Here is a 72,089-nt window from a genome sequence, read left to right as displayed (position 1 = left end):
GTCAGTTGCAATCCCATTAGCTTTTATTATTCTTGCAAATCTTTGACCATGCACTGAAGTGTATAGGCAGAAGTGCACTCCTGCCTATACACCTGTAAGAACATAATGGTGACATGAACTGCCACTAGTCTGTTGAAACATAACGAAAATGCACTGAAGGTGGCTATTTATAGACGAAATTTCGATTTGCAAGAATAATAGATAACGGGATTGCGGCAGACTGCTGTGTGCAACTGTTCCTGATGGGATCGAAGTTGGATATTTTTTATTCATTTTCTGAATAGTATACGTATTCAGCAATCATATAATATGGATTTCTTACAAATTTATTTTTCAGTCCTCTGATCTTTAAATTTTTACATGTGTTCGTTTACGAACGACGTTCTTGGACGAACTATGTTTCCCTTTCTCTGCCTTTCATATTTTTAAATGTAATTTTCAGCTACCCAGGTAAGTTCGTGTTGCAGTGAAACTTAAAGGCACATGGTTGCAACAACGGAGACTTCGATGTTTTCGTTTCACGTTAGCTCAGATCTTTTCAGTTTATTGGGTATTGTACGATACAGAACTAAACACATTTGCACTGTACGAGCTGCACATGTAAGATATAATTCACAGGCACAGATAGCGAGTAGCTACATGAAATCTCCTGTAAGCATGGATATTAGTTTTCTCTTGCTTTAGCTCTTGTTAGACCCCCTTTAATAATCCCATTGCAAAAAATGGTTCAAATGGCTCTGAGCACTATGGGACTTAACATCTATGGTCATCAGTCCCCTAGAACTTAGAACTACTTAAACTTAACTAACCTAAGGACAGCACACAACACCCAGTCATCACGAGGCAGCGAAAATCCCTGACCCCGCCAGGAATCGAACCCGGAATCCCATTGCACCATGAGTAAGTTCCTTTATACTACAGGACCTAAAAAAATTCAAACGTCGTTTGTTCACTTATGGTTCAGATTTCACATGAAGGGAGTGTTTAAGGGCAATGAACAGTTGAACTGTTATTTCCAAATAATAACAACGAAAGGAAAATATGTTTGTTTACTTTCAAGAATAAAGTGGCGGCTAAGCTGTCATCAATTAAATGTTGGCTTGAACACCACAGTCCTGTACTAGAAATGCTCCACTTCCGACCTCTGAAATGAATCAACCAGCCAGTTATAGGCGGGCCTACTGTTTGACGTGGATTGCGAACGACGGTGCAACTCGGCATTCTTCACGTTAACAAAATTTAGTACCGACAGTCTCTCTTCCACTTACAATCGTCAATCGGTAAAGAAGAAAATAACACTTAACCAGAGTGAATTTGAAGCTTACGGCAGACAACGCCGAGGTTACCAGTGCCCTCACGCACATTAAAAGAAACAAAAGAGAATAAAATAGGGAAATTTTAACATAAGCGCTGTGACAACTAAGAAATACTACAATGTGCTATACATGAGATTAGAAAGCAAGTGAATCGACAGAGGAACTAAAATAAAGGCACAGGGACACGTGGCTGGCTGACCATTTACCAAAAAACGTGGGTGAGCCAGTCACTCTGAACACATTAGAACCATTCTCCTAAACTCTTGAGAAAAATATTGCATTAAAAACGGAAGGAGTGAAATCTCTTCTGTACTGTACTAAATCTAATATTACGCTGTAAGGTGTCAGGCAAATCCAACACCTTCCATGAAAACCCCGACATGATAGCAAATCCAGTAGTATGTCACATATCTCCGAATAAATCGTGACATTAAATTAACCAAAGTAATACGAGTAACGAGTGAGCAAATTGAATACCACAGATTAACACAAGAATGCCTAAATGCATGTCATACCTTCCCACCGTGAGACACACGCAGCTCCGAGGGGAGAAACGAGAACAGAAGCCGAGAGCAGAACCGTGTCAAGCTGGAAGGCCCTACGATAAGGGACGGACGGACACCCACGTCGCCAGCAAACCGCTACGACCACACCACCCGCAAGTTTTAGCGTGAGACTTTCTCGCGTCTCTGTTATGCTGCAAACTTTAAAAAACATTGCCCCACCACGAAAAGTATAACGTTTCTCATTGGATAGACAGAATTTTTGTAGGCGGAGCCTAAGGTTAACATTGAGACCCTGATTGGTCAGATGAAAACATAGGCAGATAGTTTTTTTTTTAAACCAACTTCGATAAATTGTAGTAAGGAGAAGTTAGAAAGGAGTTGCTTCCGAGAGGGCGAGCTGGACGGAGCTGCGCAGGCCGCCACCCCCTGACGAACACCGACAAGGTAATGAACACACGCGATGCCGCATTTTTGAGCGCATAAGGCTTCACTCAGAACTGCAGAAGTCTCATCTGTTACATCCCCTTTTTGCGTAATACTAGTGTCTTTCGTCAATTAAAGCTCATGGTATTCACATTTGCCACTTGAAGTAAAAATCTGAAACGCGATGATTTTTCTGTTATATAGTTATTGAGAAGCCACATCAGCCACTGTAATTTACGACAAGTTAGATAAGTAATTAAAGATAATTGAGGGTCACTGTAGACCATTTTGATAGTTTTCTCTTTTGTGAAACTTAATTTAAACCTAGATTATAGATGTGATATGGCATAGGTCATCCTTCGATCCATTGTAGAACTTTGAAACCCATTCAGGGAATATTCGTTCACATTTTTGTTGAACGCAGTTGGTTTTTATCATCCTGTATTAAAACATTTCCTTTTATCAATAGTGCAATTTATAAACAATGTTTTGTGAGTAGGATAAAATTTCCAATGGTAAACGTAACTGCTTTTTCGACGTTATTTTACCAGCTAACTAAAAATAGGAAAGCCTTGAACCCCTTCCACTAAATTTAGTTAGTATTAAGATTCTTTTACAGGGAGTGCAATGGAGCTGCCGCTGAAATCATTAAGTATTTGGTTATATCATCGCTAGTCTCACTGAACTCTTGTGAATTCTACATGTCATGTGTGGTCTGACGTCTCCTTACCAGCAACAGGTCCCAGGTTCAAACTAGTCAATTCCCTAAAAAACACGCTCAGAGCGTCGTTGCGCGAAAGTGGTAGGGAGACACGATATAGAACAAACAGATACCATGCAGAATGATTAGAACGCTGGGCCTCTGCAGTAAGCAGGGCAGCAGACGGTTAAACCGTTGGATTTGGGGCTGTACTTGCTCCACAAGGAAAGACTCCAGCACACGCTGCAAGTCGACCTCTAACGACTTTGTGGCTCCTGGACGATTGGAGACAAGGCGTTCCAGAGGCGGACGAGGAACAGTATGGTATGCGGGTGAAGTCGGAGATACGAGGAACTTACGTGCCTGACACTCCTTGAGGAGCTGAGGCCTGAATAGTGAGTGGTGGTTCCCCGGTTTCAGCACTGGATACAGGACTGGTCCTATAAGCACCCGTGGCCAACCGAATCCCCTCATGGTGGACGGCGTCAATCATCTTCCAATAAGAAGTCCACACCGATCCATGCACTGCGCACCCATAGTCCAGCCGCGGACGCACCAAAGCCCTACAAAACTGGAACAGACACGCCCTAAACGAGCCCCGAGACCTGTGGCTAAGACACTTTAAGATATTCAGCGCCTTCAGGGTTCTGGTTTTCAGGGTTGTCAAGTGTGGCAACCACTCCAATTTGGAGTGAAAAATGACGCCTAGAAACATCACTGAGTCTCTAAAATGTAGGATAGTGCCCCTCATAGACAAGGCACTCCTCTAACCTCCGCACTGTAAGTTGCAACTGATGGCTCGCTGTTGCAACACTGGAGCGGGAACAGAAAACAGCAAAATCGTCCACAAAAAAGGAGCACAGTACATGATTCCTTACCGTAGACCCGATATTGTTTACCGCTAGGGCAAAGAAGGTAACAAAACAGTGCCCTAAGGGACACCATTCTCCAGCCCAAAACGATCAGTCACCAACTCGGCTCCTAAAAAACCACTGAGACAGGAAAGACCGTGAGGAGACGAGGAGGTGGCCACCATAGCCCCACTGATGCAGCTATGCTACAATACAGTGTCTCCAAGCAGTATCGTACGCCTTACTGATACAGTGTTATTTAGGTAGAAAAGCCTGCTGAGTAGCGGCTTCTAGCAGTGTCATGTTGTCGACAGTGGACGGAAATCTCCAGAAACCACAGCGGCTAAGGAGTTACCCGATCTCTAACAACCACACCAGACGACGTTAACCATTTGCTGCGGGGTCCTTCCTACCTAGTTCGTTAAGGCGATACTCTGATAACTACTAAGCCATGTGCGGTCCCTTCCAGGTTTGCGGAGAAGTAGCAAAAATGCCTCTCTCCACGAGGCGGGGAAGTTACCCGAGTGCCATATAAGATTAAAACATTCTAGGACGACTTCCTTTGACGCTGCTGGCAAATGTCGAAGCATGCAGCGCCCGATTTGTTCGTGACCGTGTGCAGAGGTTAAGTCGCATAGTGCTCAGAGCCATTTGAACCATTTGAACACAAGGTTCATCTGAAAAGTTCACTGAATGGACTCAGAAAATAAAGAAAATAAGGGTAAGAAAGATATACATTTACTGGCCTTCAAAGTAATCACCATTATGCACAGCACGCTTCTGACATCGGTCAGCAAATATCTAAGCACCGAGGTCACGGGTTGTTGGGCGTCGGTATCATTACAGGGGACGAGAGTTGGTGCTACCAATACGATCCGCTGACCAAGCGACAATCAGTGGCGTGGTGTTTATCATCTTCCCCGCCTTCGAAAAAGTCAGCTAAAAAGATACAAGATACAATGTTGATCGCATTTTTCGACAGCGAGGGCTTAATCCATCCCGGATTTGTACCCGAAGGTGGCGGGTTGGTTGGTTGGTTGTGTTGGGGAAGGAGACCAGACAGCGAGGTCATCGGTCTCATCGGATTAGGGAAGGACAGGGAAGGAAGTCGGCCGTGCCCTTTGAAAGGAACCATCCCGGCATTTGCCTGGAGCGATTTAGGGAAATCACAGAAAACCTAAATCAGGATGGCCGGACACGGGATTGAACCGTCGTCCTCCCGAATGCGAGTCCAGTGTCTAACCACTGCGCCACCTCGCTCGGTGAAGGTGGCGGGGAAGACGACGAATACCATGCCACCGACTGGGTCTCCGCACCGAACTAGCAGCATCACCTCTCATCTTAAGCAATGATGCAGATGGCCAAGTCATGACCGCAGTGCTTCGAGCATTTCCAGAAGAAGCGTTTGCCGGCAGTTTCCAACAGCTTTACGGCCGATGTCAGAAGTGTGTTGTAGCTAACGGTGATTGCTCTGAATGCCAGTAAAGGTATCCTGGTTGTAACTCTTGTTTCCTTTATTTTCTGAGACCGTTCCCACCTTGTAGATAGGAGTCTCCAACAATGGAGGACTCGGCTCTAAATGAGAAGAATGCTGGAGAGCGCTTACTTAGTGAGTTCCTGGGATCGCTTACGAGCACCAAGAAAGGAGACAGAGTTGGCGCAGCGTCTAGACTGGTCGCCAGCGCTACGTTAATGGCCTCTCCTCTCCATTGTGGAGTGCTTGCTGGCTGGCCAGCCTTCCTGCCTGGTACATCGCAGAGGCAGCCGGCGAGTGGCTTGCTAGCCTCGCGCCGCCGCTTAAAAACCCCTCCCCGACAATAGCCGGCTCTGCAGAGGGGCTCATTCAGAGAGCCTTTGTGCCGAATCGGGCTATCGAAACGAATCTCGTTCTAAAGGGCCAAGTCGCAAATGATCGGCGAGTCAGTTCTAGCCCACGCTGTTGACCGAACGATCGGGTGCGATAAAATTTAACGGACAGAGTCAGTTATGGCACATCCGAGCTTAAATATATTGCTCGCGATGTGACAACAGCAGGATTTCCTGTAAATGCTCGAAGCCTGGCTGACAACGATATTACGGATTTATTGCTCTCATGTGAAGTTAACATGCATTATCACTGCGTGTTAGCGAACAAAAAAATGGTTCAAATGGCTCTGCGCACTATGGGACTTAACATCTGTGGTCATCAGTCCCCTAGAACTTAGAACTACTTGAACCTAGCTAACCTAAGGACATCACACACATCCATGCCCGAGGCAGGATTCGAACCTGCGACCGTAGCAGTCGCGCGGTTCCGGACTGAGCGCCTAGAACCGCTAGACCACCGCGGCCGGCTGTTAGCGTACAGTTAAACGCATTTACAAGAAGTTGTCGTATTACATGTGAAAATGGATGTCACGTTAATAGTCTCATATAGCCGAGTTACAAACAAGTATGTTTCACGTTGCCTCAGCATTTCTCCTAGTTTTGATAAACTTCCGGAAAACCTGCATATATTTTTTTTTAATATGCGGCAGTTCTCTAACGGTAGGGGATACGAAAAATCTTAAAATTCTTGTAGACATGGCAGCTGGTTTTAGGTCCGAAATGTGTTCTCATATTTTTTTAAAAATGCATTATTTTATTCTGTTCTAGCTGACCCGATATCCGTTGTTCTGTTCAAATTTCAATAAATTTTTTTGTGATAGTTTTGTAAACACTTGCTGACAACGCAGGCCATGTTCAAAACTTTATTCGACGCAACATTTGTTTGTATTCTTGCACGATTATTCACATTCATTGTCATGATTGGTTTCTACTAAACGATGACTTTTCATTCGATTCACCACTTTCCTTTACATTGTGTCTTTCTTCTTGTGTACGTGCTGAACATGTTTGTGATAATCGATTGTATTCACTTTCAAATCTTCGTGTTGCTCTGCTGTTCGATCTGACTGAAATTTCGTTTCATTTGTAGCACTGTGAGTTCTGCGATCTAAATTGCTCCGTATTATTGGCAGCATTGCAGTGCGATTAAACTGTGTAGTTTCAGTTCAGTTGTGTCAATGGCGACACAATGTGCGAAGCGGATAATCACAATTCGACAATCAGTAAATATGTTTGAAAAAACGACTAAACCTAATTGTCATGGATCGATTGCTACGAACTTACAACACAACCTCAATTACACTCAAACTAAACTGAATCAATGAGTTATGTCCATTCAGGGAGCATAAAGAAAAAAACAAAAAAAGAAATAAATAAATTTGTCGTTCTTATCAGTTATGATCGATAGTGCATACGGAAATTATGACTTTTACGGTTTCAATTTTCCGTATTTCCTTTGTAATCGTTCCGAAGATTTTTACTGAAATTTTTTGCAGGGCCTTAACGAATCGAATAGAAAAATAATAACGAATTTGCAACGTTCAAATCGTGGTTCATGATGTTGAGTTTATACAAAAATCTCCTAGAAATCAGCGCTTTGAGGTTTTCCAGAATTTCTCAACTTTCCGGACAACTTTTCTAATTTTTCTTTCCCCAAAACCTTATGTACACTACTGCTAGCTTTGTTAAAGATATATATATATATATATATATATATATATATATATAGAGAGAGAGAGAGAGAGAGAGAGAGAGAGAGAGAAGGGAAAAAGCCAAATCGGTCCAACCGTTCTCATTTGATGCGCATAGCAACGACCAGCATTTAACTTTTATTTATGTAGATAATACTTACAGGTAACGCACAATAAAATTTCATTCAATAGTTTAAGCACTAACTGATCCTCTGCATCTTGATATTTGAAGCATTATGTGAGCAACATAATCAAGATTACTCAAGACAGTTAAATTACCTGTCACAGCCGCTCTGTTATCTCCGGTAACGCAGCAAAAAAAAGTAACTGTTTAAGAACAATAGGTTTCTCAGTCTTATTCTTATTTCAACAAGTGGGAGAAGTAAGACAACCACTGTTCCAGACTTTTACTATCGCTCGGATTACCAGCAAATAAAACTGACAGTTGCCTTGTGTTGACTGTCACGAAAAGTGAAATACATTGCCTGATACGTTTATAAATTTTATATTTCTGGCCAGAAAAAAATTTCGCGATACACTTCATAGTTCTGTGTTATACAGTAGATTTTTGTGACGTCTAGGATGGAAAAGGCCAGTCTATTAGTCGACCACAATATTATTGTACCTGTGAGCGAAGCCACTTAGTTGGGCTTATTGTGAGGTTTCATCGAGAGTTTGCATCACGAGGACACGCTGAAACACTTGATAGTCTGTACGCAACTGTCTTCGTATCATTCACAATGTGATGCAATTATCTTAGTCAGCACTGTGCTTGTGCACAGTGTCGCTGCGTGTTTCCTATAACGGCCCGGGAAGTAGCAATAACATCGTGGTCGGGTAATACTTTGGTGGTGGAAGCTGGGAAACTAACATTGCTACGTACGGCCGGAGATAACGATCACGCAGGGCTAACTGGACGGGCCAAATGAAGTATGCCTTGCGGATGTAAGGTTGTAAGTCTGCGATGTTTTGTAGATTAGGAAATAAGCCCATTTTAATTTAATTCATTTTAATTCCGAATAGCGCCTCAAGAATGTTCTCAATGTGTATGCAACTACCTAACAATATTGCACAGCACACGTATGGACTACTTTTCGCCTAACATAGAGACATATTAAATCATCGAGAGTCTTTGAAGATGCACTATGTGATCAAAAGTATCCGGACACCCCCAAAACATAAGTTTTTCATATTAGGTGCATTGTGCTACCACCTACTGCCAGGGCTCCATATCAGCGATCTCAGTAGCCATTAGACATTGTGAGATAGCAGAATGGGGCGCTCCGCCAAACTCACGCACTTCGAACGTAGTAAGGTTTCCACGCTCCTGAACATCCCTAGGTCCACTGTTTCCGATGTGATAGTGAAGTGGAAATGTGAAGGGACACGTATAGCACAAAAGCGTACAGGCCGACCTCGTCTGTTGAGTGACAGAGACCGCCGACAGTTGAAGGGTGTCGTAATGTGTAATAGGCAGACATCTATCCAGACCATCACACAGGAATTCCAGAGTGCATCAGGATCCACTGCAAGTACTATGACAGGCGGGAGGCGAGAAAACTTTGATTTCATGGTCGAGCGGCTGCTCATAAGCCACACATCACGCCGGTAAATGCCAAACGACGGCTCGGTTGGTGTAAGGAGCGTAAACAATCGACGATTGAACAGTGGAAAAACGTTGTGGGGTGTGACGAATCACGGTACACAATGTGGCGATTCAACAGCAAAGTGTGGGTATGGTCAATGCCTGGTGAATGTCATCTGCCAGAGTGGTGGTGAGATTATGATGTGGTCGTGTTTTTCATGGAGGGGGCTTGTACACCTTGTTTGGTTGGCACTATCACAGCACAGGCCTAACTGATGTTTTAAGCACCTTCTTGCTTCCCACTGTTGAAGAGCAATTCGGGGGATCGCGATGGCATTTTTCAACACGATCGAACACCTGTTCATAATGCACGGCCTGTGGCGGAGTGGTTACCCGACAATAACATCCCTGTAATGGTCTGGCCTGCACAGAGTCCTGACCTGAATCCTATAGAACACCTTTGGGATGTTCTGGAACGCCGACTTCGTGCCAGGCCTCACCGACCGATATCGATACCTCTCCTCAAAGCAGCACTCCGTGAAGAGTGGGCTGCCATTGCCCAAGAAACCTTCTAGCATCTGATTGAACGTATGCCTGCGAGAGTGGAATCTGCCATCAAGCCTAAGGGTGGGACAACACCATACTGAATTCCAGCATTACCGATGGAGGGCGCCACGAACTTTTAAGTCATTTTCAGCCAGGTGTCCGAATACATTTGATCACAAAGTGTAGACTTATTTCAAGTCAGGCTTTGGCAGTTCGGTTGCTGTTCAGCTTTCCGTCGATGATTAACAAGGAACCCCTTGCGTGTGAGGTCACAAGTTCAAACTTCAGCAAGGCTCATTTGAAAGTGTTATAAATTATGATAGGAAAATTATTAGCTGCTAATGAGTGATCGTGTGCATCGGGAGAGCGACGGAAATGATTTCCGGGAGGTGGAGAGATCAACCTTTGTGGGATGTGTGTATTACACTACACAAAATGGACATCGTCGACATTCGAGAAGCGTTCAAAGAAAGCCTTTAACTTGCAGCATGAACATCAAATGAAAAATATCGCGCCGCAGTGATCACAAAGGTTTGCACCATCAAGATTGAAGGCGAACTCCGTGGGAGTTATAAATCGTACAGGACGTTAAGCTAGGTGGCTACATCGTCGACATTCGAGAAGCGTTCAAAGAAAGCCTTTAACTTGCAGCATGAACATCAAATGAAAAATATCGCGCCGCAGTGATCACAAAGGTTTGCACCATCAAGACTGAAGGCGAACTCCGTGGGAGTTATAAATCGTACAGGACGTTAAGCTAGGTGGCTACTAGTAAAGAACGCATAAGGAGACATATTAGAGTAACGAGGTGATGAGAACTGATGGAATGTGATGGCATGCAACCGAATGCGGAGCAGTCTGTTGTGGAGCTTATCATGAAACTGGATATCCCTTAAAGAATAGCTGCAGATAGAGCGATAATATGTTTTATAGGCACGGAGGCTGAATTTGTCCAGGGGTTCCAGGCGGTATGAGTTGCAATGTTACACACTTTTCAGGAGAGACAGTTTGTTCTAAAGGAGTATGATTTTATACGCAGACCAGAAATAAAGCAAAAGCAAGTTATTGGTCAAAATCAGTGCTGATACCACAGTTGTAGTCCGCAGCTCGTGGTCGTGCGGTAGCGTTCTCGCTTCCCGCGCCCGGGTTGCCGGGTTCGATTCCCGGCGGGGTCAGGGATTTTCTCTGCCTCGTGATGACTGGGTGTTGTGTGATGTCCTTAGGTAGGTTAGGTTTAAGTAGTTCTAAGTTCTAGGGGACTGATGACCATAGACGTTAAGTCCCATAGTGCTCAGAGCCATTTGAACCACAGTTGTATTCTCTTACGCCCGTTCTTCCACTCTCGCTTGCCGAGACGTAAATATTCCCTACTGCCCTTGCAAGATCACACACACAAGAAAGAATCGTAGGGGGCAGAGCACTTCGAACTTCTCACAGCACAAGAAATAACTTTCCAGCCGATTTACCAGCCAGATTAACAGTCGTCATAATTGTATGCGAATGCCTTAAGAGATTGATGTTAATTTATTTTGATACAACTCTCTTGGTGTCTCTGATTTCCACGGTTCCTTTCATATGCATCTCCGCTTCAAATATCGACTGGTCGGAGTTGAAAATAAATTGCTTATTGAACAAATGGGATAAGTTTATCTCATCCACAAATTTTCGGACAGATTGTGCAGATTGCTGTGCATCGTAAAGTTGATGCTTTGTTTCAAATTTCGTTATCGTACGTTTTCCAATTCCGTAGCACCCTTTGAAGCTATGCAGCCATCCACTGCTTCCCTTGAAATCACTGTAATCTATGTCGCGCTCAATTTAATGTGCATGACGTTGTAGGTCGCTATCACGAACATTCTGTAAGTTGTATTAGGGATCCTTGAAACATGGAAACACTAGTTTTTGTAACAAGTACGCCTTGTCCTCCCTTGAATATCCGTACTTATTACTATGCACTACACGATCACATTGCTGCGGACTTGTTCGAAATCTGTTCGTAATTTTTTCTTTACTATGCTGTGGATGATCTTCCATGTACGTAATTATGGTTAGTACCTGCTCCTTGGACAGCTGTCGTCCTTTAATACGTTTCATTGAAGATGGGATTTGTGGCTCCTTGTCAGACAAGAGTCCTGAACTACATGGGTAGCAACTGCTTCAGTATCATTTTCACTTTTTAAGCACATAATTACATCACTGTAGTCTTCATGTGCATTGTCCGCACAGTCGAGCGTATACGACACCACACATTCCACTGACTCACCTCGCAGAAAAGTTAATATTTCGTTTGCCAGTTATTTCCCATTCCACGAAATTACTTGAGTTCCTTACTGAAGAAATGTCAACTTCGGCAACTTTTGTTGTAGATTCAACTCAAAGTTTGCTGTGTTTATCGTTCCCGTTGCTCTGAATTGTATAAACACGAGTAGCACTGTTCTGAGTTTCTCGTCGGCTAAACAGTTCAACTATGCTCCATAGCTTCATGTTGTTCTCACTATTGGATATCTCCAATCCCTCACTTCGTTGCCATTAGCACTCAATATTGTGGTTGCATGGTAGACAATATGTAGGGGGTCTTATGCCGTAAACATCGTTGGCCCTTTTGCGACCTCGCGCTCAATGGGTCAACAGGGGCGGACCGCATGCTTGGACTGGGAAAAATGAGGAAGGAAACCGGTATTTACCTACTTAAATAAACTATCCCAACATTTGTCTTCAGTGATTGAGGGAACACGGAACCTCTAGATGGGTGGTTGGTTGATTCAGAGGAGGGGACCATACAGCGATGTCATCGGCCCCGTCGGTTAGGGAAAAAAGGGGGAGGAAAGTGACCGTGCCCTTTCATAGGAACCATCCTGGAATTTTCCTGAACCGATTTAGGCAAATCACGGAAAACCTAAATCAGGATGGCCGGACGCGGGTTTGAACCGTCGTCCTTCAGAATGCGAATCCAGTGTGCTGACCACTGCGCCACCTCGCTCGGTTCTGGATGGTCGTTCGGGAATTTGAGCCACTTTCCTCCCGAATATACGAGTATAATTTGTGGAAATGTAGTCGAACTGTTGTAATGTGATACAGTATAGAAATAATTCAAATAAGTTAACATGACGGGGGCTTTCTAGTTACGTTTAGAAGCTCAACGCAAAAAGAACTTGTTTTTCTGGGCAAATAGAAACATTTCTGCATCATTTAACAGTAAGTTCACCCTATTCTTTATGTTACGTATCAATTTAGGTGAGTGGAACAGCACCGGTTGTAACAGTGTCAAATTATGGACAGTGTTAGAGTGATGCAGATGTGCTTGCACTATCAATTAACCTCATTTTCCATAAATAATATTTGACTTATCAATATCGACGAGGGAATCATTACAGACCAATTAACCAGATAGTGCCCTCATCACATCACCTAAATCTAGAGGCAGAAGCTGAAAGGAAAACGTGCCTCAGAGGGGCTTTTATTAAAATTCCGAGAGTAGGCGCTACAACAAGAATTATTACTTCGTCATATATACATCCCGCGAAGAGACTGATGGCATGAAAGTAAGGAACTTGGCGGCTTGCCAACAGTTATTCAACCAGCGCACCATTTGCGTCTGGAACAGGAAGTGGCGAGAAAAACGTTAGCACGCCATGTATCCTCCGTCACATACCAAAAGATGTCTTGCGGAATGTAGTAGGAAATATAAATAACATAGCTTCTCCTGCAACAAGCTACGTGTGTCACTGCAGTTTCAGACTTAGTCTAGCACTGTAGTGCCCAGAGGATTTCTGAGTTGATCTCCATTTTTTAAAAATAAGGATCTCTGCTTATAAATAAAAACATCAATCTGACTGCTCACTTCATATACATTCGCCATTCCTTGCAAATTATGATTGTTTTCATTTTACTCTTCTTGAATAACTTAATTATTATAAGATTTCGACGTACAGTGGTGGGCAAAACGTAAGGTCAAAAGTAACTTGCGCATGATATGTCGTCATTGCCAAGTAACATAGCTTTTATGAAACTTGGCCATACATACAAAGAACTGCTACAGTATAGTGCAGAAGACAGCTGAAAGGAATGCGCAAAGAGACTAACGAAAATTACACTTTTATTATAAGACAATAATTACACTGAAGCTGCCGCGATTTATGATGGTCCCCCTGGACATTACAAAAGGTGGGACATGGTCCATAGCAGCGTGGGTGAGCACGACGGTCGGCAATACATGCTCCGCAACGTGCTTCGGTGCTGGCCGCAAAACTGGCATATTGCCTTCAATACGTCTCTCCAACGCATCCCACACCTGCTCGATAGGATTTAATCCGAGAGAACTGTCAGGTCAGTCCACACTCCGACTCCCCTCTCATTGTAATAGCGTCTGCACCTAAGCTATTCAATACGGTCTCGCAGTGTCACCCATAAGACTGAAGTCAGGGCCGAATGCACCTTTCAAAACAAGCACATGGAGATGGAGAACAATGTCACAACAACTTTGACCAGTAAGTGTGTCGTGCTCAAAGATTTGGAAGCCAGTATGTCCATGCAACAATATATATCCCCCACACATCAACTCCTGGATCACCAAAATCATAATGTTCGACAATGCTGGGTATACTATCATATGACGAGAGGTGGAAACACGTAATGTATTCAGGAACATTGTGAAACAGGATCGTTTTGGAAGTCTAGGTGTCATGGTGCGAGGAAGCGTAATGTTGCATATCTTTCAAAATGGTTCAAATGGCTCTGAGCACTATGTGACTTAACATTTGAGGTCATCAGTCCCCTAGAACTTCAACTACTTAAACCTAAATAACCTAAGGACATCACACACATCCATGCCCGAGGCAGGATTCGAACCTGCGACCGTAGCGGTCGCGCGGTTCCAGACTGAAGCGAACCTGATCTGCATCCTCACAGTGTCACCACCAGTGCCACTCTTATGCAAGTGACATGAAATCTGAATAGGCGACATCTTTCAGATGTAGAAACAGGCCTACCAACTTCCGTTTATGTCACGAATCTCCTCCTTGGCGCTGCGATTTTTTTCCGTCTATATACATATACCACTCCAGAGGGGACGTCTCTCCCTGTGTTTTCTTACCGACGAATGATAATCACAGGTAAAAGCTATGAAGCAAGATGTCAAATGTAGAAGTACGGATATTTTTTGGATTTGATGTTTCCACAATGAATGGTTTTGATGTTTTTATTTACATGTATTGAGCATTAACGAGAAACGGGCACGTCGTCAGCACAGGACGGCGATCGCAGCGACTTCGAGACAGGAAATGATTATTATTATTATTATTATTATTATTATTTGATTTGTGGGGTGCTCAACTGCGCGGTCATCAGCGCCCGTGAAAATTTTCAATCTGTGCACAGTCCAGTCCATACACTTTAACGAATGATGATGGAATGAGGAGCACAACACAAACACCCAGTCCCAGGGGAGAGTGAGTTCCCAACCCTGGCGGGAATCGAATCCGGGACACCGCGACAGGAAATACCTGCTCGGACGCTGTGATTTATGTCCCATGGATCGCTGCCCTGATTTGTAGTTGGCCAAAATTCCACAGCATAGATATATAATCAACGGACGTTTGTTAACGAAAGAAGTTAAAATGATCTGTCGCATTCGTTCTAATTCGATATATTACACAAAGTAGTTCGAGGTTATGTGATTAATGTATGTTTTGTCAAAACTCCACACAAGCACAAGCAACTCTACTGCAATTTCACAACTTCTCTGGTAGAAGTTCAATATGTGGTATAACAGTTCTCAACTGCAATGCAAAAATAATAGTAGAAGTGCAACAAGCATAAAAAGGCGCAACAGTCAAGAATGCAGGCAAAGAAGCTATTAATTATATTGAAAGTTGCACATCACGTGCCGCCTGATTGCGTCTCTTTGGAATTTCGCCTTAACGTGCGAAAACAGATGACTGTCAACTACACATTGTTTCAGCACTCACGAATACTCTTGGCGGAATATTACAGCGCTTGCCATTCGTTACGCTGCGACGGTAGAAGCCTCGCAGGTCGATGCAAGTTTGCTCGCGTGCGGGCCAAGTTCGCAACTCGTGCGTGCGAGCTTATTCCAACACGAAACGGCTTTCGAGAATCTCTGCCACCTGGGACCGTGTCGCTGGCGTCAGCTACTAAAGTGCTGAGAGCTCTGTTTCAGTTAGGTGCTGCTCCATGAATTTATTACACGATCTAAACAGGAGGGGAGTGTTCAGGGGCGCTATCAACAGACGACTCATGACGCACTGTAGCTCCAGAAATCGAACAAATCCTTTGCGATTTTCTCAGTGTAAACTTTGTCTACGTCATCGCGTAATACTGAGGGAGGTCACGTTTGTTTCGCAGCCACGAAACAGCTTCATTTTTTATTTTGTTTCAAACGGCATCGAGCAACGACTCTTACAAACAGAAACAAAATTCACAAACAAAAGATTATTTATTTATTTGCTTATTTAGCCTGACCAGATTAGGGCCTTAAGGCCCTCTCTTACATCTGACCAGGAACAACACATACAGATATATTACCAAAACATTCATGAAAATGATAATCTTAGGGATGATAAAAAGCTAATAATAGTAATAATAATAATATTTCACAATCATTAAAGTAAGAATAAATGGCAATAATAACAGTAATAATAAAACGAAGTGCATTAAAAATAATATATAGTTTAGAACAACTTAAATCATGTTTAGTACTGTCAGAAAGAGAAAGGATGAAGAATAAGGAAATTGGAATGACAGTAATAGTGGCTGTTAGGAGAGGACTTGATTTAAGTAAATAACTCTGTAAGAGAGGAGAAGGGAAAAGTTGTAAGGGGAAGGGGGACTGCAGACCAGTATGTGGGAGAGATAACTATTGCGAGAGAAGGTGAGCCATTAGCTGATTTTTGGAGCATGAAGTGACTTAATTTCTCTGATATTTTGAGGAAGATTGTTACACAGTCGGGTTCGCGATACAGAAAATGATTTAGAAAACATGACGCTGTTGTGTGGTGGTACTGAGAGGATCTTACTTTGTTGAGATCGAGTATTTCTGCTGTGCTGTTCAGATAGTGATGTAATGGCTGAGGATAAGTAAGAGGGAGTCTGATGATTGAGAAGACGATGGACTAAACATAAAGTGTGGCAGTTCCTACGTTTACCGAGCGGGGTTGGCGCAGTGGTTAGCACACTGGACTCGCATTTGGGAGGACGACGGTTCAATCTCGTCTCCAGCCATCCTGATTTAGGTTTTCCGTGATTTCCCTACATCGTTTCAGGTAAATGCCGGAATGGTTCCTTTGAAAGGGCACGGCCGGTTTCCTTCCCCATCCTTCCCTAACCCGAGCTTGTGCCCCGTCTCTAATGACCTCGTTGTCGACGGGACGTTAAAAAAACACTAACCTAACCAGTTCCTACGTTTATCAGCACGTAGCCACAATAATTGTTCATAGGCTGGCGTGAAGTTACTTCACATATACGACATAAATACACTGATTTTTTTTAAAGTAATGCCTGTACACTTCATTATTATGAATATAAAGACATTGAGTATTCTATTATTCAGAATTAAACTTTTCCACGCAATTAATGAGCCAAGCATATAACAAGTACAAAATCAAATTGTCGTTAAAGATCAGTTTTAGAAAGTCTAATGAAATTTGGCAGTTTAAAGAACTTCAACTAAAGCAGCTAGAAGTAATCAAAAATTTAGAGTTTTTCGTATAGTGTCTGCCCTCTTACACATTCCATTAAAAAAAGTGCTGGACTTCATCTTCAACTGAATAATAATCGCAATTGGAGAGGATATTAACTTTCACACGTGTTTAATTTTGTTGGCAGAAATATTTTATTTGTGACGGTTTTCTTCCTTTTAACAACAGAATTAAGAAACCATAGGCTACTTGGATAGCACAGTACCAAGTTCCTTTGAGGTTAATGTTCTCGTTAGATAATGATGATGATGATGATTCTTACGTTACCTTAGCTGCAGCCCGTCAATGTAATCACATTTCGGACAGAATATTACACAGGGTGCAAGCTGTTGCACGTTTTTGAAAAACTGGTCACCTGGTTCGTTGCTCTTGCTCCGATGTAACCTGGTGTTGTTGTTGTGGTCTTCAGTCCTGAGACTGGTTTGATGCAGCTTTCCATGCTACTCTACCCTGTGCAAGCTTCTTCATCTCCCAGTACCTACTGCAACCTACATCCTTCTGAATCTGCTTTGTGTATTGATCTCTTGGTCTCCCTCTATGATTTTTACCCTCCACGCTGCCCTCCAATGCTAAATTTGTGATCCCTTGATGCCTCAAAACATGTCCTCCCAACCGATCTCTTCTTTTAGTCAAGTTGTGCCACAAACTTCTCTTCTCCCCAATCCTATTCAATACCTCCTCATTAGTTACGTGATCTACCCACCTTATCTTGAGCATTCTTCTGTAACACCACATTTCGAAAGCTTCTATTCTCTTCTTGTCCAAACTGGTTATTGTCCATGTTTCACTTCCATACATGGCTACACACCATACAAATACTTTCAGAAACGACTTCCTGACACTTAAATCTATACTCGATGTTAACAAATTTCTCTTCTTCAGAAACGATTTCCTTGCCATTGCCAGTCTACATTTTATATCCTCTCTACTTCGACCATCATCAGTTATTTTGCTCCCTAAATAGCAAAACTCCTTTACTACTTTAAGTGTCTCATTTCCTAATCTAATCCCCTCAGCATCAACCGATTTAATTTGACTACATTCCATTATCCTCGTTTTGCTTTTGTTGATGTTCATCTTATATCCTCATTTCAAGACACTGTCCATTCGGTTCAACTGCTCTTCCAAGTCCTTTGCTGTCTCTGAAATAATTACAATGTCATCGGCGAACCTCAAAGGTTTTACTTCTTCTCCATGAATTTTAATACCTACTCCGAATTTTTCTTTTGTTTCCTTTACTGCTTGCTCAATATACAGATTGAATAACATCGGGGAGAGGCTACAACCCTGTCTCACTCCTTTCCCAACCACTGCTTCCCTTTCATGTCCCTCGACTCTTATAACTGCCATCTGGTTTCTGTACAAATTGTAAATAGCCTTTCGCTCCCTGTATTTTACCCCTGCCACCTTCAGAACTTGAAAGAGAGTATTCCAGTTAACGTTGTCAAAAGCTTTCTCTAAGTCTACAAATGCTAGAAACGTATGTTTGTCTTTTCTTAATCTTTTTTCTAAGATAAGTCGTAAGGTTAGTATTGCCTCACGTGTTCCAACATTTCTACCGAATCCAAACTGATCTTCCCCGAGGTCCGCTTCTACCAGTTTTTCCATTCGTCTGTAAAGAATTCGCGTTAGTATTTTGCAGCTGTGCCTTATTAAACTGATAGTTCGGTAATTTTCACATCTGTCAACACCTGCTTTCTTTGGGATTGGAATTATTATATTCTTCTTGATGTCTGTGGGAATTTCGCCTGTCTCATACATCTTGCTCACCAGATGGTAGAGTTTTGTCATGACTGGCTCTCCCAAGGCCATCAGTAGTTCTAATGGAATGTTGCCTACTCCCGGGGCCTTGTTTCGACTCAGGTCTTTCAGTGCTCTGTCAAACTCTTCACGCACTATCGCATCTCCCATTTCGTCTTCATCTACATCCTCTTCCATTTCCATAATATTGTCCTCACGTACATCGCCCTTGTATAAACCCTCTATACACTCCTTCCACCTTTCTGCCTTCCCTTCTTTGCTTAGAACTGGGTTGCCATCTGAGCTCTTGGTATTCATACAAGTGGTTCTCTTCTCTCCAAAGTTCTTTTTAATTTTCCTGTAGGCAGTATCTATCTTACCCCTAGTGAGACAAGCCTCTACATCCTTACATTTGTCCTCTAGCCATCCCTGCTTAGCCATTTTGCACTTCCTGTCGATCTCATTTTTGAGGCGTTTGTATTCCTTTTTGCCTGCTTCATTTACTTCATTTTTATATTTTCTCCTTTCATCAACTAAATTCAATATTTATTCTGTTACCCAAGGATTTCTATTAGCCCTCGTCTTTTTACCTACTTGATCCTCAGCTGCCTTCACTACTTCATCCCTCAGAGCTACCCATTCTTCTTCTACTGTATTTCTTTCCCCCATTCCTGTCAATTGTTCCCTTATGCTCTCCCTGAAACTCTCTACAACCTCTGGTTCTTTCAGTTTATCCAGGTCCCAACTCCTTAAATTCCCACCGTTTTGCAGTTTCTTCAGTTTCAATCTGCAGTTCATAACCAATATATTGTGGTCAGAATCCACATCTGCCCCTGGAAATGTCTTACAATTTAAAACCTGGTTCCCAAATCTCTGTCTTACCATTATATAATCTATCTGATACCTTTTAGTATCTCCAGGATTCTTCCAGGTATACAACCTTCTTTTATGATTCTTGAACCACGTGTTAGCAATGATTAAGTTAAGCTCTGTGCAAAATTCTACCAGGCGGCTTCCTCTTTCATTTCTTCCCCCCAATCCATATTCACCTACTATGTTTCCTTCTCTCCCTTTTCCTACTGACGAATTCCAGTCACCCATGACTATTAAATTTTCGTCTCCCTTCACTATCTGAATAATTTCTTTTATCTCGTCATACATTTCATCAATTTGTTCATCATCTGCAGAGCTAGTTGGCATATAAACTTGTACTACTGTAGTAGGCATGGGCTTTGTGTCTATCTTGGCCACAATAATGCGTTCACTATGCTGTTTGTAGTAGCTAACCCGCACTCCTATTTTTTTATTCATTATTAAACCTACTCCTGCATTACCCCTATTTGATTTTGTATTTATAACCCTGTAATCACCTGACCAAAAGTCTTGTTCCTCCTGCCACCGAACTTCACTAATTCCCACTATATCTAACTTTAACCTATCTATTTCCCTTTTTTAATTTTCTAACCTACCTGCCCGATTAAGGGATCTGACATTCCACGCTCCGATCCGTAGAACGCCAGTTTTCTTTCTCCTGATAACGACGTCCTCTTGAGTAGTCCCCTCCCGGAGATCCGAATGGGGGACTATTTTACCTCCGAAGTATTTTACCCGAGAGGACGCCATCATCATTTAATCATACAGTAAAGCTGCATGTCCTCGGGAAAAATTACGGCTGTAGTTTCCCCTTGCTTTCTGCCGTTCGCAGTATCGACACAGCAAGGCTGTTTTGGTTAATGTTACAAGGCCAGATCAGTCAATCATCCAGACTGATGTAACCTGGTAGCCACTAGAAATTGGTTTACGGAGACGTTGCCATCCATCCCTTAAGATGGATTGGGATATGAGACGCTAGATAGATTGTCATTTTTCCAGAAGCTGTTCTTGTAAGCGGTACCAGAGCACTCGTGGAAACGGTACAAATCTGGACTTTGTCTACGAATAGCGCTGTCGCATATAGTCTGACCTTTTAACATGGCCATTTCTTTGAGTATCCAGAAGGATACCGTAATTGGCAAATATCCAATCCGTTCTATTACAAAGGAGACAGCGAATAAGCGATCATCAAATGAAGAGTTAAAGAAAATTATTGACAAATGACGTTTTTGGTAAGAAAACACCTCTAAGTTGCATACAAAATATTTATTCTATGACCAACCTACTATTAGGAAGTTGACAGAGGATGTGATGGACACAAGACAAGTCTAGGTGGTTATAAAACCAGTCATAACGTCTCATAATAAAAGAATCTATAATTAAAGGGGTCTTAGAACGGCATTAATCACAATAAAGAAGGCGATGTGTACACTGCTTCGTGACGGACAACATTAAGTTTGTCAGAAGGAACTGAAAAAGGACACATTGAAATAAAAAATGTGGAACGTATTATATATATCACTCGCTATCCCTTCAAACAATAGAGAACCATGTAACTATATGTGTTTAGATGATTATTTTTAATGTAATATTATATCATTTTAGCATGTGGCAGGTAGTTCACTATTCTTATTATTTTCGTTTTGACCATTGTGAGGACCACATGACTACGTTAATTCGGATCAATTTCGTTCTTAAGGTCTCTATCCTTGTCCAGTATTCTTTCATTCTAGAACTTCTTTCACCCTTCTGTCCACGATGAGTCGGTGTTGTTTCTAATTCTGTACTGGAAGCTAATCACAACCCAAATTTTTTTATTTGAAAGTCACCCTGTTGTAAATCTCTGTTTCTTGTTTTCCAATTTCTTCCATTTCTTTTGGTGTAAAGTCTCTCTCTTGTCTACAGAAGGCTACGTTGTCCGATGCAAATAACCTTGATCACTTTGTGCTCCACTGTTATCATCGTTATTGTTAACATTAATACACACATTAAAAAAAGTTTTGCATCATCCTAGTTCCCAGAACTCCAGGAGATACACATTGACTGTGGATATTCTATCACAGACAAAGTCCATTTGACTGTTCAGATATGTCACTAAACCCACCCAAAGACGTATACAACCATCCATGAGCAGCGCCTATTAGACGGAGGGGGTCGGAAAGCCGATCAGTTCCAGTCATTCCTCCAGAAAGGAGGTACATGGCTCGTGTTGTCTGTAGTTCAACCATGCCTAAACGGTCGATACCGCGGTTCGATCGCGTCCGCATTGTTACTTTGTGCCAGGAAGGGCTTTCAACAAGTAAAGTGCCCAGGCGTCTCGGAGTGAACCAAAGCTATGTTGTTCGGACGTGGAGGATATACAGAGGGACAGGAACTGACGATGACATACCTCGCTCAGGCCGCCCAAGGGCTACTACTGCAGTGGATGACCGCTACCTACGGATTATGGCTTGGAGGAACCCTGACAGCAACGGTACCATGTTGAATAACGCTTTTCGTGCAACCACATGACGTAGGGTTACGACTCAAACAGTGCGCAATAGGCTGCATGATGCGCAACTTCTCTTCCGACTTCCATGGCGAGGTCCATCTTTGCAACCACAACACCATGGAGCGCGATACAGATGGGCCAAACAACAAGCCGAATAGACTGCTCAGGATTGGCATCACGTTCTCTTCGCCGATGAGTGTCGCATATGCCTTCAACCAGACAATCGTTGGAGACGTGTTTGGAGGCAACCCCGTCAGGCTGAATGCCTTAGACACACCGTCCAGCAAGTGCATCAAGGTCGAGGTTCCCTGCTGTTTTCTGGAGGCATTATGTGGGGCGGACGTATGCCGCTGGTGGCTGTACGATACGTGAATGCCATCCTCCGACCGATAGTTCAACCATATCGGCAGCATATTGGCATTCGTCTTCATGGACGACAATTCGGGCCCCCATCGTGCGCATCTTGTGAATTACTTCCTTCAGGATAACGACAACGCTCGACTAGAGTGGCCAGCATGTTCCCCAGTCGCGAACCTTATCGAACATGCCTGGGATAGATTGAAAAGTGCTGTTTATGGACGACGTGACCCACCAACCACTCAGGGATCTATGCCGAATCGCCGTTGAGGAGTGGGATAATCTGGACCGTCAGTGCGTTGATGATCTTTTGGACAGTATTCCACGACGAATACAGGCATGCATCAATGCAAGAGGAAGTGCTACTGGGTATTAGAGGTACCGGTGTGTATAGAAGTCTGGACCACCACATCTAAAGGTCTATGTATAGTGGTACAACATGCATTGTGCGGTTTTCATGAGCAATAAAAAGGGCGCAAAGGATCTTTATGTTGACCTATATTTTATGTTTTCTGTACAGGTTCCGGAACTCTCGGAACCGAGGTGATGCAAAACTTTTTTGATGTGTGTAGTTATGCTCATTGTAGAGGTGATCATAAATACGAGTATATTGTGACTTCACCTAAAATGATGATTGGTCAATAGCTGTATGAACAGGTTCCGAGCTACTTTCACAGATAATCGATATCAGTAAGTAATTTCTTGACTAATTATGTACTCAAGTCGAACATTAAAAATGTGGAACGTAATGTATCACGCTCCTCACCAGACACTGTTCGAATAGAGCGATGCTGAAGTAATGTAAGGAAGACCCGTAATAGGAGTAGTAATCGAAGAAATCCCTTAACAGAGGTTTAGCACACAAAAGCCGAAAGTGTGCAGAAATGCTAGCTGCATTAATGAAGCTATGATGCGTTCCCCACTTCAGCCGACAGAAATGTCAAATATAAAAGAATAGTATGTTCAAACATGATACTAATGGGCCAACTACGAATGGTCAGACACATAAAAAACTGTATGATAAGTGTTTACTGGTATGTAGAGAATATCTGAAAATGAGTTACGAAAACATGTCTTCTGTAATGAAGCATTTGTCCCATCCTGCCACGGATCGTTGTCAAGAGTTATTGAGTTATGTTTATCATGAAGATAAGAATGAGCCGGCCCCGGTGGCCGAGCGGTTGTAGGCGCTACAGTCTGGAACAGTGCGACCGCTACGTCGCAGGTTCGAATCCTGCCTCGGGCATGGATGTGTGTGATGTCCTTAGGTTAGTTAGGTTTAAGTAGTTCTATGTTCTAGGGGACTGATGCCCTCAGAAGTTAAGTCCCATAGTGCTCAGAGCCATTTGAACCATTTGTTAAGAATGAGCACCCTCCATCTTCTCTCACTGATTATTTATAGCCAAACTTGTTTCACCTATTCGTGTAACGCATTGTCAGTGACGTATGAAAAATAAAATAGGTAACAGTTTATCTATATGGTTCAAATGGTTCTGAGCACTATGAGACTTACCTTCTGAGGTCATCAGTCCCCTAGAACTTAGAACTACTTAAACCTAACTAACCTAAGGTCATCACACACATCCATGCCCGAGGCAGGATTCGAACCTGCAATCGTAGCGGTCGCGCTGTTCGAGACTGTAGCACCTAGAACCGCTCGGCCACTCCGGCCGGGCGCTTATCTATACATATTACATTAAGAGATTTGTAGCATACCCAGGCAGCACATGTTGGGTATGTTACTATTTCTACTATTTATGATTATACAATTGTGACGTATCTCTTCCTTGTGTGTGTCTTATTCTTACCGTGAATGCAATGGCTATCGTGTAAGCCCAAAATGAACGCAACATAAATTTTTAGCTACCTTTGTGTTACAATTACGCATTTCTCTGAATATAACTGTGCTTGACAGCTACTGCACGTGATCTTGTTACTGAGTTATATAAGTTATTATGGAAACTGTAGACTGTAGCAGTGAAGCGGAACGTTTTGGAGGCACACGTGAATGGGTAAGTAGTATGGTAGTGCGGCTTATCTTGTGATATGTATATGTGCGCGTACGTGAACGTGTGCGCGCGTGTGAATTTCTTTATGGATACACATGTACGTTTTTTTTATTTGTGTGTTTACTTTAAATTGTGAATTAGTGAGAATACTATGTCATGTATCGATACCGCCCTGCCGACGTATCGATTTGTAACTGCAAGTTTCCATCTGACGCCGGTAACTGTCGCACAGGGTCTGGCAGGCCCAGTGGTGCGCGCCCGCTGCGCCATGCCACCAGCAGCTCTGGACTCGAGCCACCTCAGCCGCTGCAATGTAAGAGGGCCAGCAGTAGCTGTCAGCCCCACTTGCACTTGGAGCCTCGTCACTATGACACAAAAGTTTGTGCTTAACACAGTGAGTCTCATCGTAGTTGCCATTGTATGATATGGACTCTAATACTTCCTGCATTATTTGTAATGAGTCTTTGTACACTTTTCTTTCTTTTGGTCTCTGGATGAAATAAACTTCCTGGGGAGTGAGCGTGCTCTTTCTTTTGTTATTAGGGTATGTCTTCCAGTTTATTGAAGATGTACTTGTTCACCTAACGCTTGCACAATACCCAAAGAGCATACAAAAGCGAATGAGACATAAAGGTAAGTGATAAATCGCAATCCTATAGAGTTAAATAGTGTAAATATTAAAAGTACTCAAAAGTGCTCATCAGGACCCACCAACCACTCTGATGGATCTACGCCAAGTCGCTGTTGAGTAGTGGGGCAATCTGGACCGACAGTGCCTTGTTGAACTTGTGGATAGTATGCCACGACAAATACAGGCATGCATCAATGGGTATTAGAGGTACCGGTGTGTACAGCAATCTGGACCACTGAGGTTCCCGCTGCATGGTGGTACAACATGCAATGTGTGGTTTTCATGAGCAATAAAAAGGGTGGAAATGATTTTTATGTTGATCTCTGTTCCAATTTTCTGTACAGGTTCCGAAACTCCCGGAATCGAGGTGATGCAAAACTTCTTTTGGTGTGTGTGTGTATTATCTGAATTATCAATTTCCCTAAAGAACAAGGCTCTCTTTTTCCTCTCAGTGTCAGAGACCCTTTCCAGCTGGATAATGATGTCTTGGTTTTCTCTTCATCCCATTACCTCCTCAGAATCCTTTTTTCCACAAACTGGAATTTAATCTAGGATCACTCTGATGATGAGGAACTTTATGCCGCCACCTCTCCTTCCTTCGCCGACAAAACACTGTTGGCTAAACCTTCTTCCACCACTAATATTTGAAGTGGCTACTACTGACTTGAGCAGCATTACTTACACGTTGGTAACTAGCTGAGAGTCATACACTGATGGAAAAATAAATATTTTTTGTGGTACCGTGTATCGATACCACCTCACGCACATCTCGAAATTGGCAACAGCAACCCATGTCTCCGTCAGACGCTGATAGTGGTCGTGTGGGATCGGGCAGATCCGGTTGTGCCTGCCCGCTGAGCCACAGCTCCATAGGCTCTATATCATGAGCGCCCTCTGCCGCCACGATATAGGACGACCAGCGGCAGCCAAACAGCCCATCCGCGCTCGGAACCACTTCTCTACATAACGCTACGCAACCACCTAGTCATGGCTCCGACACCATCGTTCGTGCTTAAGTTCAGATACTCTCATCCTTGTTGCTACTGTATGAGCTACTGTTTCTTGCTGCGTTATTTGTAATGAGTCTTCACACACTTGGCGAAAGCTGCCAGTTAAGTAAACCTTTTTGTTGTTTGCTGTATTTGCTTGCTCGCTCATCATTTCTATTCCTATCCAGCTTTCCTATGATGACAGTTGCCGCAGCACTCCGTAGCGCACCTCTTCTTACCGTTGTGTACAAAGTCATACACAACATTTTCTATACAGCTCAAATGTGTTTGCTTGTCAAAAATGTCATTTAGCAAGTATATGAGAGCTGTGCCGCGCTATACGCGCCAAATGTTCGCAATAACTGACAGCAACATTGCTACGGCGTAAAGTCAAGCGCCGGCACGCCAACCTGGAACGAGACAGCAGAGAGCGCTGTGAAGAAGACGTCAGTCAGTTGCACGCTGGCCGACCCCTCTCCAGGACGACAACGCGACAGCAGCGGCCTCTATGCGAAGAGAACGTAAGCGCCGCGCTCGGCTGGCCGCGGCCCAGATTTACATCAGCTTCAAGACTAGCAACTAGGATAGAAGCGTCGAAGCTCATTACTTTGCTCGTACATTCCATACAGCTCAAACTTGGAATTGTTATATTGAAGAGATTTCTTACTTTGTCTGTCGCCCTTTGCTTGCGACACGTCTGTACTTCTCAAAGTATAGTCATTTTCTTTTCGTAGTAAAAGTCATTAATATGATTTGCTTAAATTGTTGTCCAGCGAACCGAGAAAACAGATTTGCCAGACGCCCCACATTTGACGACTAGGCTGGATTCAACAAAAATAATTTGTTGTTTACTGATAGTTTCAAGACGGAAGACGATTTAAGGTAAGTGCATTACATCCCATCCGTGGGAGCCCTCAAGATGAACACATCAGTATGCTCATTATAAGCATGAGCAATAACTTAAACGGGGTTTTATGGAATACAGATATCCAAGAAATTACCAATACTTACAGATTCCTGAAGTGTCCTACAGGGATTATAAACTTCAGAATGGGACGCGTGAACGAAACGATAAGTACTAGAAATGTTCGAAGCTGCCAAGTCGCCAGACTTGCAAAGAGGAGCATCACAGAAGGCGTTTTCCAGTCAGTAAGCGTCCTTAATTCAGATTTCATCGCCACAATCGGGGAAATTGCTTACCGAGATTTGTTTTTAATGTCGTCGTCGTCATGGTTTTCAGTCCGAAGACTGGTTAGGCGCTCCTCTCAAAGCTAGACTGTTCTATGCAAGTCGTTTCATCTTTGCAGAACTACTGCAAGATACATTTGAACTAGTGCACTGTAGACAAGCCGTGGTCTCCCTCTACGATTTCTACCCTCCTCTCCTCTACTCACACTTCCCTCCGTTGCCAAACCACATTCCCTTCGAGTCTCTGTGTGTCCTATCAACCAATACATTCTTTTAATCAAGATGTGTCAATTTTCTTTTTTCTCCAATCCTGTAAGTCGTTCTTCATTACTTATTCGATGTACATACTTGATTTTCAGCATAGTTCTGTAGCATCACATTTGAGAAATCTCTGTTCTCTTGATGTATGAAACGTTAATCGTTAAGTTTCACTTCCGTATAAGACAACACTCCAAACAAATACAAATCACAGTTCAAAGTGTGTATGCATCCCAGACAGGGTGTTCGGTGGAAGAGAGGGACGAATTTTGGATAATCCTACATGTAGTAGCAATGGAAATATCAGAATGAAAGGGTGATAATTGGGGGATAAAGGAAATAAAGAATACCAATGTTATATATAGTGAAAATGTGACTGCGCAACACAAACTCGTAGTGGCCGATCATGAAATGGTAGTAGGGAAAAGACGTAAATGTATCAAGCGAGGAGAACAAAGAATAAAGTGGTGGAAACAAAGAAGAGGTGTTTCGAGAAAAATTCAAGGAAACAATATTAAGAGAAATTAAATTACCAGAGGATGTACAGGAAAGGTGGAGTTATAATAGCAATGTAATTACAAAAGCTGGAAAAGATGTGCTGGGTGTAACGACAGGAAAGGGACCACCAGAAGATAAGGAGGCATGGTGGTGGAATGAGGAGGTTCGGAAAGCGATAAAACTGAAGAAAGATGCAAAAAAGCAATGGGACTTAACAGGAAGATAGGAGGATAGGGGAGCCTACAAGAGTGCGAAAGAGATGACAAAAAGAGCGGTGGCAAAAGCAAAGGCTGAGGCAATGGAAGAGGCATATGAATAGTTTGAAAGAAGACAGGATGGCAGGCAATTTCTACGGATTGCTAAATCAAGACATAAGGCGACCAAGGACGTAACATCGATGAGGCAGATAAAGGATGAACCAGATGTGGTATTACACGACCTTGAGAAAATCCTCAATCAGTGGTGGAGTACTTTGAAAGGCTATTGAATGAGGAAAATATACGAGAGAAGTATGAGGATGGAGATATAAATTAAGGAATGACCCAAAGTATAAGTAGGGAAGAAGTCGAACACACAAAGAAGAAAATGAAAAATGGGAAGGCACTAGGGGTTGACCAAATTCCAACAGAAGCATAGAAAAGTCTGGGAGAACAGGGAACTGATTCCTTTGGGATCTAATCCAGAAGATTTGGAAAGGAGGAAGAACGCTGCATGCATAGAGAAGCAGTATACTGGTTCCCTTATGTAAGGGGAAGAGGATATCCAAAACTGTGGCAATTATAGAGGCATAAAACTGATGTGCCACACACTGAAGGTCTGGGAAATAATAATTGAGAAGAGGTTGCGTCTAGAAACTGACGTATGTGAAGAACAGTTTGGATTTATGCCGGGAAGAGGAACAACCGACGCAATATTTGCACTAAGGCAACTGATGGAGAGGCACTAAGTACAAGCCAAACTGCTTACGGCGTTTATCGATCTTGAGAAGGCATATGACAGAGTGCCGAGGCAAAAGATACGGAGATGTCTGAGAAGTAAATGCCTGCCAGAAAAATATATCAGGGTGGTAGAAGACATGTATGAAGGTGCAATGATACAAGCCAGGATCAGGGCGTGGGAAAAGGCTGAGATGATGATGATGATGATGATGATGATGATGATGATCCATCCTTAATTCCCCACAAGAACATTCCCTCCTTTTATGAGAATAGGACTACATCAGGGATCTGCTCTCAGTCCATCTCTCTTTGACCTTGTCATTGGTGTACTACTCAAAGACGTGAAAAAATAGGCACCTTGGGGTATGATATTTGCCGATGATGTTGGTAATCTGTGAACCCACCCAGGAGGCACTTCAAGGCAAGCTTGAACAGTGGAGAAAAGCTCTATAGGAAAGGGGAATAAGAATTAGCAGTGTGAAAACAGAGTATATGTGTACAAAGGATGCCAGAGATCTATATATTAACCTTCAAGGAGAACAACTGACGCTGGTCAAGAGATTTAAATACCTAGGCTCTTACATGCAAAGTGATGGAGGCCGAAATGCAGCACAGATAAATAGTGGATGGATGAACTGGAGGAAACTGAGCGGAGTAATGTATGATAAGAAGGTTAGCTGCAGAATGAAAACTTTACAAGTTTGTGGTGAGGCCTGCGATGCTGTATAGCGCAGAAACTCTGTCAATTACAAAAGCCCGAGAGAAAAAGATGGGAGACATGAGAATGTTAAGGTGGATGAGTGGGGTGACACGGAAGGAGAGACTAAGGAATGAGTACATCAGGGGAACAGTGAAAGTGGGGCCCGTAGGGAAGAAGATCCAAGAAAGTAGGCTAATATGGTATGGACATATGCAGAGAAGAGGAGAGTACCACGTGGGGAGAAGAGTTGCAGACCTAGAAATCGATCAAGGAGAAGAGAAAGACCGAAACTGAGATGGAATGACAGCAGGGGACCTACGGGAGAAAGGATGGCTCAGAGAAGAAGCACTGGATAGGCATTTATGGAAGAGAAGGATCCAGCAAAGCAACGCCGACTCCACATGACGTGGGAAAAGGCTGAGATGATGATGATGATTATGATGATGATGATCCATCCTTAATTCCCCACAAGAACATTCCCTCCTTTTATTGCATGACTTAATAGCAATAACAGTTTATCGTCTTTGGTCAGAGAAGTCCCATCACAGCTTGCTGAGATCACATTCAGTATTTCAATCGCAGGTCGAAAAAAAGTGTATAAAATCAAGATCGAAAAGACCTCCACTTCAGGAAATAGGATATTATTAAACTCCGGGCGGTGGAACACCGGTCAACATGCGCCCATGGAATTACGAATTCAACTGACCATTTGGCATGGCTGGGAAATAATTCGTCAAAATGGAAGGATCAGGTGGTGGGAGGGACAATAAGAATCATCTCGGTTCAGTCCCCTTATTTTAAGAATCCATTGTACTGGGCTGTGTGTTTCGGAAGGTTTAAAAAATGGTTCAAATGGCTCTGAGCACTATGGGACTTGACTTAAATTCTAAGGTCATCAGTCCCCTAGAACTTAGAACTACTTAAACCTAACTAACCTAAGGACAGATGATGAACAGCGGGTGACAGCGATCCTTTCTAAAGGTACTGAAGTGAACGCTATCATCACGCCGCCACTCCCCCCCCCCCCCTTCCTACGTCAACCCTGTTTCTCAGGCATGCATAAACAAGGCGGTGCTGCCACCCTGGAGAGGTATTCACTTACAAAAAAAAAGTAAAAACTTTTCACTTTCGGACCTAATATTCATTTACGCGTTTGAACAACGAGTTACAAATTTCGTTGGCCCCTTCCTTTGTTTTCCTTTCAACATACAAAAGGAAGCCAGCCTGAAGCAGAAACTGTATGAGTTTCTGACTTTAATTGTTTATGCAGCCATCATAACTTTCCATGGGCCTACATGTCCGAACGAGGCACTGGACCAATGTAATTTCCATGCACACTGCTTGTTGATCCCAGATAACTCCATTAACGGAATAAAACGCGTTAGGCAAATCCCAGACGTGGTTTCCGCAATTTCTGTTGCCCTCTCTGCAAATTGTTAAAAACCTAGCATTTGAATCGGAGTTCTATCTTAAAGGTGTTCTTTAAGTAAACATATATGAAAACATTTACAAAAAATTCATATGATCATAGACTAGATATAAACGTGGATCATTGTGTCTTCATTGCGATTGTGTCACACTCAATTAATTGTTCAAATGTTATAGCACTATACAATATACGAGTTCCATTCATGGACGGAAAGTATGGGGGCTAATCATTTACAGTAAACGCATTGACTGAGTTTATCACTGTTGTCCTAATCAAAAAACTGTATTATCAGTTGGTAAATTTAATTATACTGTTAAAATCTGCAGTCATCTGTAAACTGCTGTTTCAATAACGTTTCTTTCGTGGATAAGATTAAATGTTACCCAAGATACTTTTTGGAGACGTATAGAGCTCAAAGAGAGGTGATCTTCTGCAGCCAAGGTTGTTTGGTATTTTTATTTCGCAATGACCGGTTTCGACAGAATCTTGCTGTCATCATCGGATCACTGGAATTTATTTTTAACATGTATACGTGCCCTTCGTTGTATTCTGTTGAAACCAATCATAAAATTAATAACCGATCTCGGTTGCAGAAGATCGACTGTACACCAATGACAGATCGCTCCTTGCAACATGCGCAGCCTACACAAGGAGAAGTCTCAGCAGTCACGAGTCCAGCCCTCTCACAAGTAAAGAGAGCTGAATAAAAAAACTGCAGCACCGTTTTCAAGCACAGATTCGTACTGCTTAAGTAATCGCGAATGTAACGCTAGTAGGCCCTGGCCCATAAATCAATTAATTAAAAAATAAATGAAATTTAACTGACCGATGGCGGCCGAAGACATCCGGCATATGAAGTCAGCCTCATTCTGCCAACGGCCGTGTCAAAGAAGGCGGAGGAGCGGATAGAGGTTCAGGGCACTCTGTTGTCCTACGGGTGGGAAATTGCCCTAAAGGCGGAAGAATCAGCAATGATCAACGACATGAGGATGCAGAAGGCAATGGAAATCACTGCATTAAAGACACGTAACGTGTATCCACAGGACATGTGGCCTGTAATTGAAGAATTGTCATGATGATCTCTCCATTGGCAAAAGATTCCGGAATAGTCCCCCATTCGGATCTTCAGGAGGGGACTGCCAAGGGGGAGGTTACCATGAGAAAAAGATTGAATAATCATCGAAAGAATAACATTCTACGAGTCGGGGCGTGGAATGTCAGAAGCTTGAACGTGGTAGGGAAACTAGAAAATCTGAAAAGGGAAATGCAAAGGCTCAATCTAGATATAGTAGGGGTCAGTGAAGTGAAGTGGAAGGAAGACAAGGATTTCTGGTCAGATGAGTATCGGGTAATATCAACAGCAGCAGAAAATGGTATAACAGGTGTAGGATTCGTTATGAATAGGAAGGTAGGGCAGGGGGTGTGTTACTGTGAACAGTTCAGTGACCGGGTTGTTCTAATCAGAATCGACAGCAGACCAACACCGACAACGATAGTTCAGGTATACATGCCGACGTCGCAAGCTGATGATGAACAGATAGAGAAAGTGTATGAGGATATTGAAAGGGTAATGCTGTATGTAAAGGGGGACGAAACTAATAGTCATGGGCGACTGGAATGCAGTTGTAGGAGAAGGAGTAGAAGAAAAGGTTACAGGAGAATATGGGCTTGGGACGAGGAATGAACGAGGAGAAAGACTAATTGAGTTCTGTAACAAGTTTCAGCTAGTAATAGCGAATACCCTGTTCAAGAATCACAAGAGGAGGAGGTATACTTGGAAAAGTCCGGGAGATACGGGAAGATTTCAATTAGATTACATCATGGTCAGACAGAGATTCCGAAATCAGATACTGGATTGTAAGGCGTACCCAGGAGCAGATATAGACTCAGATCACAATATACTAGTGATGAAGACTAGGCTGAAGTTCAAGACATTAGTCAGGAAGAATCAATACGCAAAGAAGTGGGATACGGAAGTACTAAGGAATGACGAGATACGTTTGAAGTTCTCTAACGCTATAGATACAGCAATAAGGAATAGCGCAGTAGGCAGTACGGTTGAAGAGGAATGGGCATCTCTAAAAAGGGCCATCACAGAAGTTGGGAAGGAAAACATAGGTACAAAGAAGGTAGCTGCGAAGAAACCATTGGTAACAGAAGAAATACTTCAGTTGATTGATGAAAGGAGGAAGTACAAACATGTTCCGGGAAAATCAGGAATACAGAAATACAAGTCGCTGAGGAATGAAATAAATAGGAAGTGCAGGGAAGCTAAGACGAAATGGCTGCAGGAAAAATGTGAGGACATCGAAAAAGATATGATTGTCGGAAGGACAGTCTCAGCATACAGGAAAGTCAAAACAACCTTTGGTAACATTAAAAGCAACGGTGGTAACATTAAGAGTGCAACGGGAATTTCACTGTTAAATGCAGAGGAGAGAGCAAATAGGTGGAAAGAATACATTGAAAGCCTCTATGAGGGTGAATATTTGTCTAATGTGATAGAAGAAGGAACAGGAGTCGATTTAGAAGAGTTAGGGGATCCAGTATTAGAATCGGAATTTAAAAGAGCTTTGGAGGACTTACGGTCAAATAAGGCAGAAGGGATAGATAACATTCCATCAGAATTTCTAAAATCATTGGGGGAAGTGGCAACAAAACGACTATTCACGTTGGTGTGTAGAATATATGAGTCTGGCGACATACCATCTGACTTTCGGAAAAGTATCATCCACACAATTCCGAAGACGGCAAGAGCTGACAAGTGCGAGAAATATCGCACAATCAGCTCATGCATCGAAGCTGCTTACAAGAATAATATACAGAAGAATGGAAAAGAAAATTGAGAATGCGCTAGGTGACGATCAGTTTGGCTTTAGGAAAAGTAAAGGGACGAGAGAGGCAATTCTGACGTTACGGCTAATAATGGAAGCAAGGCTAAAGAAAAATCAAGACACTTTAATAGGATTTGTCGACCTGGAAAAAGCGTTCGAAAATATAAAATGGTGCAAGCTGTTCGAGATTCTGAAAAAAGTAGGGGTAAGCTATAGGGAGAGACGGGTCATATACAATATGTACAACAACCAAGAGGGAATAATGAGAGTGGACGATCAAGAACGAAGTGCTCGTATTAAGAAGGGTGTAAGACAAGGCTGTAGCCTTTCGCCCCTACTCTTCATTCTGTACGTCGAGGCAGCAATGATGGGAATAAAAGAGAGGTTCAGGAGTGGAATTAAAATACAAGGTGAAAGGATATCAATGATACGATTCGCTGATGACATTGCTATTCTGAGTGAAAGTGAAGAAGAATTAAATGATCTGCTGAACGGAATGAACAGTCTAATGAGTACACAGTATGGTTTGAGAGTAAATCGGAGAAAGACGAAGGTAATGAGAAGTAGTAGAAATGAGAACAGCGAGAAACTTAATATCAGGATTGATGGTCACGAAGTCAATGAAGTTAAGGAATTCTGCTACCTGGGCAGTAAAATAACCAATGACGGACGGAGCAAGGAGGACATCAAAAGCAGACTCGCTATGGCAAAAAATGCATTTCTGGCCAAGAGAAGTCTACTTATATCAAATACCAGCCTTAATTTGAGGAAGAAATTTCTGAGGATGTGCGTCTGGAGTACAGCATTGTATGGTAGTGAAACATGGACGGTGGGAAAACCGGAACAGAAGAGAATCGAAGCATTTGAGATGTAGTGCTATAGACGAATGTTGAAAATTAGGTGGACTGATAAGGTAAGGAATGAGGAGGTTCTACGCAGAATCGGAGAGGAAAGGAATATGTGGAAAACACTGATAAGGAGAAGGGACAGGATGATAGGACATCTGCTAAGACATGAGGGAATGACTTCCATGGTACTAGAGGGAGCTGAAGAGGGCAAAAACTGTAGAGGAAGACAAAGATTGGAGTACGTCAAGCAAATAATTGAGGGCGTAGGTTGCAAGTGCTACTCTGAGATGAAGAGGTTAGCACAGGAAAGAAATTCGTGGCGGGCCGCATAAAAAAAAAAAAAAAAAAAAAAAAAAAAAAAAAAAAAAAAGCTAACCGATTTGTGGATAGAAACCAATTTTTCCCGGCCAACAGAAACCACCGACAGCTTGCCTCAATAGAAGACTATCGAATGATAGGAGTGCAGCAGTTTTCATAGCCACCAATCATGTAATTCGCAAAATCAGCGTAAGTTCCACTTCTGTTCTTTTCAAATTCAAGCAACAGCAATGTTTTCACGTAGAAAGACTGATTCCACATGCATTCTACATCTACATCCATACTCCGCAAGCCACCTGACGGTGTGTGGCGGAGGGTACCCTGAGTACCTCTATCGGTTCTCCCTTCTATTCCGCCGGCCGAAGTGGCCGTGCGGTTAAAGGCGCTTCAGTCTGGAACCGCGAGACCGCTACGGTCGCAGGTTCGAATCCTGCCTCGGGCATGGATGTTTGTGGTGTCCTTAGGTTGGTTAGATTTAACTAGTTCTAAGTTCTAGGGGACTAATGACCTCAGAAGTTGAGTCCCATAGTGCTCAGAGCCATTTTGAACCTTCTATTCCAGCCTCGTATTGTTCGTGGAAAGGAGGATTGTCGGTATGCCTCTGTGTGGGCTCTAATCTCTCTCATTTTATCCTCATTGTCTCTTCGCTAGATATACGTAGGATGGAGCAATATACTGCTTGACTCCTCGGTGAAGGTATGTTCTCGAAACTTCAACAAAAGCCCGTACCGAGCTACTGAGCGTCTCTCCTGCAGATTCTTCCAGTGGAGTTTATCTATCATCTCCGTAACGCTTTCGCGATTACTAAATGATCCTGTGACGAAGCGCGCTGCTCTCCGTTGGATCTTCTCTCTCTCTTCTATCAACCCTATCTGGTACGGATCCCACACTGCTGAGCAGTATTCAAGCAGTGGGCGAACAAGCAGACTGTAACCTACTTCCTTTGTTTTCGGATTGCATTTCCTTAGGATTCTTCCACTGAATCTCAGTCTAGCATCTGCTTTACCGACGATCAACTTTATATGATCATTCCATTTTAAATCACTCCTAATGCGTACTCCCGGGTAATTTGTGGAATTAACTGCTTCCATTTGCTGACCTGCTATATTGTAGCTAAATGATATGGGATCTTTCTTCCTATGTATTCGCAGCACATTACACTTGTCGACACTGAGATTCAATTGCCATTCCCTGCACCATGCGTCAATTCGCTGCAGATCCTCCTGCATTTCAGTAGAATTTTCCATTGTTACAACCTCTCGATATACCACAGCATCATCCGCAAGAAGCCTCAGTGAACTTCCGATGTCATCCATAAGGTCATTTATGTACATTGTGAATAGCAACGGTCCGACGATACTTCCCTGCGGCACACCTGAAATCACTCTTACTTCGGAAGACTTCTCTCCACTGAGAATGACATGCTGATTCCGACCCTCAGCCAGACGTGGCCCAGGAACGGAATCCATGGACCGCAATGTGCGTTCGAAACGTCGATGTTCATGTGTCCTGCAGTTCACATCTCGACGCGCAATTTGCTGCGTACTTCATCGACCCACGAGCCGAGTGATCCACCGTCCTGGCGCCACCATAGTGTCACCAAGATGAATGTCGTGAGGTAGAGCGGCTACTTGGGTCGAAAGCAGTAGGAACGGTTCACGAATCCCCCCCCCCTCCCCACTCCCCCCGCACAGTCAAGTTGCACTGCAGCGGCTGAGGTGGCTCGCAGTCCGGAGCTGCTGGTGGCATGGCGCAGCGGCCGCGCATCACTGGGCCTGCCAGACCCTTTGAGACCACTATCGGCATCAAATGGAAACTTGCAATTCCATTCTCAAGTTGATATGCCGGCAGGGTGGTATCGATAGTCGATACAAGACAGATAGTATTCTCACTAATTCACCATTTAAATAAACACATAAATAAATAAATAAAACGTACATGTGTATCCATGATAAAATTCAGATATATATTACTAGAGGAGGCGCACTACCACACTACTTACCCATTGACGTGCGCCTTCAAAATGTTCTGCTTCACTGTGTGGAGTGCGTACTGTAAGACCTTCAGCACACACACCATCAGATTATTTGACTTGTCTCTCTAACGAAGTAGGCGAGTGTCAGCAATATGTCTCGTGGTCTTATCGTGGCGTGTTTATCTTCTGCCGTTAGGTCAGACGATAGAAATGCCACTTGCACGCTCAGAGTAGCAGATTGACGTTGACTAACTTTAAACAGAACTTGATCAATTTTCACACACATTTATTAAAATAATAACAAGCATAAAAATTACTTAACTTGGTTCTGGATGCTATTTACAATTAACAATCTGAAGTTCCTTTGGTCTTGGTACATTAATCTTATTCTCACATATCTCTGATACTTGACAAAAGTGTCTATACACTTATCTTCATGGCTATGTACAGGATATGGTAATCTTATTAGGCTCAGACTGAATCTTGACAATAGACTGGTACGGACAAATGTAGACTGACTAATCCGAGGTCTGTACACTCGTTATAATACCTCGCGCGTTCAGGTATCACTGCGCGAGTGTGATCCGCGAGGAGAAGCGGCTCTATGTTAGCAGCAATCTCATTGGCTGCGTTACATATTAATACGCGGATCGGCGGAAGCAGAATTTGGTCCGTCTCTATGGCAGCGACAACTCGTAGTGCGGAGACGGACGAGCGCTGCGCCTGCGCTGTTGTGCTTAGCGGGGCGCGCTCTAGTGGGAAAGTTGTGTACGCGCTGACTACGCGGAACTATGTACACAACACACTGCACTGCTACAGTTCCCACGATAACTTACTTAACTCACAAGGGAACCTCCCCATCGCACCCCCCTCAGATTTAGTTATAAGTTGGCACAGGGATAGGCCTTGAAAAACTGAACACAGATCAATCGAGAAAACAGGAAGAAGTTGTGTGGAACTATAAAAAAATAAGCAAAATATACAAACTGAGTAGTCCATGCGCAAGGTAGGCAACATCAAGGAGAGCGTTGGCTTACGAGCGCCGTGGTCCCGTGGTTACCGTGAGCAGCTGTGGAACGACAGGTCCTTGGTTCAAATCTTCTCTCGGGTGAAAATTTTAATTTTTTATTTTCAGATAATTATCAAAGTTCAGGCACTCACACATAATCAACTTCGCTCTCCAAAATTACAGGACATGTTCAGATTTGCTTGGACATATACATATTTCACGGTCTACGCACGGAAACATTTGAAAACGTAAAAAACATATGTTTTGACAGAGCACACGGAAAACTGTGCGACTCTGAAACTGTTGCATTCATTTGATGCAGTTTATGTGACAAACTCTTATGTTTTCATCACTTTTTTTGGAGTGATTATCACATCCACAAGAAAACCTAAATCGGGCAAGGTAGAAGAATCTTTTTACCCATTCGCCAAGTGTGCAAGTTAGGTGGGTCGACAACATATTCCTGTCATGTGACGCACATGCCGTCACCAGTGTCGTAAAGAATATATCAGACGTGTTTTCCTGTGGAGGAATCGGTTGACCTATGAACTTGCGATCAAATGTTTTCGGTTCCTATTGGAGAGGAACGTCCTTTCGTCTACTAATCGCACGGTTTTGCGGTGCGGTCGCAAAACACAGACGCTAAACTTATTACAGTGAACAGAGACGTCAATGAATGAACGGACAGATCGTAACTTTGCGAAAATAAAGTAAAATTTTCACTCGAGGGAGGACTCGAACCAAGGACCTTTCGTTCCGCAGTTGCTCACTCTAACCACGAGACCATGGCGCTCATCGGCTAATATTCTCCTTTATGTTGCCTATCTTGCACATGGACTACTCAGTTTGTATATTTTGCTTATTTTTTCATAGTTCCACACAACTACTTCCTGTTTTCTCGATTGATCTGTGTTCAGTTTTTCAAGGCTTATCCACTGTGTCAATTTATAACTAAATCTGAGGGGGGTGCGATGGGGAGGTTCCCTTGTCAGTAACAAGATCACGTGCAGTGCCTGTCCAGCACAGTTTTATTTAGCGAAATGCGTAATTGTGACACACAGGTATTGAAAATTTATGTTGCGTTCATTTAGAGTTTGCACCGGGGCCACTGCACACACAGTAAGAATAACACACATACAAGCAAGAACTAAATCACAGTTTCGTAAGCATAAATAGTAGAAATAGTAACATACCCAACATGTGCTGCCAGGAAATGCTACAAAACTCGTAATGTAATATGTATACATGAACAGTTACGTATTTAATTTTTTATACGCCACTGAAAATGCGTAACACGAATAGGAGAAACAAGTTTGACTATAAATATTGTTACAGAAGATGGAGGGTACTCATTCTTATCTTATAATAAACATAATTGGAAAACTCTTGACAGCGGTCCTTGCAGGATGGGACAAATGCTTCATAACAGCAGACATGTTTTCGTAACTAAATTTCAGACATTCTGCGCATACCAGTGAACAGTTATATTACTAGTTTTTGATGTGTCTGAGCACTCTTAGTTGACCTATTAGTATCATGTTTGTACATTCTTTTATGTTTGAATATATATATATATACGGTGATTACAACTAAAATTCAAAAATGCTGTAGAAATAACACCACTGGTCAGAATGACGTAAAACTGCAACGGAATATTATCGGAGAAGGGCGAAAACGTATGGTAGAAGATAAAAAAATAGTGTGAAAATTGATCAATAGATGGCGCTGTATGTGTCAGAATACGTAAATGGAAACACCTGTCGTGTTTACGACCCATTGAAGTTGGTATAAACATGCCAGGTGCATGGCTTTTCCTCCTTTCGCGTCTGCAACATTCACCATGACTGTCTCAATGCAGGATCGTGATCTGCTTGTAAAGCTGTATTACAAGAATTATGAGTATGCACATGTCGCTCTGCAGATGTTCCGGACACTGAACCGTTTGAAAGAAGGCGTTGGTCCGATGACTGCCGTGGGTCTGGAGCAAATGATTCGGAAATTCGAATAGATGGTTCCTTATGGTGTGCAACCTGGTGGAGGAAACGAATTGATTCGACGTTAGTGGAAGCAGTGGCCACAGCAATGCAGGAAGAGACGAGTGGTGGTGTGCAAAAGTGTAGTGCTCAGAGAATTGCTCAATATTGGACATACCGGTGAGCACGGTGCGTAAAATCCTATGAAACATCCTTCTTTGCTATCGACTGAAAATTATCCATATGTACGAGTTGCTTACTGCCATCAAAAGAGACCTTTGCTTTAGGATCTCTTGCTCGCATGGCAGTGACAATGATTGGCCATGGAAGATTTTTATGGACAGACGAAGCCCACTTCCATCTGATAGCATATTTCAATAAACAGAATTGTCGAATATGAGCAATGGAAAATCCGCACGCAAATCAACCAGTACCACTTCATCCTGAAAAGGGCCATATTTTTTCTAAGAGACAGGTGCTTCCGGTCCTGTTAACTGTGTGCGCTGTGTGTGTCTTTTGCGCAACCACGTCATTCCAGCTCCACAACAGCGTGGATGTGTGGATTGGATCATTTTTATGCAAGATGGCGCACCGCCGCACATTGCAAATCCAGTTAAGCAGCTGCTGAAGCCCCATTTCGGAAATGCTAGAATTATCAGCCGCCATTTCCCTACAGCCAGGCCGTCCCAATCACCTGATCTATCCGTGTGACTTCCGGCTGTGGGGCGGTTATCTAAAGATGTCTTCAGTGTCCTGATTGCATAGTTAGCTGCACTTATGGCACGCATATCGCAACGGTACCCCGAAAACACTTCGATCAGTTGTGGAACATGCTGTTTTTCGAATTCAGCTTGTTGCAGAAAACGGTGTACAGCATATTGAACATGTTTTCCACCAGTCGCACAGAAATTAATAATCCTCATTTGATTTTGATTGATGGTTTTTATGTGGCTCTTCACCTCAAGACAATTGAAAACCGATGTGATTGATGTTTTTTATGCGATTTTTGGCTTCAGGACAATTAAAAACCAATGCGAGTGATGCTTTTTATGCGGGTTTGGCCTCAAGACAATTAAAAACCGATTTTTCCCATCCAAAGTGATACGACCTTACCGTGGTGGATGGGCTAACAGAGACACACCCATGTACACTGAGTAGTACAGTTTAACGTCAAACGTACACCTTAGGTATTGTTGTATGATTTATTTGCCATTTCTAGTCTATCACTATTAAATTATGATGCTTACAGCTCCTTCTATTGCTACATTTTGTAACCATTTGTTTTTCTTCTGCCATACGTTTCCCCCTTCTCCTATATATTCCGTTGCAATTTGACGTCATTCTGATTAGTGGTGACATTTCTACAGCGGTTTGAAATGGTGTAAGGCCACTTGCAGTACTGAGGGAAAAGATGATGCAATGTTATAATCTTGACGCAACCACTTATCTACATTTAATAAATACCTTACTAGCGATATCGACGTTTGGCTGTTTCTTCAGAGTCCATACGATTGTAGGCACCATGCCCGATTCTTTAAAGAATCGAACCTCATCTATAAAACAGCTTCAAACATCTAACTACAAAGTAGTAATGTGTTAAATATTTGACGTTGGGCATGTAAGCGAGAAAAATTTTAGATGAGCTAGAAATTATGCGTTAAGTTTGTTGTAAGTCGCTAAATGCTCTCATTTTTCAATACTGCATGAATATAGTCTGGGTAATATGCGCACCTTGAGCTACGCTGCCTCAAGACATATACACAGTTTCTGTTTATAATACTTCGCTTAGCGTGGCAAACGTTTAACATAAAACTAGATGAGGACATTTTAAATGTTTAAATTCGGCCAGTATTTATTTGAAATACTCAATATCAAATTTTTGTTGCCCCTGGAAGCCTTTTTATTGGCAACCGGCAACTGGAATCGTGCTCCATGAACAGACTTAGCCGTTTACACTACTGGCCATTAAAATTGCTACACCACGAAGATGACGTGCTACGAACGCGAAATTTAACCGACAGGAAGAAGATGCTGTGATATGCAAATGATTAGCTTTTCAGAGCATTCACACAAGGCTGGCGCCGGTGGCGACACCTACAATGTGCTGACATGAGAAAAGTTTCCAACCGATTTCTCATATACAAACAGCAGTTGACCAGCGTTGCCTGGTGAAACGTTGTTGTGATGCCTCGTGTAACGAGGAGAAATGCGTACCATCACGTTTCCGACTTTGATAAAGGTCGGATTGTAGCCTATGGCGACTGCGGTTTATCCTATCACGACACTGCTGCTCGTGTTGGTCGAGATCCAATGACTGTTAGCAGAATGTGGAATCGGTGGGTTCAGGAGGGTAATACGGAACGCCGTGCTGGATGCCAACGACCTCGTATCACTATCAGTCGAGATGACAGGCATCTTATCCGCATGACTGTAACGGATCGTGCAGTCACGTCTTGATCCCTGAGTCAACAGATGGGGACGTTTGCAAGACAACAACCATCTGCACGAACAGTTCGACGACGTTTGCAGCAGCATGGACTATCAGCTCTGAGACCATGGCTGCGGTTACCCTTGACGCTGCATCACAGACAGGAGCGCCTGCGATGGTGTACTCAACGACGAACCTGGCTGCACGAATGGCAAAACGTCATTTTTTCGGATGAATCCAGCTTCTGTTTACAGCATCATGATGGTCGCATCCGTGTGTGGCGACATGGCGGTGAACGCACATTTGAAGCGTGTATTCGTCATCGCTATACTGGCGTATCACCCGGCGTGATGGTATGGGGTGCCATTGGTTACACGTCTCTGTCACCTCTTGTTCGCATTGAAGGCACTTTGAACAGTGGACGTTACATTTCAGATGTGTTACGACCCGTGGCTTTACCCTTCATTCGATCCCTGCGAAACCCTACTTTTCTGCATGATAATGCACGCTCGCATGTTGCTGGTCCTGTACAGGCCTTTCTGGATACAGAAAATGTTCGACTGCTGCCCTGGCCAGCACATTCTCCAGATCTCTCACCAACTGAAAACGTCTGGTCAATTGTGGCCGAGCAACTGGCTCGTCAGAATACGCCAGCCACTACTCTTGAACTGTGGTATCGTGTTGAAGCTGCATGGGCAGCTGTACCTGTACACGCCATCCTAGCTCTGTTTGACTCAATGCCCAGGCGTATCAAGGTCGTTATTACTCCCAGAGGTGGTTGTTCTGGGTACTTATTTCTCAGGATCTATGCATCCAAACTGCGTGAAAATGTAATCACATGTCAGTTCTAGTATATTTGTCCAATGAATACCCGTTTACCATCTGCATTTTTTCTTGGTTTAGCAATTTTAATGGCCAGTAGTGTAGTAATATACAGCGACGGACAAGTCGCCATACCAGAAAATAATGTAGACTAATGAAATTTCGGAAACTTATTTGTCTAGGTAACATATTTTAGTGATTAAGACTGCAATATTATAGTACTGTAAGCGCGAGATAAGCCGTTGCAAATGTGAAATGCCGGTACATTAATAAACGGTGTAACAGCCAGAATTTTGACTGCATGCACTGCATTCATTGCTTACGTACATGCATTGTTTTGTACGGCCGCAGGATATCAATTTGGAGGAAAGAGTTTCTTGTCGGTTGCACGTGATCGGTCAATAAACGGACGGTTAATGCTATTTATGGACGTCGCTGGAATTCTCGTCCGGTGATGTCCCACGAGTGCTCAGTAGGAGACGTCTCTGGCGATGTAGCAGGCCAAGGCAACATGTTGGCACTCTGTACAACGTGCTGGGTTACAACAGCGATATGTGGGCGAGCGTTAGCGTGTTGGAAAGCATCCCCCTCCCCTGGGAAGCTATTCATGAATGGCAGCACTACAGGTCGAATCACCAGAATGACGCGCAATTTTGCAGTTAGGGTGCCTGGAACAACCAATATAGTGCTCCTGCTAACATACAAAATCGCACGCCAGACCCTAATTCCAGGTGTAGGTATAATGTGTGTAATACACACAGAGGTTGGTAGCAGGCACTCAACTGGCTTCCTCCTAACCAACATACAGCCGTCACTGCCACCGACACAGAATCAACTTTCACCATAAAACGCAACAGACTTCCACTCCGCCCTCCAATGATCTTTCTCTTGACACCACTCAATTCGCAAATGGAGGTGGTTTGGGGCCAATGGAAGGCATGCTATACAGCATCTGGCTTGGAGTTGTACTTGAAGTAACCGATTTGTAACAGTTCGTTGTGTCCTTGTAGTGCCAACTGCTGTTGAAATTGCTGCTGCAGATGCAGTACGATGCGCCAGATCCATACGCCGAACACAATGGTCTTCCCTCTAGATCGTGCCACGCGGCCTTCCAGAGCCTGGTCTCCTGGCAACCGTGCATTCTCGCGATGACCGCTGCCAGCAGTCATCTGCGATGGCTACATTCCTGCCAAGTCTTTTTGCAATATCGCAGAAGGAACACCCGGCTTCTCGTAGCCATATTAGACGACCTTACCGTCTTAAAGGCATTCTTGACTAACATCAACTAGCCACGTCCAATCTCAAAGGTAACTAACGCTCATTACGGCGTGTATTTGAAGCAAACCTGATTTGCATCTTCATACTGGCACTTCTAGCGCCATTATTATGCGACTGGCATGAAACCTGAATAAGACACCATTTTTAAGAGGCAGGAACACGCCTATCAACTTTCGTTTACATCGCAAAACCTGTCCTCGGTGTTGCGTTTTTTTATTACGTCAGCGTAAAAAAAGAGAAAAAAAAACATTAATTTAGATTGATGCAAGTCACTGAACGGCCTGGTCGACATATTCGAATCATTTTAAAAAGGTAACTGCGCTCATTTAGTGCAGCTACGGAACCCTAAACACCGGCTCCAGCTGACAGATTTACGTAACTCCCGCTGTTTGGGCGACACGCGTTTTATTTCAGGATGCAGAAGGTAACACACGTATACCGAACTGTGTAGCAGGGTACCCTGAACAGACGTTGTTTACACAACACACGCAGCCGTCCCTTTGATGGTCATGAGGCAGACGCGCACGTCAGGTCAGCGGAAGCTTGAGGGGAAGAGAGAGGAGAGGGTAGTGGGAGGTCCGCCCACAACTGGACCGGATGTGAGCAGCTCACAAAAGACTCACGGGAGGAAGGGGGGAGGGGGGGGGGGTGACACGTCCAGTTCAGCCGCGGCAACGATACAGGACACCCTCGCTATCCGTATTACCACAGTAAAGTCTCCCATCTGAGTGCAGATAGTTCAGTCCTCCGGAGAGTTTGAGTATTACGTTATCTCGCCAGACAATAGAGGCGTGAACGATGTGTTTCTGTTTGTAACGGCCACAGCTTCAGATTATCTCGTAATCGGCTTTTCTTGCGTTGCCAAAGCTTCTGACCGTGTCTGCGATGCTCGCATGCATAAAGTATCAGTCTGCTGCATATGGAGTGTGGCGGTTCTGAATTTACGGCTTCTGGACGTTCCCAGATCCTGATTGCGTATCGAAAAACTACAGCACAGTGTAAATCTATGACCGCAACATGGGCCTGACTGAAATTCAGTCTCTCACTCTTAATACAACTCGGCGACAATGTCAAATCTCGTCTTCACTTCCTGGCAATATCGCAGTGGAGGTTACACTACATTTCTAAAACAGTCGGGACAACAACTGTTGTTAGCCCCAGAGACTACAACTACGAGCCGAAACTAGTGCCTTCTGTGCATTTTGATGTTAACTACAACAAACAGACAAAGCACAGTTTAGCAGATCTAGTTTTCAGCTATGAACCGTCATTGTGGGACACAGTCAGCACCATTCATCATGCGCATTTGTCAGCAATGAACAGGAGTCCGCATGCCGCGCTCCTAAAAAAGACCTGAACCACCTCAAGGTAGCTACCGTCTTGCAAGTGAGACAGCATCAAAATGTGGACGACGTAGTCCGTTATTCTCAGGCCAAAAGAGAGAGAAGTGTCGAGGTGAGTACGGTGGACGTGGCATGAAAGTCAAGCCACACTTGGCATTGAGTCCTATGGCCGCAAAACTGTAGTGCGGCCTGGCGTTAACGTGTTACAACCTGAAGTTTGTCTTCTTCTCCCACTTGACCCTCTAAACTTGGGTCAGTTGCGTCTTGTAGCTCTAGACTACAAGACATTCGAAAGGATCACTCATTGAATAACGCAGAGGTCTGTGCACACAGGTTTACATGCAAATGGTGGTCTTGAATTATTTCTTTGTTACAGAATTCGCCTATCGTCTCTCTATCGACTGTTCTTTTGCGTTCCTTCTCAGTGTTGACACCACGTCTTATCTTCAGAGATATGGTGGTCAGTAATTTTCGCTTTCAGAAAAACAATCGCGGTTAATGTTCAAGAAACGATTTTTCAGGCTTGCAACAGTAGTATGGTGTGGGTCCTTTTGGTTCCATAAGAACTTAGTAACAATACCCTGCAGTGATACACAATTCTCCCTCTCACCCACAGCCATTTTTTATTGAAAGTTGGAAACGAACTGCTTTTTTTCCTTTTTTTTTGTAATTTAAGGCCCAACAAACTTTTGGTATCTGACACATGAGGCAACTTCTCGCAGAGGTACTTAGAACACCCTCCCTCTTTAGGTAAGAATTTAACAAAGAGTTTCATTAGAGGTCTTTGCGCAAAACGTTCTTCTTTCCACGTTTCAAAGAAATTTTTGCCGGTCCCTTTTTTATGAATCAATGTAGACCTCCTTGGCCTAGTATCCCATTTACACTGAACTGAAATGAAGTGCACTAGTGAATCAAAGACCTATCAGGAAGTTCGCCAAAAAATTGTTTCTTAAATACTGTGTGGAGTACGTATTTACTGACATAATAGCAGGACTGAACACACTGAAAACCACAAAGATAGGCCATTTTCATCACAAAATGGAGCTTGCCGCGAGTCGATAGGTCGCATCCGTCTTGCGAGTGGCCATATCTTTGGCCAGAGAGCGCAAGCGTTGTGGACTGAGGTCCTGGTGGTCTCTCTTTTGAAGTCGAACCGGCAAGCAGTGAGGCGATATTAGAAGGAAGGAAGCGGTTCTGTGTGCCTTTGAGCTGGTACGCGGCGCGGGGTCGTGTTGGCAGTTCCTGGAGTCCTGAGTTCGTCGCTGTGATGGTCCGTCGGGCACTGGCGGCATGGCTGGGGGAGAGCACGTTGAAGTATCAGTTCGGCGGGGCCGCGCAGAGCTGGGAGATGCTCGTTAGCAACAGGCGGGCCGTTGCGGCCTGAGGGGAGTATTCTGCGTTGGGCCTCCAGTTCCAGGAGTTACAGCACTGGGCATCTTGAAAACAGCTGCAGTCTCCTGACGAATCTCCATTAAAGGTGCTGGGTGAGCACGTTTTGGAGTGGTTCACTAGTATTCATCTGCCATGCGATGTCTCTCCCACTGCTGTTTTCACGTTGCGCAATTCCATCTGTGTGTTCCCAGTTGTGTGTCTGCCAAGCGCGTGCTTCTTACCTTATCGCCTTTGCCGAGTGAACCTTTTTGGGGCGAGGCTGTTACTGTTGCGACTGTAACCTGTCGTATCGTTTTGGCTAACCTCAGTATCCCATGAGGAAAATCTTTCGGATGCATTTATTCGTACTTTATTTAATATCTTCATCTTGATATATGTATTTGGTACTTTACAAATTTAACAAGTGCATCTGACGGCCTCCGCATCTAGCTTTTGAATTTTACTGCTTGCTTGTAACCTTCATCTTGGTAAGTGTATTTATTAATGCGCTTGTTGGTTTATAAAATTGAAGAGAGTTACTACCGACCTTTGCAACTAGCTTACAATGTATTTATTATTAATTCCTGATTGATCTGTTGGGCGTCTTCCCGAGATTAACCAATTTATTATTCGGGCTTTGCTGTTCGTGAGATTTAGTGTTCAGTTTAAATTTAATTGACTGCTCCTCTAATCTTATTACGTCTTAATCGACGTGATTGCTGTTCTCCTTAGCATATATATATATATATATATATATATATATATATATATATATATATATATATATATATATATATATATATCTCGGTATTACCGTCGTCAAAAAAAATGGTTCAAATAGCTCTGAGCACTATGGGACTCAACTGCTGTGGTCATAAGTCCCCTAGAACTTAGAACTACTTAAACCTCACTAACCTAAGGACAGCACACAACACCCAGCCATCACGAGGCAGAGAAAATCCCTGACCCCGCCGGGAATCGAACCCGGGAACCCGGGCGTGGGAAGCGAGAACGCTACCGCACGACCACGAGATGCGGGCCGGTATTACCGTCGTCCGAACCAGAATACGCATCATTGACTGTTCTGGTTCAATATATCCTTTTTCCTCGGTCTCTTCAAAATACTTTGTCACCCTGATTGTGCACTAAAGCCCGTAAGTTTTATTCGTACAGTGTCCTGATGCCATTGTATTTTACAGTAATCCATTTCGTAATTCAATGCGAAGATCGTTAGTTTTCTTGTATTGTGTTTTTTCTGAAACAGTCTAGTCTCGTAAATCCCTTAACCAGTTCACCTTTTATTTATAAAGTGTAACGTGTTACACAATTTGACCCAGTCTCATCGCATTCGAAACGTAACTTTTCGAATTATCGACATACATCTACATCTACATGGATACTCTGCAAATCACATTTAAGTGCCTGGCAGAGGGTTCATCGCACCACCTTCACAATTCTCTATTATTCCAATCTTGTATAGCGCGCGGAAGGAACGAACACTTATTTCTTTCCGTACGAGCCCTGATATCCCTTATTTTATCGTGGTGATCGTTTCTCCCTATGAGGGTCGGTGTCAACAAAATATTTTAGGATTCGAAGGAGAAATTTTTAATTCGGAGAAAAAAAATTTTTTTTTCTTGATATGCCTAAACCAGTGACCTGTACACTGGGATGGAAACGTTTTTCTCCCTACCGTTGCCTCGGGAACAAAGATGTGCTCTCGACAGCCGTTTCTAAAACAACTATTAAGCGGTAATTTCCGCCAGCACTGTGTTGTTTTCTGCTGTCAGTGAACCGACGCTGGTTAGCGGACAAATGAGAAGGAAAGCGATATTTCTCCACGAACAACCTAAACAGCAAGGACGGTACGGCCTTCTGACAACTTTCAGCAACGACTGCATGAGATCGAAGTTGATATCTACACCTACGTGTTAAAAATTATTTGTTATACGCTGAAATGACAAGTCATGGGGTACCTAATGGTTCAAATGGCTCTAAGCACTGTGGGACTTAACGCCTGAGGTCATCAGTCCCCTAGACTTAGAACTACTTAAACCGAACAAACCTGAGGACATCACACAGATCCATGCCCCAGGCAGGATTCGAAGCTGCGACCGTATCAGCAGCGCGGTTCCGGACTGAAGCGTCTAGAACCTCTCGGCCACATCGGCCGGTCATGGGATACCTCTTAACATCGTGTCGGATCTCCGTTTGTCCAGCGTAGGGCAGCAATTCGACGTGGCATGGACTCAACACGTCGCTGGAAGTTTCCTGCAGAAATAGTATGTTGCTTCTACAGCCGGCCGTATTAGCAAAAGTGTTACCTGTGCAGGAGATTGTGCAGGCACTGACTTCAGGATTGTGTTGCATAAATGTTCGGTGGGATTCATGTCGGGCGCTATCTGGATGTTCAAATCATTCGCTCGAGACGTCCAGAATGTTCTGACAGGGCGAATTGTCAATCCATGAAGATTCAATCGTTGTTTGGAAACATGAAGTCCACGAATGGCTGCAAACGGTCTCCAAATAGCTGAACCTACCCATTTCCAGTCAATGATCGATTCAGTTGGACCAGAGGACGCAGTCCACTCCACGTAAACACGGCTCACACCATTATGGAGCCACCACCGCTTGCACAGTGCCTTCTTGACAACTAGGGTGCATGGCCTTCGTCGGGTCTGCGCCACACTCGAACCCTTCCACCAGCTGATTTCAAATGGTTCTGATCACTATGGGACTTAACATCTGTGGTCATCAGTCCCCTAGAACTTAGAACTACTTAAACCTAACTAACCTAAGGACATCCCACATATCCATGCCAGATGCAGGATTCGAACCTGCGACCGTAGCTGTCGCGCGGCTCCAGACTGAAGCGCCTAGAACCACACGGCCACACCGGCCGGCCTTCCACCAGCTGAAAGCGGGACTCATCTGACCATGTCACGGTTTTCCAGTCGTCTAGGATCCAACCGATATGGTCAGAGGAGGGGCTGCAGGCGATGTAGTGCTATTAGCAAAGGCATTCGCGTCGGTCGGCTGCTGCATAGTCCATTAACGCCAAATTTCGTTGCATTTTCCTAACCGATGCGTTCGTCGTACGTACCACGTTGATTTCTGCGGTTATTTGACGCAATGTTGCATGTCTGTTAGCATTAACACCTCTACGCAGACGCCGCTGCTCTCGGTCGCTAAGTGAAGCTGATCGGTCACTGCGTTGTCCTTGGCGAGAGGCAATGCCTGAAACTGGTATTCTCGACACGCCCTTGACACTGTGGAACTCTGAATGTTTAATTGCCCCAACGATTTCCGAAATGGAATGGCCCATGCGTCTAGCTACGACTACCATTCCGCGTTCAAAGTCTGTTAATTCACGTCGTGCGGCGATAATTACTTTGTAAACCGTTTCACATGAATCACCTGAGTATAAATGACAGCCCCGCCATTTCACTGTCGTTTTATGCCTTGTGTACACAATACTGCCACCATTTGTACATACGTACGTCGCTATCAAATGGTTCAAATGGCTCAGAGCGCTATGGGACTTAACATCTCAGGTCATCAGTCCCCTAGAATTTAGAACTACTTAAACCTAACAAACCTAAGGACATCACACACATCCATGCCCGTGGCAGGATTCGAACCTGCGGCCGTAGCGGTCGCGCGGTTCCAGACTGAAGCGCCTAGAACCGCTCGGCCACACCGGCCGGCCACGTCGCTATCCCGTGACTTTTGCAACATCAGTGTATTCGAGAAAAGACAGAGAATTACCATGTAGTTCTAAAATATTTACTGTAATTATTATCAGAAATGCTTAGGTGACACAGTGCAGAAGTCAGAATTGATATTGGAGGGAAGTTAAAACTCCGAATAGGGAAATACCAAGTCTGAACATAAATACGAGTATAAGGTATTGCATCGATATAAATGTAAAGTCGTTCAGTCGAATAGGGGAGAATGCATCTTTATGGACAACTTAAATAACTTGAATAAGTCATGGGTTCAGGTGTACCACAAATCCAGAGCCGAAGTTCATGGAGTATTGAAAGAAAGCGTGAGAGGTTAAACTGTAGAGGGAGACGAAGACGTGACTGCAGGCGTTTCACGTGGGTGTGCAGTAACTATGCAGAGCGAAGATTGGGAAATAGTCTCCCATTCGTATATCCGAGATTAAACTGCTAAGGGATGTGGGGGGGAGTGGGGGGAGGAGTGATCAATAGAAAAGGTAAATCAACGAAAAGTCGAGTCTGAAATATCAAATGTCTGAATGTGATATGGGTGGTAGAAAAAGGCTGAAGGGAAAGGTAAAAAATGGTTCAAATGGCTCTGAGCACTATGGGACTTAATTTCTAAGATCATCAGTCCCCTAGAACTTAGAACTACTTAAACCTAACTAACCTAAGGACATCGCACACATCCATGCAGGTGGCAGGATTCGAACCTGCGACCGTAGCGATCGCGCGGTTTCAGACTGCAGCGCCTAGAACCGCTCGGCCACTGCGGCCGGCGGAAAGGTAAAGGCTGAATCTAGAGTCGGTAGCCTTCAGTGAATTCAAAAAGCAAAGATGATGATGTATAAAACAGCACCAGTAAATAAAACGGTCAATTGAAATTCAGGAAAAAGAGATGTTACTGTGAGCAGTGCAACGGTAAGATTATTGTCATCAGAATCGAAACCCAACCAACGCTGTAATGAGGGAGGAATGAGAGAGAAGAAAGACATCTTGACCTCTGCAATAATAGCGAATACACTGTCTAAAAATAGGAAGAGGTTCACCTGGAAAACGCTAGGAGATGCAGGAAGATTTCAGAGGGATCTCATTATGCTGAGACAGAGATTCCTAATTCTGATATTAGATTGTCAGGCGTATCCAGGAGCATATGCAGACACATATCATAATTTGGTAATATTGAAGAGTAGACTGTAGTTTAAGAATACTATCAGACATTCGATTGGCATACCGCGCTACTGATGAATAACAATACGTGCTTTCAGTTCTGTGAGGCTGCTAACAGTGTTACAATGAATTCCAATGTTAGTATTTCAGTTTTGAAGGGAGTCATCCCTAAAAAAGGTAACAGCAGCAACTGACATACGATTTTGGTAAAAGAAAAGTAACTGTGAAGAGAATCAGGGTAACACAAGAAATACTTGAGCTAATTAAAGAAATACAAAAATGTTTAGGGAGAGAAAATAATATACCAATGTAAGTCCTTTAGGAATGAGGCAGACTGGAAATGCAGGAAAGCTGATGCAAAATCAGTGGCGAACGTATGTGGAGGAACAGAAAAAGAAATGGCCGTCAGGGGAGAGATTCAACGTATAGAAAAGTCAAAATAACTCGAAGACTGTCAAAGGTAAGGCGGCAACATTGAAAGTGCAACGGAAATTTTGCTTTTCAACGCAGAGAAATGGGCGGATGGGTGATAAAAGTGTGCTGTGGACCTTTGTGAGTGGGAGGTACTCTCAACTAACGGCACAGAAGAAGGAACAGACGTCAGCTTGGAGGATACGGAGTATCCAGCATTAGTATGAGTTTGGTAGAGCTTTAGAAGACCCGTGGTCAAACAAAGCGGCAAGAGTGGTTAACATTATTCTCATTCGTTTTTAAAATCATTGAGAGAAGTGACAAGTAAACAGTTATTAAAGTTAGTTTGTAGAATGTATTAGGTATGAGATAAACCCTCAATCTTTTGACAGAACGTGAAGTACATAATCATGAAGGAATCAATATCAAATAAATGTGAGAACTATCGTGCGCTCAGCTTCATATCTCATGCCTCCATGTTTCTGACCAGAAGGGTGTAATATTTCTGGCTTAGTCAGCCATCATATTAGCCTCCAAGAACCTGTTCCCAGAGCAGTGGAGATGCAAGAAATATATAGATGACGAAATGCGGTGTGAGGTACCTGTGACCGATGTTAGATTCGGAACCATTCCCGTGAGAAAGCCCCCCTGCATAATGCTACTGCTCAGTGATTGGCTGCTGTGTTCGGAGCAAGGGCACCAAAACGTTAAAGTATAGTTATTATTATTAGTTAAACTACTCATTGGAATGACTTCACTTTTTAATATAAATATCTCTCAACAGCTGACTATCAGTCATTTTAGAATTATTAAAAACAATTTAAATCAAAAACGAAGGACTGACGAAATTGCAGACGAAGCACTTCGGAAGCGTTCGGGTCACGCCTTCTCTGGTATGGCGCGCGAAGTGTTTCGGGCTGTTCGTCACTCTGGATTAGGCAGTCGAGAAGAACAGACATGTTGTCTGTCGTAGACTGTGTTTCTAATTTTTGTTTAAGTTCCTGTTCGTCACTCTGGATTAGGCAGTCCAAATGTACAGTCATGTTGTCTGTGGCAGGATGTGTTTGCCAGTATTCAGTATTAAAGATTCACTCCGGTAGTCATGAGGCACAGACACGTATCACAAATAGTGTAAAGATGCATTTTCGTAAACATTGTGTTTGATCATGTACTTCGCTGTATCAGAAGATGTTGTGTTAAGATCATGTAGTCTTCTCGTGTGGTTATATTAAAATACGCGAGTGGCATCTCAAAGAAGCGATACATTATTCCAGAACAGAACCTCGCTAAAATTCAGTTTCAGCCTCAAGATACAGAACCTACGACCTGCGTGCTGTTTTCTGCGCTGGGGACATCAACTTGAAGACAGCAGGTTAGTGAAATATAACAGAACCTTTGTATTCCACAGTGGAGAGGAAACAACTAGGCACCTCAGCTGAACTGCATGCACAGAACAAATGTGCCCAGTGACACGTCGTCTGCAGTAATGCAGAGGAGGTAAAGGAGGATTATCGTTATCAACACCAACAATCAATTCATTCTTCCTTTCTTACCGTAAGGGTATGCAGAAGAATGGAAAAGAAACTCTAGAGTCTTTCTTCTTTAAGGAAGGTAAACACACCAGAGGCTTACCCTTTAACATGGAAGTTACACTTACAAAAATAAGTACATCTTCAGGCGATTAATCTAGCTGTAAAAATCTCTCAACGACTTAAAATAGTGTAAAAGGTACGAAATCCTGAAAATATAGTTATATGCTATAAGGAAACTGGTAACTTGGAATTTTCAGTAGAACAAAAAAGTAAGATTAAAAACGGAAGATCAAAATAACAGCACTCAGACTAAAATCTCTTAAGGTAGGGCTGTAATCTTCCCCTCAGTTTTTCGAAATTTATACTGAAGCAGCAATGAATGGAATAAAAGAGAGGTTCAGAAGTGGGACAAAATTCAGAGTGAAGGGAAATCAATATTGATATTCGATTATGATGATGATGATCTCTGTCAAATTGAAAATGATTGTAGGATTGTTGAATAGAACAGATATTTCACTTACTGCAGGATATGGACTCAGATGAAACCAAAGACAGACGAAAGTGAGAAGGAGTAGAAAAAATAGAATTATTGATGAATTTCAGATTAAAGTTGGGAACTATGTGGTAGACGAAGCGAAAAAATCCTAGTGCCTTGGAAGCACAGTAACACGTAAAAAATGAAGGACACCATAAGAAGCAGACTAGCATAGGGAAAGGGAACAATCTTCACCAAAAGAAATCTATTGTTATCGAACATATTTTGATAAATATAGTTCTGAATATATTGGTCTGAAATACTGCATAGCATGAAAGTGAATTATGAATTGTGAGGAATCTGAAAGAGAATAAAATAAAAGCGTTTAATCTATTCTGTTACAGAAGGAGACTGAAAATTAGAGTGTCTGGTAAGATATGAAATGAGGTGAGAAAAGGCATGTGTGGAAGGCTAACTCCAGGAAAGGACAGGATAGCAGGACATTTCTTAAAACACCAGGGAATAAGTATCGTGGTACTATAATCAGCTGTAGAGGGCAATACTGTAAGAGAAGACAGGTATCGGAATATATTCAACAAATAATCGATGATGTGTGTAACTACTCAGAGAAAGAGGTTGGTCGAAGAAAGAATAGTTACAGGTAACATAAAACTAGTCAGAAGACTGGTTATTACGTGGCAGTTTATACCCAAATTTTATTTTATAAAATGCACATCCCAGTACTCCGCTTATGGTTCAAATGGCTCTGAGCACTATGGGACTTAACATCTGAGGTCATCAGTCCCCTAGAACTTAGAACTACTTAAACCTAACCTAAGAACATCACACACATCCATGCCTAAGGCAGGATTCGAACCTGCGACCATAGCGGTAGCGCCGTTCCAGACTGAAGCGCCTTGAACCGCTCGGCCAACCCGGGCGGCGTACTCAGCACAGTCGATACTTTAACATTGCATAATAACAGCACACAACATTCACTGCCAATGACTGCAAAGCTAATCACTTCCCCCTCTCATTTCCTTATTACAGTGAGGGGGACCTGTTATTTTCTGCACCCTTGGAGAGCTTCTTTAGCTGGCTTCTGTTATGAAAGTTTATTTAGAAGGACTGGAGGATCGTAAACTTGAGCAGTACTGAAGGCAGTCACCCGAGCAGACATAGGATAAAAAAGACTGTCATATCTCCGGATAGCAGGCAAGTTGGCGTTCGTCTGCGTTCCATGAAGCTAAATTGTGCGACACGCTAGGAGGAATCCTTGTTGGAAAGATAAAACCTGAAAGCCAGGTGTAGCACTCAGAATAGGCTGTTGTCTGTAGTTATGCCATGAAAAAAAATGTCCGCTTGGATCCGATTAACTGGGTCAGTACTTGGCTCACAATAATTATTTAGTAGGAGACGTAATTTCCAAGCATGTGTATGTGCAAGCACTTTCGTTGGCTGGGGTTAGAAACCTATCTCGTACTGGTAGAGATTTCCTGCCTTCATTTCTGCACCACAACGCTATCATTTAACCGTGACAAAATTTGTGAGAGCAGGAATTAGTTAAATTTGTTCATAAAATTATTGTTGGTCGCAAAGTCTGCTGCAGTTTTGTCAGCGAGATTCCTTCGCTGCCAATATCAGCCAAGTTTAAGAGAGTAAACTGAGAGCACTTTAGCTGCCTAGGGACTCAGGAAAGAACACTTGTTTCAGTCGTTGCAGAGAAAGGTACAGAGCGATGTCTGCAGCTCAGATCAAAGTACAGAGCTTAAGAGTTGCTACCATCATGTACTTTGGTTTTCGTACTTGCTTTTCCCGAGTTTTTCTTTAAACTACTAACCACTTCCACAGTCATTGGTCGCATCCATGATACAGTTTCATGTAATGCTTTCATGTGTCCACCCACCTCCACTTATTAAATATTTCGATGCCTGATGCAGTGCGTCATTCGTGCGTTCGATGTCTCATGGTAATGAAGTAAATTGTTACAGTGACCACTAGTTTCCTTTGTAGTCAGATGGGCCCCTCATTAATAAAAATTTGTGAGGTGTGGTAAGTGTACTTCAAATGGTCTAAATGGTTCAAATGGCTCTGAGCACTATGGGACTTAACATCGAAGGTCATCAGTCCCCTAGAACTTAGAACTACTTAAACCTAACGAACCTAAGGACATCACAAACATCCATGCCCGAGGCAGGATTCGAACCTGCGACCGTAGCGGTCGCGCGGTTCCAGACTGAAGCGCCTAGAACCGCTCGGCCACTACGGCCGGCACAAATGGTCTACATCTAGTAGTTTTCTTTCAGTAAGACGTTATCCATTGCACAACATTGTTTCTCTTAAATTTGCATGATCTTACGGGGAGATTCCCTTCTCCTGTAGGTCATTGGTGATCAGACAAATAGCATCTTAGAGGACTGCTAAACAGCTCACCCAACACCTCACATGATGAAACGCAAAAGGGAAAGTGTGCCTTGTACTTTGTTATCTGTTGGGTTGCGGCACATGTTAGGGGGATGTCATGGAGCTGCCAGTCCTGGGTTTAGCTATAAAACTACATATATTGCATACTCCGCAATCCACTGCGCAGTGCATATCAGAAGCTACTTCATACCATTATTATCGATTTTCTTTCCTAGTCCATTTGAGTGTAGACCAACAAAAAATGACTGCCCTTATGCCTCTTTAGGCAGCGTAATCTCACTTAACTTATTCTCATGATTACTATGCAACATGTACAAAGATGGCAGCACAACAGTCGCACATTCTTCGGGGAAAGTTTCTCGGAATTTACTCAACAGTGCTTCATGAGAACTACGCACTCTTTCTTCCAGGCATCCCCATTTAAGTGCTCCGAGCATCTCTGTTACACTTTCATATAGGCTCTACAGACCTTTACGTTCCTAACACTGCATCTCTTCATTCACTCAAGGTCTATGTTATGCATTTTTTACATTTTTCAAAGTAATGCTTGCATAAGGCAATTTGTTGTGAAATTATTGTATAAATTCTTAAATTATTAGGAACATCACCTTAAAACTAAGACAAAGTTGTTTAATGCAAGTTTTAGAATTAGGAATATGGAATTTTAAATAACTGTGTACAGTATTTTTATTGTTAAGGTAATTGTACATTTTTCAAAATGACTTTAATGCTTAATATCAAATTAGTGTTATTGTTACTTTACTGAATCCACTGCTCATGCACCAGATGTATTTCCTGGCTTGTGAACAGAAACTTAGGACGCCTAGTAATAAATTCTACAACCAACTGCTGCGCAATTAGACAATTTTTTTGTCAAATCTGTGTGGTAACCAATTTCTTTCTGCTTGCCAATAATCCGACAATGAGAGATTCTGCTCTCTATTGAATGAATGTTTGCTAACATCTTGTCTTCTTGTTCTGCAGTACATACATTTTGCAAATTTCTATATTACTTCTTAACACTGTAGTTGAGATTATTCTTAGCTTTATGAACCAGCATTAATTTGGTTATATTAAACTGCTTAGTCGCTTGTAAAAAAGATAAAACGGGGGAAACTGTCATTTACTCTGATTTAGTACGCGATTTGCTGCCTATCAGTCTTTCTACTGTTAATTCACACCATCTGGGAAAACAAGGGGGGAAAAGAAATACATAGTTTGGAATCTACTTCCACCACTATACCATTCTATCCTGTCCCGTTCCGCCCCAGCAGCACAGTCCAATTTAAAACTTTAATGGAGCATAGTAACTGTCGAATTGAGAAGTTTTGTGTAACTAACATATAGTGAATTGACACGCACTTTAAGATTACGTCACTCAAGGGCGTAAAATTAACAATTAATGCCTTTCCTTGCGTTAAAATTACCCGAAAGTTATAAAAACGGAACTGGAAACTTTAAGAGTAATCGTTCATTTGCAACTTACACTCTTAGTCAAGTCAAAGTGGCTGTAGCACCTTCCTTTACATTCAGAGACACAGTTTCCCGTTACTACTATAGGCTGCATCACTCTCTAGGCTAAAAAAAAAAAAAAAAAAAAGAGCACAATCCGATTGTGGGTAGCTATCCCGTCCTGACCCGAGTTCCCCGACGTGTTTTTCCATTAATTATTGGGGATTTTAGGATAGCGTAATTTTAACGATGTAGCTACACTCCTGGAAATTGAAGTAAGAACACCGTGAATTCATTGTCCCAGGAAGGGGAAACTTTATTGACACATTCCTGGGGTCAGATACATCACATGATCACACTGACAGAACCACAGGCACATAGACACAGGCAACAGAGCATGCACAATGTCGGCACTAGTACAGTGTATATCCACCTTTCGCAGCAATGCAGGCTGCTATTCTCCCATGGAGACGATCGTAGAGATGCTGGATGTAGTCCTGTGGAACGGCTTGCCATGCCATTTCCACCTGGCGCCTCCTTTGGACCAGCGTTCGTGCTGGACGTGCAGACCGCGTGAGACGACGCTTCATCCAGTCCCAAACATGCTCAATGAGGGACAGATCCAGAGATCTTGCTGGCCAGGGTAGTTGACTTACACCTTCTAGAGCACGTTGGGTGGCACGGGATACATGCGGACGTGCATTGTCCTGTTGGAACAGCAAGTTCCCTTGCCGGTCTAGGAATGGTAGAACGATGGGTTCGATGACGGTTTGGATGTACCGTGCACTATTCAGTGTCCCCTCGACGATCACCAGTGGTGGACGGCCAGTGTAGGAGATCGCTCCCCACACCATGATGCCGGGTGTTGGCCCTGTGTGCCTCGGTCGTATGCAGTCCTGATTGTGGCGCTCACCTGCACGGCGCCTAACACGCATACGACCATCATTGGCACCAAGGCAGAAGCGACTCTCATCGCTGAAGACGACACGTCTCCATTCGTCCCTCCATTCACGCCTGTCGCGACACCACTGGAGGCGGGCTGCACGATGTTGGGGCGTGAGCGGAAGACGGCCTAACGGTGTGCGGGACCGTAGCCCAGCTTCATGGAGACGGTTGCGAATGGTCCTCGCCGATACCCCAGGAGCAACAGTGTCCCTAATTTGCTGGGAAGTGGCGGTGCGGTCCCCTACGGCACTGCGTAGGATCCTACGGTCTTGGCGTGCATCCGTGCGTCGCTGCGGTCCGGTCCCAGGTCGACGGGCACGTGCACCTTCCGCCGACCACTGGCGACAACATCGATGTACTGTGGAGACCTCACGCCCCACGTGTTGAGCAATTCGGCGGTACGTCCACCCGGCCTCCCGCATGCCCACTGTACGCCCTCGCTCAAAGTCCGTCAACTGCACATACGGTTCACGTCCACGCTGTCGCGGCATGCTACCAGTGTTAAAGACTGCGATGGAGCTCCGTATGCCACGGCAAACTGGCTGACACTGACGGCGGCGGTGCACAAATGCTGCGCAGCTAGCGCCATTCGACGGCCAACACCGCGGTTCCTGGTGTGTCCGCTGTGCCGTGCGTGTGATCATTGCTTGTACAGCCCTCTCGCAGTGTCCGGAGCAAGTATGGTGGGTCTGACACACCGGTGTCAATGTGTTCTTTTTTCCATTTCCAGGAGTGTATTTGGTTACCTATTAGGAATGATTAAATATTTTTACGGTCTGGTTGCTAGAAATCGTTCATTAGCTTTTCTGTTCGCCGATTACAGAAAACCTGCAACTTAAATGTATTCCTATGGTAACGAAAAACGGTAACGTCCAGTATTTGAAATAAATCCGTACAAATTTTTAACATAAAGAACGTATTCAAACTTTTATTGAAAAAGCTTTCTTTACTTTGCATAGTAACAATCTTTAAAACGTAAAATCTTGTGAGATCTCGCTTCATCTTCACTACATTCATACAATATATGCAACAAAAATTAAAACTAATCAAAAGAATATTAACTTTATTTTTATGACATTTCACATCTATGAAAAATATTGTGTTGCTGTGGCCTTTAGTTCGAAGACTGGTTTGATACAACTCTCCGTGCTACTGTCTCTTGTGCAGTCCTCTTCATCTCCAAACGACTACCGCCATCCTTATCCATATGAACCTGTATACTGTAATCTTCTTTTGGTCTCCCTCTGTAATGTCTGTCCCCACCCTCTAACACTAAATTGACGATTCCTTTGTATATTAGAATATGTCCTATCGACTGATACCTTCTTTTAGTCAAGTTATGCCACAAATTACATTCCTCCCCAATTCTATTCAGTATCTCTTCGTTAGTTACGCGATCTAGGCAATAATCTTCAGCATTACTGTGTAGTAACACATTTCAAAAGCTTCTATACTTTTCTTGCGTCAACTTTTCATCGTCAACGTTTCCATTCCATAGAAGTCTACACTCCAGACAGATACCTTCAAAAGACTCCCTAATACATAAATCTATATTCCATGTTTACAAATTTGTCTTCTTCAAAAACTTTTTTCTTGCCATTGCCTGTATACATTTTATATCGTCTCTACTTCGGCCATCATCAGTTACTTTACTGCCCAAACGGCAAAGCCCATCTGCTACTTTTGGTGTCTCATTTCCTGATCTATTTCCTTGAGCAACGCGTGATTTAATTCGACAACGTTCCATTATCTTTGTTTTGTTTTTGTTAATGTTAATCTTACATCCTCCTTTCAAGACACTGTCAATTCCGCTCGATTGCACTTCCAAGACCTTTGCTGTGTCTGACACAATTACGACAAACCGCTAAGTTTTTATTTCTTCTCCCTGAACTTTAATTGCTTTTCCAAATTTCTGGTTTCATTGCTTCACAGCTTGCTCTATATATAGCTTGAACAACATTGGATATAGCCTACAACCCTGTAACGCTCCATTCTCAACCACTGGTTCCCTTTTATGTCCCTTGACTCTAACAACTGCCATCGTGTTCTGTGCAAATTGTAAATAACCTTTCGCTCCCTGTATTTTACTCCTCCTACCTGAAGAATTTTAAAGAGATTATTCCAGTCAACATTGCCAAAAGCTTTCTCTAAGTCTATATATGCTATAAACGTTGGTTCGCCTTTCCTTAAAATATCTTCTAAGATACGTCATATGGTGAGTACTGGCTGGCGTGTTCAAACATTTCGGCGGAACACAACCCGAACTAAGCTTTTCGAGGTCGGCTACTACCACAAAAAAATTAAAAATTAAAAATGTACAGTTTTATTGCTTGGACCTGAAAAGACGTGCAGACCTGTTGTGGACAAAAAGAGGAAGAAAAATCTAGCAGCTGAAAACAAGAAATAAACTTCTTCCGCTGATAACCATGTCGCTGAGCGCCCCTATCCAACACAAAAACGTCTCCGGATGAGGGGTACGCAGATCTTATGCACTGCTGCTTAACACAGTGCAATCCGAACATCGTCATTATTTGGTTTCGTGTATCTCCGTTCCCTTCCCATTTTAGTGCCTTCCAATCCTCTGCCTCCTCTTTCCTCCCATTCCCCCTCCCCCCTCCCTCCACGCCACCACCGGTCTGACTTCTTCCATCCATTCTTCCCTTCTTTTACTTCTTCCCTCTTCCCTTTTCTTTTGCCTTTCCTCTGTTACCCAGTAGCAAAAACTGCTGTTTGCGAGGAGACGGCACACAGGGCTGACGTACTCTAGTTAAGGCACTGCATATGAATGTGTTTTCATATGTCACGAGGTGGAGTAGGAGCAGGCAGACCGCCACGCAGAGCAGTGTTTGCGGGCGCCTTTTACAGCCCGTGTAACAAACTGCGTGTGTCGTCCCAGCAGCCGGAAGCCAGCCAGCTAGTTTGGCGCAGAGCAGCCCTCGGTGCTGTGCTGCGCTCGCGCTAAGTAGATTACGCTTCGCCTGACGCAGCACCAACCGTGGCCCGGCCTTCGCAAATTACGCCGTCGTTACGTCGACGAATTTTCTGAGCGTTAAGGCAAAGGAAAAGGTAGAAGCCGACGGCTGATCGATACAGAGAGTGCCATATTGTCAAAATAAAAAGGGAACACACTAAATTTATTACTTTATTCAACTTGAGTGGTAAGGGGCTATCTGTATTAATTACTTAATAGAAGGTGAACTTCAGTCAAGCTCACTTGTAAACAATCTTTATTGTCGATTACCGGTTTCGCTGAACATGGTTATCATCTTAGGATCTGTAAATGCATTTACTCAATGTGAAATTATACGGAGATAGAGTCAAGTACAATAGCAGGTGCATTGCAATTGCAAAACAGTGTTACGACATACCCCTATAAAAGATTATTACATGTCTCCTATACTGTACTTCTTACTTAAAACTGTATTTTAATTGCAGCACGATTCCTGTTCCGTGTCGATAAAATATTCGTAAACACCGCCTAAGCTATCTATAAAGAAATTGTCTGTATGTGAGGAAACTGATAATACTAATTTCAAAAATTTTTTCCTCATATAACTTTCACTTTAGATAACGTATTCGATTGCTGAGCAGAACTGACTGTTGGTTGGCCATGTGTTGCACGTGTGACCAGTAACGTGAAATAAAACTTTAAAATTCATGAAGTGCATAATTTAAAACAAAGAAAATGAATCTAATTCGTGCCGAAAGAAACTAACTTTGTGCTCAACGAAAATTATGTAACAAACTCAGTACTGAAGTACATTATGAACGTTTTGTGATATGAACTGCAATGTTTGACTTTTAATACCACGAAAATAAATTACTTCTATGCTCCGAAGAAAATAAGTTTGAGATTACCGATACCATTGACTGAAAATTAATCTACTTCCTAGCACGACACCTGAGAGACCAAACTCTACACTGTTTGCTCAAGAACGCAATAAAATATCTGCTCTAAAATAAAAGTGACTTGCTCGACATGCATTTGTGTCTTATACACCGATGTTCTCGAAAGCAAATACAAATAAGCACATGCAGCGGCTAAAGATGAATGATCTACTTGAAATTATTTTGCTCGTCAGGAATAAACTGCTGCTGCCTGGCGAAAGATGCAATTCACACACGAAAGAATATTTAAAACTTCACTATGAATCATTGAAAGTCAAACTCTGATTATTGAGAAAAAAACTGACAACTTAAGACGACTAACAATTACAAAATTCTCTCATTACAGAGTAACTAGAAGGTATCTTTAAAATTCGTCCGAAATCTTCATCAATATGAAGAACAAGAAGGTATTATACTCGAGTATTCATCTCCGTAACAAAGTACTCTAGATAGCTTCTTCAAGATTCAAAGAAAACAGATTTCGTTATCTGAAGAACTTAACTGCACGCCACTATGCTTCAAATAAGAATACCCCCTCGCTGCACAACCGACTGACTAGCAGGTCAATCACAGATAAAACTAAACACAGCGTCTAGGACCTTATTCACTGCTCATTCAGTGCGCTTATTCATCTTTGTCTCAGGACAGTAAAGATTAATGATTTACAATAGCAGACGACAACCTTACAAAGTTTTTAAAAATTACTGTAAATAGTTATTAAAACATCAGCTAAAAATATTCTTCTTACATTCACTTGCAGAACTGCGCCTATGCAGGAGCTGCAGTTTCCACAAACTGATATGCAGTAAACTACTGTATGGAAGTATTTTGCAGTCTACAAAAATCTGCAAACATAATTGTAGAATTATTAAAATTATGAAAATATGCAAAAGTAAGGTTATAAGGTGAACTTCCGCTGTGTCGTTTGGGTAGCAATCTAAGCTGCAGATGACAACCTAAATAATTACAACGTATGCAAATAATCAAATAATTACAATGATCTTGGATAAAACACTTAATTGACGTATTAACTGCAGATTTTTATGAATTTCAAAATATTGTCATACAGAAATTTATCGTATATCAGTTTGTGGAAGTTGCATGAAGTTGTAAAGCAGCTTCTACATGGGCGCACTTGTGCAAGACAACGTAATGAGAATGAATTTTTTGCTTGTGTTTTAATACCTATTTTACAGTGATTTAAAAATAGGTGTTTAAGAGTTTTTAATTGACAAGTAATAGGAACCGTGCTGCTATTGAAATGCACAAATAATTTTAAATGAGAAGTATGAATGCACTAGCTACAACAGAGGGTGCCAGTTGTCAGTTTTCCGGCCAGTAGCGTCCGCCACCTGCCACTGTAACGTTGCCCTGGCTGCAGTGAAGTACACAGTAGTGTGCGGTATGGGATACGACCATCTGGCCAGTTACTCTGTATATTGTGATTTTAGCCTTGGCTTGCCGATGCGTGGTTCATCTCGTCCCTTAAACACTTGGCTATGTTTTAGGAAGAGTACTTGTATAACTGGGATCATATAACATTTTATCGAGGTATGTTGTAGCACTGTTTTCTATTACAATGGACCTGCTATTATTTTATCTCTCCATAAGTTCGCATTATATGAATGCATTCACTGTTCTGAGGGTAGTAATCGTGCATACCGAAACTGGTAATCGGCAATGAAGATTGTTTACAAGCAGTCTTGGCTACGAAGTTTACCTTCTCATACCTAACACTAAAATTATTTTAATCCCAACGATAGACACAAAAACCATAAAAATCTATCTATAATTTCTTTCACGACTAGACGAGATGGAGGTGATGCTTTGTACAGGACGCTCAACAGCGAGGTCACCAGCGCCTTTACCCAACTAACTGCGTACAAATAAGGCTTTTTCTTGCGAAAAGTACGCAACTCAGCTACCCGCTACACACACTCATACTCTTACTTTCTGACAGAAGAGCAATAGACGTATGCCTCAAACCATTCTGTGAATAAAATACACCAACTATAACCAAAGAACAGCTAAAATAATACAACAGTGAATTGTACGTGGTTGATCAATGAGAAAATAAAGGATAATGCAATCACTTTAAGACATATTAAAATCTTGATTAAATTATCTCGGGCATCCACCCACGTCAAGTGGCTTAAAATCCACTACTTTACGGACGAGTGGTCCTCGGCCATTGCCAAGTGGTGACTGTCGAATGGTTGCTGCTGTCGTAATGAATATAGCCGCGCTACCTTGAGGCCCACGAGTAAGACAGGCCGCGGCGCGTACGTCACGAACGTAGTCCTGAACTCGCTAGTTCGCTCAGCTCAGCAGACAAAATGCGTTTCTAAACCTGTTAACTCGTAGCTGGGCGTGTAAGTACTAACGAGAATCGCATCTTCTACTGGAGTCTGCTATTATGAGGTCTTACTGATTACTAGTCGTACAACAAAATTTCAATTTCCGACATAAATGGTATAATAGCTTGTTTACAGCATTTAGTCTCTTCTGGCTAACAGTCCTCATGTCATACAAGATGTGGCGCCTTATGCAACAGATAATCATTTTTTATTATACCCCAGTACAGCCGTAATAAATTATCAGTAGGCTTGTGGACTTTCTAGCACTGTAGGACTAATGACTCCATAACAGTGGCTTCCAGTAGAAGATGCAATTCTCGTTTGTACATACACTTCTAGTTACGAGTTAACAGGTGTAGAAGCGCAGTTTGGCTGCTGAGTTGAGCGAGCTCTGCCTACCTTCGTACGTACGCGCCGCGGCCTGTCTTTCTCGTGGGCCTCGGCTACCTTTAGTGACGTCTCAGGTGCTCGCTCCAGTACCATATATGGAAACTTTCTCATTGCGCGCTTGTCGCACCGGCTTCAGCCTTCGGATGGCCGGTTTCCAAGTTAGCTACAGGCCGCCCCTATAGTGAGGGAGCCGTAAGAAATTTTTATTACTATCACTACTTTTATGACGCTGTTCCAGACACTATTAGTCCGCGTAATAACAGTACGGTGTCTTTCATGTTCTGCTACCGCTGATTTCTTACCATACCGTAGGCGATCACAAGTCTACTGTTGTACACGGCACTGTTCAATAGTACGCACTGTCTGTCACTCATACAACTGACCACACCTACATATAATCCTGGCGTTCTGCGACCTACGTCGTCTTTCACAGGCCCCATTAGTTGTCGGAATTCGGCTGGGGTTCTAAAGACCGAATCGATTTTTTGCCTCTTTAGGAGCCGGCTAATCTTTCATATTAATGAGCCACCGAACGGCAAAAACGTAAACTTCTTGTTGTCCCCCTCGGTGGCCATATGCTCTAGTCTCTTGGACAAGGTATTTTGCGAAATTGCCGGTTGTAGTAGCCGTTTCCCTTGAACATTTTTCGTATGTGTCCCAGTTCCTTCGAAAGGTTTCCACCGTCTGAAAACGCCGTCCGCTCGATGGTAGAAATGGTTCAAATGGCTCTGAGCACTATGCGACTTAATGTCTGAGGTCATCAGTCGCCTAAAACTTAGAACTAATTAAACCTAACTAACCTAAGGACATCACACACATCCATGCCCGAGGCAGGATTCGAACCTGCGACCGTAGCGGTCGCTCGGCTCCAGACTGTAGCGCCTAGAACCGCACGGCCACTTCGGCTGGTCCGTCCGCTAGATGTACCGAGGTCATCAGAACAGAACTTTTCTGAGGAGGTGTGATACCTGGTACATGCAGATATAGACGATGCAGGCCTCAGAGCGCCAGGAATACATGAAATTCCGTATGGGTGTGGACAATTTTATGTCGGACAGGCTGTGTGTACTATTGACAGCGCAATGTAGAACAAGAGAAATGTTTTTGCCTCTGGTACCATGAGAAATCAGCGGTAGGAGAACATGAAAACACATATGGCATTGCATTCGCCTAGACATCTGTTGTTATAGGAACTAATAGTTTCTGGGACATCTTGATAAAAGAAGTGGTCGAAATGATAATTTCCGACATCAGCCTCAATAAAGACAGCAGCCTGCGACTACGCGCAGCTTGGAACCCGGCCATCGGAAGGCTGAAGCGGGCGCGGCAAGCGTGCGACAAAAACATTACCATATATGGCGCTGAAGCAGGCACCACTGACGTCACTGAGGGCAAAGCGGGACGGCAGCAGCAATTATTCGATAATCGCCACTTGACAATGGCCAAGGGGTACTCTGATTTTCAACCACTTGACGCGGCTGGGAAGCCCGAGAGAAATTTATCAGTACATATCGCCGCGAAACTATGCATTCGTATATTAAAATCTCCTACCTAAGAAATTACTAGTAAGGTGGGTCATCAGACAGAATCTTAAAATATTCGATTCATCGTCTCCTAAAATAGAGGGCTGGGCAACTGGTAAGCCGGATGCGGCCCTCATAACTTCGTATGAAACGCAGGAGAACTCCATGTGTCAGTGCCCTATCTGGACGCGCGTTAGCAGTACCTACTCCCGTCGCAGTGGCCGGAAGGAGGAACGACACGGCCGTATCGTTTGTGACACCGATCGCAGTTTGGTTGGTTGCTTAGTTTGTTGGTTTGGGAGGGGGGAGGGGGGGGAGGACCAAACAGCGAGGTCATCGGTCCGCGGTTTGTTGGTCCTCATCCATAACTACTACTCCTCCCATGGTCGTATGATCTGCAGTTCAGTAGCGACGTAACTGCATGTTCCTAAATTTTATTTTTCAGGCACGCAATCTTAGCTACTGCATCTTCTGCTTCATTACCACAAATTCCCACGTTAACTGGTACCCAGCAGAATTACATCTGTTTACCTTGCCTCTATAAGTAGAGGTATTACGGGTCACCTGAATACACTTTTCGGTTTCGAGAGCATTTAGTGAGTCGGTACAGATGATGAATTCGGGGACAGCAAGACAGAGCATCTGCTCCGTCGCCCTCAAGATCAAATTTAATTCAGCGTCATAAGATGTTAGTGTATTACGATAGTGATTCTGGAAATACCAAAGCGTAACCCATCGATTTCCCTGCTTAGACCCTTCAGTGTGAACCACAAGGCAGTCGCAGCACACTGAGCCACTAATCACACTGAGCATTAAGAGCCACTAAGTCCTGTCGCACGCGTCGTTGCTCGCCATCTCTTTCTGTACAGTCGCTCCACTGGACAGTATGGAATGCTGGTAACTGTGCGGTTGAGGATGGGCTGTATATATGATGCTTCACAAGCATCTGCCGGCGGATGATGATTGGGGGCTCACCAGCCTCATCACAGAGAGTGGAAATCGCACAGGACCTATATGCAGCTGCCTCTGTTCCCGACCGCCACACATGGTGAAGAGCTTCGATGCTCATCAGATGGCCTAGTTGAGTCATAAACCGTGGTCGTAGAAACACCTCGTAAAACTGGAGCAGATATATTCGGTCTCCTCTCTATAAGCTGTAGATAAGGCAGTTTAAAATTTTCAGTGAATTTAGGACTTGAGACGGAATTAGTGGCAGCATTTAGAAAAAAAAAGTTTGCTTTTAAATTTCTCTCTTCTTCTTACTGCTTGTTTAATGAAAAATTAAATGACTAATGGTGGAGTCATTAACTATAGCTTAATATTGGTTTCGTCACTTTCCAGGGGCCAACCAACGCATCCGTCGCAGTCACAAGTTTATTAAAACTGCATGCACATTTACACCAGCCGACTAACAGCCACACATATGACATATGACCTGTCTCCATGCGAGCTCCACTCAAATTGATCGTCGAGATCTTAGAGTGCCGCCAGTAGTTATGTCATGCCGATTCTGACGCAAAAAGCACTTCCACGTCACATTTCCAGGATGACAACCAAGAGTCTAATTTCGCAGTTTTCCCCTAACATGTGATACATGCGCAATGTAACTTTCCAGATATGTATAGCATCCACTGCTCACATCCGATCATGGTTCAGAAGTTATACTATGCCCGAATCAGTCCCACATAAAATTATTGTTAGTAATGGAGAATACCTCTTACAAGGAAACAGATAAACACATAGCAGCGGCGTCCGACATGTAAAATTACACGTCATGCCACACCTAACTCTGTAAACAGTAGATGCGTCAAGCAGTTGTATACATGGGGACTGCAGTGTCTCACAAACACCTACCGTTAACTTAGAATCATCTTAGTTATGAAACTGAAGTTTCGACTTTTACCCAAGATGCAACAGGGGAATGTAGTACATTGCATAAATCTGCGTTCGTATAGGGGAATGTGTCGAAACAGGAGGGTCACGTTTCATCACACATGTGATGCAACTCCACTGATGACCGAGAGGTTTGTTGTTATTGATCAAAAGTAGACAGTGCTCTAAGTAACATACAGGACACATGGTTGTATACGAGTCGAATGCAAGCTATGTCACATGAACGTTGCATCCTGACAGAACAGCGGAAAAAATGGTCAAATGACCTGCAGTAACATCTCCCTCTCTAGAATCCATCATCAGTCTGCCATTAAATCATATCTCGTTACAGTCCCATCTCAATCGATCACCCTGTCCAGTCTCTGTTATCCTATAACGCAGATGCATGTAAGTTTAGAGGCAGATAGTTCTCTGTTTTACTTAAAAGTGTCAGATATAGTTGTCACCGTTTTCTCGTCTTCCTCTTGCAGTCGCATACTTGTTCCTGTGTACAAGGGTTGTTCTGCGCCAACCAGAAGACACACAAGTGCTTCCTCAAATTGTCCACATACTCAGTGTATTTTCTCTCAATTTATATTTATTTTACATAATTTTTCGCAGTTCTACCTATTTTTTTATGTCGCTTCTACCCATGAGATCATGACATAACCTCTCATTCCGTGTCCTAAAATTGCTAGTAAATGTAGTACAGCTGCCAAAACCTAGCGCAAATGCACTATTTTTCTGATTGGGAGGCGTAGTATAGCACTGAACTCGATTACATCCAGTCACATCCACCCACATATTCCACATTTGAAGTGCGTTTGCTCTGTTTTCTGTATGTCTGTATGTGTTAGTGGGACGAACTTCGTTTCAGTGCCGATTGCCTACATCAGGGGCAGGTATGCACTCAGGGACAAACCTATTGTCCTGCTTTGATTGACAGGTACATATTATTCTGCTAAAAGGACCCTTCCTTTTGACTGACAGGTCCTTAACATGTTGTTCCCCACGCCCTCAGACTCACCTCCCCACTCAGGAAACCTCCAACCCAGCCCCTCCCCCTTGCTGTTATAGGTTCACTTTCAGGTCTGAGTCTCTCAGTCTTATCAATGTGGTTAACCACTTAATTAAACTGATCAGTTAATTAACCTCTACCCCTCTGCTAAACCCTCCTCCCCACCCACCTTCCCAGAAATTGTTGGGAAAAAGACTCAGCTGATCGGTCATTGGAGGGAATTTGATTGCAGTGTGTGGAATACTGTTTAAAAAATTTAGACAATGTGTGTAATAATGTTTACTTAAACAACTTATAGGATTCAAGGTAATGTGGCTGAGAGGAAGGACCTTATAACAGGATATTCAACGGTATATTGTTTATTTATAAAAAATTCAGTTTGCAGGGGGTTGGAAATCTCTTTCTCTACATTCTCAACTGTTTGGAAAGATGCAGGTGTTGTAAAAAGTAATTACATGGGGCAAACATGTTGCCTAATGTTCGGCACTGCACTCTGTTCTGGTAAGTGGCTTTCCATGTCACCTTCATCCCCTTAAACTATTGTACCGCCTTTGACCCCCCATGAACCATAGACCTTGTCGTTGGTGTGGAGGCTTGCGTGCCTCAACGATACAGATAGCCGTACCGTAGGTGCAACCACAACGGAAGGGTTTCTGTTGAGAGGCCAGACAAACGTGTGGTTCCTGAAGAGGGGCAGCAGCCTTTTCAGTAGTTGCAGGGGCAACAGTCTGGATGATTGACTGATCTGGCCCTGTAACACTAACCAAAACGGCCTTGCTGTTTTGGTACTGCAAACGGCTGAAAGCAAGGGGAAACTACAGCCGTAATTTTTCCCGAGGGCATGCAGCTTTACTGTATAATGAAATAATGACGGCATCCTCTTGGGTAAAATATTCCGGAGGGAAAAGGTCCCCCATTCGGATCTCCAGGCGGGGACTACTCAAGAGGACATCATTATCAGGAGAAAGGAAACGCATTCTACGGATTGGAGTGTGGAATGTCAGATCCCTTAATCGGGCAGGTAGGTTAGAAAATTTGTAAAGGGAAATGGATAGGTTAAAGTTAGATATAGTGGGAATCAGTGAAGTTCGGTGGCAGGAGGAACAAGACCTTTGGTCAGGTGAATACAGGGTTATAAATACAAAATCAAATAGGGGTAATGCAGGAGTAGGTTCAATAATGAATAAAAAATTAGGAGTGTTGGTAAGCTACTACAAACAGCATAGTGAACGCATTATTATGGCCAAGATAGATACGAAGCCAACGCCTACTACAGTAGTACAAGTTTGTATGCCAACTAGCTCTGCAGATGATGAAGAAGTTGATGAAATCTATGATGAGATACAAGAAATTATTCAGGTAGTGAAGCGAGATGAAAATTTAATAGTCATGGGTGACTGGAATTCGA

At 43.2% G+C, this 72,089-nt stretch overlaps 1 non-coding gene across 1 annotated transcript; it reads right to left on the bottom strand.

Annotated features, from left to right (window-relative positions):
* Positions 1–36,731: 36,731 nt before the first annotated feature.
* Positions 36,732–36,886, bottom strand: LOC126254327 (5.8S ribosomal RNA). Its single transcript, XR_007546041.1, has one exon. It is a non-coding gene; the product is annotated as a 5.8S ribosomal RNA (ribosomal RNA).
* Between the last annotated feature and the right edge of the window lie 35,203 nt (positions 36,887–72,089).

This window comes from Schistocerca nitens, chromosome 4 (genome assembly GCF_023898315.1).
Source record: "Schistocerca nitens isolate TAMUIC-IGC-003100 chromosome 4, iqSchNite1.1, whole genome shotgun sequence".
In the NCBI taxonomy this organism is placed as follows: domain Eukaryota; kingdom Metazoa; phylum Arthropoda; class Insecta; order Orthoptera; family Acrididae; genus Schistocerca; species Schistocerca nitens.
This window is presented reverse-complemented; position numbering and strand designations above follow the sequence as displayed.